Here is a 72,089-nt window from a genome sequence, read left to right as displayed (position 1 = left end):
CAGCAAGGAGTATGCTATCTAAAGAAAATTTACCACATGTTTATTGGAGAGAAACAGTTAGCACAATGGTCTATACATTCAACAAAGTTCACATCAAAGGTGAAACCGGTAAGACCCCTCATGAACTATGGTTTGGTAATACTCCTACTCTTAAGTATTTCAGAATTTTTGGAAGTAAATGTTATATTAGAAGAGATGAGTATATTGGAAAATTTGATCCTAGAAGTGATGAAGGAATATTTCTTGGTTATTCATCTAAGAGCAAGGCATATAGATGTTTTAACAAGAGATTGCAGAAAATTGTTGAGAGTACAAATGTAAAGATTGATGAACAATTCAAAGGAACTTTAAGGTACATAGACTCTGAATCGGCAACAGAAATTGTGACAAATGAACCTACTCTAAATCCACTAGTACAGAATGAAGATCCAGTTACCCCGGTACCATCAGAGGATTCCACAACAATTGAAGAACAACAACAAACTAAGACACCCTAGTATGTAAGATTGAATCATTATGAAGATCAGATAATTGGGAACAGATTTAAAGGAGTTATGACAAGAGGAAGATTGGCAAATGAAGAGGTATGTCTTATTTCTCAAATTGAACCATCATCTGTTAATGAGGCATGTGAAGATAAATTTTGGATTAAAGCTATGGAAGAAGAATTAGAACAAATTGAGAAAAATAACACTTGGACATTAGTTCCCTGGCCTAAAGATAGAAATGTAATTGGAACAAAATGGGTATTTAGAAACAAACTTAATGAAGATGGTAAAGTTGTCAGAGATAAAGCAAGATTAGTGTGTAAGGGATATTCTCAGAAAGAAGGAGTTGATTACAATGAAACCTTTGCACCGGTAGCTAGAATTGAGGTAGTCAGATTATTCTTGGCTTTTGCAGCACACAAGAACTACAAAGTTTATCAAATGGATATAAAATGTGCATTCTTGAATGGAGATCTTGAAGAGGAAGTCTATATTGAACAACCTGATGGATTTTCTTTGACAGATGACAATGATATGGTTTGCAGGTTAAGAAAAGCTCTGTATGGATTGAAACAAGCCCTAAGAGCCTAGTATGCAAGATTGGATAAGTATCTTTTAAAGATTTGTTTAACTAAAGGAAATGCAGGTAATAATTTATATTACAAAATAACTAATGATGACATCTTGATTATAGAAGTATTTGTTGATGATATAATCTTTGGAGGAGAAGATGGATTATGTAAAGAATTTTCTATTAAAATGCAGCAAGAATTTGAAGTGTCTATGATTGGAGAAATAAAATTCTTTTTAGGATTGCAGATTTCACAGACCGACAAAGGTATATTTTTGAGTCAATCCAAGTACTTAAAAGAGTTACTAAAGAAATTTGGGATGGAGAACTCTAAACCGGTAAGCACACCTATGACTACAAATGACAAATTATCTCAAAGGGATGAATCTACACCTGTTAATCCAACTAGATACAAATGTATGATAGGAGGTTTACTGTATTTGACACAAACTAGACCTGATATTATGAATGTACTATGTATTGTTTCTAAATTTCAAAGTAATCCTAGAGAAAATCATGAATCAACAGTAAAAAGGATTTTCCGGTACTTACAAGTCACTGCAAATCTTGGATTATGGTATCCTAGAGATGAAAATTTTGATCTATGTGCATACACAGATGCAAATTGGGCAGGAGATGTGGATGATAGAAAAAGCACCACCAGTGGAGCATTCTTTCTTGGAAAGAGATTAGTTTCTTGGTTGAGTAAGAAACAAAGTTGTACATCTTTATCAACAACAAAATCAGAATATGTTGCAACAGCAACTAACTGTACATAGGTACTATGGCTTAAGCAAATGTTGAAAGACATAAAGGTAAAAGGCAAGAAACCTATTACTATATATTGTGATAATACTGCAGCAATTGATATATCTAAGAATCCTGTACTACATTCTAAAACAAAATATGTTTCTATCAAACTGAATTTTCTAAGGGAAAAAGTTGAAGAAAAGGAGACAAAACTAGTTTATGTGAATACTAAAGAGCAACTTACAGATATTTTCACAAAACCTTTTCCTAAGGAGACTTTTGAATATCTCAAAGATCAGCTTGGAGTCATACTACCACTGGTAGAGACTTAGACAGTTGATGATTGTCATCAACCGACAGAATTTACAAAGAAATCTTTTACTCCAGTCTTTGATGAGGAAGCTACTTCTCAAGGGGAGTAGTTGGTATATTGAATTGATTGGTATTTTGTATATGAACTTGGTATTATTATAACTTTGGCATTTGATGTCAAAGGGGTAGAGATATCTATGGAAAAACACATTATCTTTTAATGAGAGAGATTGGTATTAAAAAACTTTGGATAACACATATTGTTCCCAGGGGGAGAGATTGTTGTTTAGGAGAGATTGTTGGTTTTTGGTATTTGGCATTTCTATTTTGGCACTTTGATGGTTTTTCCATCTTGTGTTGCCATCAATGACAAAGGGGGAGATTGTTGGCATTTTGGTATAGTTTTGTCATTGATGTCAACACCTACTAAAACACTAGCACTTTGGAGATCCAACAACATTCACCGACAAGCAAGTAACTATTGTACAGTTACTGGTATATGGTTCACCGACAGGATATAATGATCACCAACACTTGGAATAATATGGAAGACACCTGGTAATATCGAAGACATCATGTAAACACTTTGTTTTGAATAATGAATCATTGGTATAATCATATTTGCATATTTTCTTTTACCATCAAATAGGTCCAGGGTTACCTAGGGTTACACCGACAGGTTTATCTTTTCTTGATCAGCATGGTACGCTATGGAGATGATTAATTATTGTTGTAAATACTTTAAGATGACATGTTTAATTGGTTATTGTATTGGATATTATATTATTTTTTAAATGTTTTTATTGTAATATCTTGTAGAGCTAACCTACTAAAATTGGTCTTAGGTTATGGTATAAATGTAAGATCTTATTTGTAAGATCGAATGTGGAATGCGAAAAAGAAGTGTGAGAAGGTATATGTGAGATTAAGTAGAGCTATACATGAAGACATCATTTGAAGATGAAGCTAGGTTTTTGTGAAAGCATATCAACATTACACCGGTACTGAATCCAGCATATGAAGATGCTATTTTTTGCAGTACATTCTTATTGGATTTAACCATCCAACTATAGTCAGTGTGACTCTCTTTTTGTGATTGAGTAGTGAGCTCTAGGCTGTTGGCCTTTCTGCATGTGCAGACCCCATTTATGTACACTTACTATCTGCAGTAGTATCATCTGATTGTGGGTAAGGTTTCCCACCATGGTTTTTCCCCTTACAGGGTTTCCATGTACAAATATTGGTGTTATGTGTTGTGGATGACTTTGTGTTTATGTTTCATGCATTAATCTTTACCGGTATAGCAATTAACTGTTAACACTATCTACCGACATACTTAACTAGTTTACTGGTATTAAGCATTAAGTGGGTTAAGTTGTTTTTGGTTTGAATTTATTTGACAACTGATTCACCCCCCCCTCTTAGTTGTCTCTGGGACCTAACAAACCCATAGTCAACTATACCTTTTAGATATCTAAAAATTCTCTTGGTTGCTATTAGATGTGCTTCCTTTGGATTTTTCTAAAATCTAGCAACTATACCAACTGCATAGGTAATATTCGGTCGACTGTGAACAACATACTATAATTTTCCAATCATTGACCTATATTCTTTCTCATCTACAAACTTAGATGCATTTTCCTTGGACAATTTACAACCTGTAACCATTGGAGTTCCAATTGGTTTACAGTCATTCATGCCAGAAGTCTTCAAAACTTATTTCACATACTTAGATTGAGAAATCAAAATACCATTCTTTATCTGCAAGCCTATGAAATTTTTTATTTCCCCTACTAATGACATCTCAAACTCATTCTTCATTTCATTTGCAAAACTGTTGCTCATGACATCATTACCTCCAAAAATAATATCATCAAAAAATACTTCACTAACCAATATTTCATCTCCTTCAGACTTGAGATAAATGTTGTTGTCATCACTGGTTCTTGCAAAGCCTATCTTCATCACATGTGTATGAAGCCTTTCATACCATACTTTGGGTGCCTACTTTAATCCATACAAAGCTTTATGCAATTTACATACCATGTCTTCTTTGTATGTCAATGCATAACCATCAGGTTGCTCTATGTGTCTTCTCAGGACTGTGATTCAGTCTCACGTATCTAGGAATAACATGATCATTCTCCTTAGGTTCAGCTTCTTCATTGTCTTCTACTTTTGAATTTATTTGTTTCAATTGAACAAGTACATCAATATTCTCCTTACCGGTTTCAGATTTAACTATTTCAGGTTCTAAAAGCAAAATGCAAGGATCTTCATCCTTTTTCTCTGAACTAGTTCCTTCTAAAATTTTTGGACATTCATATACATGAACATCAACACTCTCAACAATTCTCTGAGTCTGGTTATTGAAACATTTGTAGGCCTTACTCTTGGTGGAATAGCCAATAAATATGCCTTCATCACTCTTCACTTCAAACTTGCTAATATAATCACCTCTTTTGATAAAAAATTTACTACCAAAGACCTTAAAATAACTAACATCGGGTGACCTTCCATACCAATCCTCATAAGGTATCTTGTCCTTACCTTTTTTCAGTAGAACCTGGTTCATTGTGTAGACTGCTATACTTACAGCTTCTCTCCAAAATGTTTTTGCCACACCTCCTTGTATCAACATAGTTCTAGCTGCTTCAACCACTGACTGATTGTTTCTCTCTACTATACCATTTTGTTGTGGTGTCCTTGGTGTAGAAAGCCGCTGCTTGATACCATTCTCATCACAATACTTAGTGAACTCCTCAGAAGTGAATTCACCACCTTGATCTATTCTTAGACATTTAATCTTTTTTTCCCCTCTCTTTCTCCATTAAGGCCTTGAATGCCTTTAATTTACCAAAAGCTTCATTCTTATCTTTCAAGAATGTGACCCACATCATCCTTGAATAGTCATCAGTGAAGATCATGAAATATCTATCACCTGAAATGCTTCTAGTTCTTATTGGTCCACATAGATCCGTATGAACCAAATCTAACAAGTGCTCCACTGAGAAAGACTTTTCTCTTGAAAGTAGAAGAAGTCATCTTCCCTAATTGACATTCTTTATGAAGAGCATTAACCAGTTTGTTTATCTGAGGTAGACCTCTTACTGTCTTAGACCTAATCACTTTAACAATATTGTCAAAATTTATATGACAAAATCTCCAATGCCAAAGCCAACTGTCATCTATCTTTGGAATCAAACAGTTACTAACTTTTGGATTAAGATGAAATAGATTACCTCTAGTCTGTTTACCTATTGCAATCAATTCACCTTTGTTGTCAAAGATTTTGTACATGCCATTTCTAAGTTCCAGTGGGTATCCTTTATCATTTAGTCTTGCCACACTCAGAAGATTGTACTTAAGACCTTCGACCCAATAAACATCGTCAACACTACTCTTCCCATTAAGAGAAATAACTCCCTTGCCTTTAACCATACAAGGTGAGTCATTTCCAAATCTGACAACACCGCCATCAAACTCCTTCAAGGAAAGAAATTTGCTTTGATCACCAGTCATGTGATGTGAATAACCACTATCAATGATCCAATCATCAGAGTTATCCATCCTAGATGCTAGAGCCTTTTGATCTGATATATCTTCCTTAATAGCCACAAACACAATATCTTCACTAGTATCATCAGCATATTCATCATCATTAATACCACTATTAATAGCTACAAGACAATCTCTCTTGCCTGTGCCCTTATACTTCTTGAATTTGTCTCTCTTGTGTTCATTTTCACTATGAGGGCAATTAGCTACTATATGGCCAATCTTATTTTAAGCAAAACATTTCAATGGTAGCTTACCTCTGTATTTACCAGTGCCTCTAGGTAGTTGTTTTTCCAACAATGCTTCAAGCTCCACTAAACTGTCTTCATCATCAACATCTCTATTGGGTCTGGATTCATAGCTATGGTCGGTATCTCTACTTCTTCTCATAGATGGGTTAGAGACAAAATCTTTGAATGCAGATTCTGATTTTTCTACACTACCATCATAGCCATTTAACTCAAAAGCGGTAAGTTTGCCAATAATAGAATCAAGAGTTACCTTTGTCTTGTCAATGGATTTCAGCTCCCGAATAGCTGCAACTCGAATAGCATAGACTGGTACCAGGGTTCTCAGTACCTTACTAACCACCATGGCATCTTCCACTTTCCCTCCTACACTTTTTATTTCACCAACTATTTCTTTAATCCTTTGACCATACTGTTGGTGTAAAGCGGAAAATCGAACCCCAGGTGTTCCCCCCACTCTAAGGAGAAAGGAGGCCACTAGGATTGACGGTTTTCACTTAGGAGAGACTTTACATTCAAAAGAGGGGTTGAAACCCACAAGATCCAATCCCACACAATGTAAGATTGAATGCTGAATGAGTTTCAAGGGTTAAGACAACAAGGCTACCCTCTTTTGTAAAGAATGTAGATAGAAGGATTGAACTAGGAGTGCATGTAAAGTGAGAAAGATTCGCTTATAAACAGAGATAGGAATATGGGATGAAGCTGCAGACCTGGAATTAGCAGTAAAATGTCGAGACGATGCTGTCCTGCAAATTTGAACGAAAGTTGATGGGACGATGGCGCCCGACGTGCACACAGTCCTCCAAAAAATCCGCAAAACGAAGGGGGATCTGTTCGTCTCTGCACAAGGATTCCAGATCTTCAATTACAGTCGTGTACCTGCAACCTACACACAAAAAAGAGAGGATGATTGGGGGGTTAGGGATTAGGGGTTTGCCTTTAGGTCAAACCCCAGTTTTGGAATTAACCAAGAAATGAGAATGTTGTAAATGTAAATGTTTGTAATGTAAACAAGTACTGATACCTTGTTGTAAGAATGTTTGTATTCTTACATGCGAAGGTGTAAATGTTGTATGTTGTATGTTGTAAGTGATCTCCTCTTCAATGGTTGAATCCTTGTCTTGAATGCAACACTTAGCCTTGAATGGAGACTTAGAATGCTCAATTGCTTGAAGGAATGCTTGAATGCTTGAATGTTTGAATGTTTGAATGTCGCTTCCACCTTTTTTCCACCTACCCTTTCTGAGAGGGGAAATTTAGTTTATATACTTGTCAATTAGGGTTAAAAGACTGATTTTTCTGACCTTAGGCCGACCTAGGAAGATTATTTTCCAAATTGCAAACTTAAAGACCCGCTGCCCCATAAGAGACTGGGCCCAAAATAGGGCCAGGGACCAGGGCGCTGGGCGCCATGGTCCCACCTCCCGGGATAGTAGGGTGCAAGGAAGGATCAGGCCATGGTGCAGAAATATGCAGTTTTTGATGTCATGAATAGGTTTCGGGGTCTCCATTTAGGTTCAGTGTTGCATCGCCATCGTGAAGACCCAAATGCAGTCAAAATTGCAAGTGTCACAATTTTAGGACGCTACATTTAGCCCCCACTTTAGCGGGAGTATAAGCGTACGCCCATACTTCCGGTAAAGTACAAGGAAACAACATTGAAAAACTTTCACCACGTCAAGGAGGCAAGATACACCAAGCCCCCAGTGGACTAAGGATCTTATGACTTCGATTGAAAAAATAAAAGGGAAGATCACGAGGGAGAACCATGACTGCCAGTAGTAAGGTTCCCTCACTATGAGTCATGCCAGAAAGATATCCAAAATTTTGAAGACAAAGCTAAATTTGTCAAGAAAATTTCAAGTATCTTGAAGAGATATGGACGGGGTGTATGCCCCCCTACGTTAAAGCGATTGCACATGCCTCAACGGGGGTGATTGCTTTAAGGTAGTGATACACACAAGAAATGAGAAGGGAAAGGAGCACGTTATCACAAAGATTTAGCCCCCAAGTGTGAGATAAACCCAAGGATAATAAACACAAAACACAAATCACGAGGTGACTTCGCTTTCCTTGGGGTCAGTATGCTGTATGATAATTCATATATATCATATGTATGTATGCATAATTTTTCTTCATTCCCCAATCAAGGAAGGTCACCTAGAAGAAGGGAACACATGTGTCTTTTGAGTCAACATGAGAGAGACCAAAAGAGATCTGAATGCTTTGCATCATCGTCAAGTAGACAACACTAAGGACAACAAATAGAAGAATGAGAATAACACATAAAGAGAGGAGGAGAGAGTCTTCTATGCTAATGAAACTAGTCTAGCATGTCATCTACCCCCTGATCTTGCTGATCGATATTTCGGGAAGGCAGGAAACACGCTAGAGGAGGAACATCCAACACAGCAAATGGAGCTATCACAAGATCCAAACAAGGGCTACGTTCATGTTCCAAGCCACGTTGTTCTTGTCTAGGAGCTAGGATAAGTGCTTTAGAAAATTTGTTAGATAAATGGTTATCAATATCAACAAATTCATATTCACTATCAGAAGCAAGAGAAGTAACATTTTCATCTATATCATCATCAAGATTTATAAAAATAGGATCTTTAACTCGCACAGGATCAAAACCATCATGCATCTTATGTTTAGGAGATTTTGGAGAAAGTGGAATAATACTAGCTGAAGGTGTTTTTGGGGATTGCAAAGTTTGAGAAGCAGCTGCACAAGCTCTAAGACGACGCTTTCATTGGCGTTCGCGCGCAGAACAATTTCGTCTAGTCTTATTAGGAAGTTGAGGAGATTGAGGAGGAGGAATGTTCTCATCCTTATCACTTGGGTGTTTAGGTTGTGGTCTCTTAGGTTGGATAATAGGAGAAGAGGAAGGTCTCTTCTCTCTATAAAAGGAAGGAGGAGGAACTGCTCCATATAAAGGAGGAATATTTGGTTTAGGAAGGAGACCAAGTCCATCATGATGAGGAGGTATAGGTCTACTTTTAGAAAGTTTATTAGACATAGACATAGTCACATCCATAGGAATGGGTTGGGAATCTTCTTGAGGAAAGACATTAGTTTTATCTTTCAAAGGAAGAACTTCCTTCTCAAGAACGATAGGAATATCAAGTTTGGGTGTTTGAGGTTCACTTAGAGATAGGATCATATCTTTTTTCCACTTTTGATAAGATTTGAAAAGATGATCACTTTGCGGTGGAAGAGATTGGAATTGTTTAGGCCAAAAATAATCAATAGGAACGCTAAAAGTTCTTTCAGCTGGTTTAAAGAGACTATGATTGACAGTAACAACTTCACCATTATGGGGAAATTTCAAACACTTGTGAATAGGAGAAGCAATAGCTTTCATGGAAGATAGCCAAGGATAGCCTAGCTTCACACGAAATTGTTCGGATGATGGAATAATAGCAAAGCTCACATCAAGGGATTTGTTATGGACCTCAATAGGTAATGTAATAGAACCAATTGCAGGAGAAGAAAATGCATCAAATAATTTCACAACCACATTTGTTTTGTCATAGATCACTTGATTTAATTGCAAAGTAAAAAGAAATTCTTCCGTAATGACATTAACCATGCAAGAAGGATCAATAAGCACTCCACGGAAAGGTGTATTCTTGACTTTTGCAACTATATATAAAGGACCATCAGGTGCCTTGATAGTTTCACTGGAATCAAATGTGATGGAAGGTTCTTGAGGAATTTTCTACTGCTCTACAAAGTTAATCACATTCAGAGTCATAGACACAAGACCATCAGGTGAGAAAGAGGAATCATTAGTCTCAATCACATTAGAGGTATGAGAAGGTAATGGATCAGTAAAATTTTTAAGATTTTGGTTAGGAGGAGCTACAGATGTGTTGCCTTTATCATTCACTCCTGAAATAGAGATAGTATTATTATCAATCAAATCTTGAATTTTACCCTTCAAAGCAAAACATTTTTCAGTATCATGCCCAGGTTGAGGATGAAATTGACAAAAAGATTTGTTATCAAAATAGGGTGAATTAATCTTTGTAGGATTGATTTGCTTTATAGGAGGGAGAGTAATTACATTTTGTTCCAATAACTTATTCATAATACTATGCAATGATTCATTCAAAGGAGTAAACTTTCTTTCTTTCTTGAAAAACTTAGAAATAGGAGGCACACCTGATGCTGCATTCACATTGTTGTTGATGATGTTTTTATTGAACTTAACGAACCCTCTATTCGGTTTAAACTTCCCAAATGGTTGTTGACTACTATCACCCTTATCACTCGGATCCATAGGATTTGCTTGTTCCATTTGACTCACAGTCAGTTGATAATTGTGAAGAGTTGCACACAATTGTTGGAAAGAAGTAAACTCAGAAAACAAAAGTTTTTCTCTAATATCTTTTTGTAAATTAGAAATAAAGATTCTTTGAATATCATTGTCAGGTACTGGAAAAGAAATTTGAGCACACAAATGCTTATATCTACCAATGAAATCAGTCACTTTTTCTTTAACACCTTGTTTACAATGCATTAAATCAATCAAAGTAACTTTAGGACTTATATTGTTTTGAAATTGTTGAATAAAAGCATTTGCAAGTTGTTGGAAAGAAGTAATAGAATAGGAAGACAACGAGCAATACCATTGTAGGGATTTATCTCTTAATGTTCGAGTAAATAGTTTTGCAAGCAACCTTTGGTCATGAGAAAAATCGGTACATACTGTTTGAAAGGTCTTAACATGTGTTAGAGGATCACCTTTACCATTATAAAGCTCCAACTGTGGGATTTCAACATGTTTAGGTGGGATAGCTCAAACAATGTCAAGAGAAAGTGGGCTTGCAACATCAAATGTGGGCACACTAAACTTAGATTGATTCATAGAGGCAATTTGTTGTTGTAAAGAAGAGACAGTTTGTGCAAGATTGTTAATGGTCGCTTCAGTCGAAGAGTTCATATTAGACATGTTAGATTGTGATGGAGGTATTATGTTATTGAAAGAGGGTATTGATTGAGAGTAAGGTGGTGGGACACTATGATGGTTAGTCATAGGAGATGATTGGAAACAAGGAACACTACCAAGAGGAATGGAATGGTTGAATGAATTGCCCCCTTGCGTCATGTTTATTTGTGGAGATTTAATAGGGACACTCATTGAAGGAATGAATGAAGAAGTCGGATTGAATGAAGGAAGAGGGTTGATTGAAGAGGAAGGTGTTGGGAAAAATGATGTCTCAACCTTACATTTATGCGAGGTTACTATTTATAGTAACTTTTCATTTGAGCATGAAATGGTGCGAAACTCTCCCTGAAGCTTCTGGTTAGCTAGATAAGCATTCCGGTAAAGTTGCGTCGCAAGGTCACAGCTAGTTTTGAAGATATTAAAGTTTTCGTCTTGGAGGGGTGCGATAAAATGTTTAAACTTAATTTTGGGGGCTTTAGAGGCTCCAAAACACCCTGAAAAGTGGCCATAACCGGTGCAGCCGATTACGAGGTGATAGAGCACTTTGCGAGCTTCCGGCGCTTCAAACGGTTCGTCAATCGGACACCCAGTTCTCAAGTTATGGCCTCCGGAAGTTTGTACTCCTGAAATAAGAAAAATAATTTGTATCGGATACATAAATGAGCTGTAAAAGGGAGCGACACGTGTTGATGTGTGCTTTAACATGTCATAGGGCATCTAGAAGGGAGATAAGGTTGGCTACACCTTATTGGGTGGTTTTAGCCCATTGTTTTGTAATACCGTTTGATGATTTCTTGTATTGTATCTCCTATTTATGAGGTGTGTGAGATAGAGGTTGGGTGTAAGAGAGTCTTATGGCTATTGAGTTGCCTCTGAATCTCTGATTAGTGGTACTCCTGCGAAGAGCTTGCTCTGCAAGTATGTTGTAATCTATTTTTGATTACTGAATAAAATATTGAGCTGCTTTTGGAGTGTGGGGTTTTTCTCCCGAAAGGGTTTTCCCCACGTAAATCACTGTGTTGTGGTATGAATGCTATTATATCTATTTCTATTTTTCTGTAACTGTTGTAACGATCTGAAAAAGTTTTGCATTACCCTCCTCTCAAGGTTAGTGTAGGAAGTTGTTTCCGCTACTTAACTTCCTTACAGAAGGGTTGCCCCCATGACTGGTGATCATAGGTGGAATGTTTTGTGTTGTAGTAGTCATTATGTTTGATGTAAAAGTAGGTATACTAGTAATAGAAGTTGTTAAAGGAATAGAATGATTGACTTGAGTAGGAGGTTGTGTATAACCTAAAGTTTCGACACAACTCTTCATAGGCATCACATTCAAATCCACAATGTGTGCAATACCATGCAAAATATCAATTCCATTCTTATCACTTTGAACCATACGTTTTAGACCCTCAATTAATGAAAGAGCTTGACTATTGGGATACTCATGAGACATCCAGTGCTGAAAATCATCAAATTGGTTATCCAATTTCGAAATTTGTTCTTCAGAAACCTCATGGAGAGCTTCTTCATCATTAAGAGGATTAGAGGAATTACCCGTGTCCTCATTAAAAAGGCCATTCAAATTAGGTTCCATCTCCTCGGTAATTAAACCTTGGAAAGACTTAATTCTAAGGCTTCGTCTAACGGGAATAGTGTAAGTAGGGCTTATTGTTGTAAAACTCATGCACTAGAGAGGGAGAGAAGATTTTGAATTTAGAGGTAGCAAATTTCAATAAAATCAGCCAATCTCCTAGATTTAGGCTGTTAAATGCAATCACGACAATCTCCTGAAATTTCAGAAAAAATGTTAGGGACCGTGGCGAACGGAGTGCACACGGTCCTCGCAACTTTTTTCAAAATTTTCAGGGATGAAAGTTATGATGATTTTAAAGCTAATTTGAAAAAATTGAGTGATTTTACGATCTGTAGATAGGACAAACTAAAGTTGCAATCTCAAAATTGAACCCTACCAAGATTGTTGAAAAATGCAAAATTTGAATTTTGGAAAAGAGAGGGAAACTAAAATTTTGAATTTTATGATTTTAGAGGGAATACTGAAAGCAATGCAAGTTTTGAAATTTAAAAGTTGACTCAATTTCATGCAAAATTTAATTTTGAAAGTGGAAATCAAAGTTGTTGCAATTAAACATTTAATTTCAAAAGCCAGAAACTGCAAAAATTTGAATAAAGCACTGAAACTTTGAATGAATGACAACACACTTTTCAGATTTAGGACAGTAAGAAACACAATTTTGACACAAAATTTTAGTTTCAACAATTTTTGAATGATTAGAAGCCTTAATCCAAGCAATCACTAGACCAACTTTGACTTTAATTTTGAAAGTGTTAGAATTGATGAAATCAGCCAAGATTCAGGATTTTAGCAGAAAAATACAGTAAGATCTAGCTCCCAAAATTTCAGAAAAAATGTCGGGGACAATGGCGCTCGGGGTGCACACGGTCCTCGCAACTTTTTTCAAAATTTTCAGGGATGAAAGATATTATGATTTTGTTGCGGAATCCAAAGTTACAGCCGATTTGGAGATGTTTTGATTAGTGAAATTATCAGTCAAAGGTTGAATCAAGAGGGTTTTAAAAATTAGGGTTTTGACACTTAACCACTTAATTTTCAGAATTAAAGCACAAATATGAATTGATAATTTGCAATAGAAGGGTAGATTTGAAATTAGCATTAACAATTAAACATTTCACAAGCTCAATAACTAAAAAGAAAATTTTAGGGTTTTTTATGCAATTAACCTCTAAAATTTGCAAAAGATCAAACATGGAAATGTAATTAAGGAAGCAAATTTTTTAGATCTAACCATGAATAATCAAAATTAGGATGTTCACATCGGGTTCACCAAAATGTAAAGCAGAAAATCGAACCCCAGGTGTTCCCCCCACTCCAAGGAGAAAGGAGGCCACTAGGATTGATGGTTTTCACTTAGGAGAGACTTTACATTCAAAAGAGGGGTTGAAACCCACAAGATCCAATCCCACACAATGCAAGATTGAATGCTGAATGAGTTTCAAGGGTTAAGACAGCAAGGCTACCCTCTTTTGTAAAGAATGTAGATAGAAGGATTGAACTAGGAGTGCATGTAAAGTGAGAAAGATTCGCTTATAAACAGAGATAGGAATATGGGATGAAGCTGCGGACTTGGAATTAGCAGTAAAATGTCGAGACGATGCTGTCCTGCAAATTTGAGTGAAAGTTGACGGGACGATGGCGCCCGACGTGCACATGGTCCTCCGAAAAATCCGCAAAATGAAGGGGGATCTGTTCGTCTCTGCACAAGGATTCCAGATCTTCAATTACAGCCGTGTACCTGCAACCTACACACAGAAAAGAGAGGATGATTGGGGGGTTAGGGATTAGGGGTTTGCCTTTAGGTCAAACCCCTATTTTGGAATTAACCAAGAAATGAGAATGCTGTAAATGTAAATGTTTGTAATGTAAATAAGTACTGATACCTTGTTGTAAGAATGTTTGTATTCTTACATGTGAAGGTGTAAATGTTGTATGTTGTATGTTGTAAGTGATCTCCTCTTCAATGGTTGAATCCTTGTCTTGAATGCAACACTTAGCCTTGAATGGAGACTTAGAATGCTCAATTGCTTGAAGGAATGCTTGAATGCTTGAATGTTTGAATGTTTGAATGTCGCTTCCGCCTTTTTTCCACCTACCCTTTCTAAGAGGGGAAATGTAGTTTATATACTTGTCAATTAGGGTTAAAAGATTGATTTTTCCGACCTTAGGCCGACCTAGGAAGATTATTTTCCAAATTGCAAACTTAAAGACCTGCTACCCCATAAGAGACCGGGCCCAAAATAGGGCCAGGGACTAGGGCACTGGGCGCCATGGTCCTGAAGGACCAGGGCACTGGGCACCATGGTCCTGAAGGACCAGGGCACTGGGCGCCATGGTCCCACCTCCCGGGACGGCAGGGTGCAAGGAAGGATCAGGCCATGGTGCAGAAATATGTAGTTTTTGATGTCATGAACAGGTTTCGGGGTCTCCATTCAGGTTCAGTGTTGCGTCACCATCGTGAAGACTCAAATGCAGTCAAAATTGCAAGTTTCGCAATTTTAGGACGCTACAGTTGGATATTTTTGCCTTCAGACATTCTCATGTCATGAAAATTTCCTCTTAAACTCTCCTCTTTAGCAATCTTAACATGTTCATCGCCGCTATAACTCTCTACAAGTTTTTTCCACACTTCATATGCAGTTTCAAGACCATGAACATCTACATATTCAACATCAGACAAGGAACTAATAATAGCTTCTAATGCTTGATGATTCTCTTGCTGTTCTTTCTTTTGATCATCAGTCAGAGTACCAGTAGGTGCAACATATTGAGTTTCTACATGCTCCCAATACTGACTACCAATTATTTTAATGTAAATCTTCATTATATCACTCCAAATTCTATAGTTCTCTTTTTTGAAGTTAGGACCTTCTTTGTTCATCATGATCTATAGGATCTTTTCCTCAAGCTATTAGGCTTAGAGATCTAAGAGTACCTGAGATGCTCTGATGCCCATTGGTGATATGATGAAAGAATAAGTATCCGATAGAATATTGAGAGGGAGGGGAGGTGAATCAATATACTCAAAAACTGATACAAACTTGCAAACTCAAAATAAACTTATCAAAAAAATAGTTCTATCAAGATAATGTCTCAAAGATAATCAACATCAACCGGTATGACTGTTATACCAACTTAATAGTAAACAACTTCAATCTTGTAAACATCAACAATGCTTGATAAAATATCAACATTTCCAACTCTCGTACTTCCAATTATCATGCCTTATCAGAATAGTTAAGTAGTTAAGAAAATCAACAAATAAGATCTTAACCACAAAAGCATTCACCACTTGACACAAATATTTATACATGGAAAACCCAAATAGGTAAAAACCACGGTGAGATGAGACTTACAAGGATAGCTATCTGAACTCTTCTTAAGTTCGCCCTGTTAGGAGCCAAGCCTGTTAAAGCTTTACAATAAGTCCCGTTAAGAATCGATTCTATTAGGAATCACCCGATTAAGGGATTTACAAATATGCCTTGATGAAAAGCACAATACCCTATTAAGAGTAACCTCACTGGAGGATTTCTAATGAACCACCTTGTTAGAGGATTTAGAAAGTAACCAATCTTGTTAGAGCTTACCTGGTTAGGGGATTTTGATTCTGTTGTAATTGTTAGAAAACAATAGGTTTTCTTGATCTTTCTAAATAGTACTACATCTTCTTGATTAGATCCTTCTTAAGTTTCAATCTGCTTCTACACAAATTGCAGATCCATTCTCCAGTTAGGCAACCACACACACTCAACTAATTTTTGCCAACTTTTCTAACACCTTTACAAACAACTTCATCAACCTTAAATACAAATCAACTAGGCTGATAACATAACAAAAACCTAATTCTCATCATCAAGATTACAAACAAGTCAATACAATCTTGACCATTAGAAATCATAACAATCTCTTCATATTTAACAAGAAAATTCCAACCACTGCATGATCACTGCTTCATTGGACTTGTAACTCATCACATGCTATGCATTTGATACAATTCATTTTGCTCCTTTCCAAGCTAATCAAACAAACATGCCAAATCAATCTGAACTTATCCTCATACAATGATCACACACGTCTCCATCATTACCGCTCAACATTTGATCATAAACCAACAAACTTGATCGCTTAGGGTTTAACAAAAAACAACTAGTAGGGTATACCGGTTTACAAAACATAGAAAGGTTTAACCTTATACACCGGTTCAACTTACAAACTACCATATACCGGTTTACAACATCTTCCACAAAGTTTATCATACCAGTTACAATACAAAAGCAAATCAACAATATCATTAGCAAAATCATGAACACCATTCACCGGTTCAATTGACATCAATGACAACATATCATTAATGCAATCTATATGCAAAATGCTAACAATCTAAAAATACCAACAATATACCATATTCTTCACTAAAAACATCAATCAGGTTGGTCGAAGTAGAGGACAAACATAGGTCCTATCAAGATGACTACCAAAACATAATTATGGTGAAAGTAGTCCAATCTAAGAGATATAGATGACCTAAAAGAATCATATCACTTCTTTCTAGGTAGTTTAGAATATTTCACATGCTATCATGCATCCTCCAATGTTAGCAACAAGGTAATGTGTAGATACACTAATCAATACATTACTAGTTGAGCCAATCCTCACATGCCAAGGTAGGATCCAAAAATAATGCAATGCATTCTTGAAGACAAGTAGAGATACCCAAAGATTCACTACAAGCTAAAGAGAAATTCCTATTGGTTGGACCATAGTAGTTACCTTGAAACACACATTCTAGTCACAATGCACCATTAAACAAACCATCTAGCATCATGTAGTGCATACTAGGTCATTCCTTGAACATCTATTTATTTTTTCAAATCCTTTATTCATATTTCTATATCAAGATGATACTGACACAACACAAAACTAAACACTTCATTTCAAAGAGATAGTCAAACATAGAACACCATTATTACTACTTATAGACAACATCAACTTTTAAAAATTAGACATAGACACAACAAAAATGTTTTAAACATGTCCTCCAAGCTATAACACCTAAAATGTCAATATGGATAAATGTAGATCATTTTCTAAATTAATTTTGATAGACATCTAGCTCTAATCACCAACCATATTAGTTGCAACAACAAGGACCTAAAACAACATGAGTTCAATTTCCATAGAGCATAAACATTATATACAAGTCTAAAAGACCATATCATCAAATATGGTAGAATGCAAAGAATTCTTCTAGACATACATCAATACATACTTTTGCACCAACTTACTTTATCAAATTTCCAAGAACCAAAGTGTCCCAAAGAGATCACCTTTTCATTTAGTATAATATATTCATATTTTTTCACGCTTTAAATCATCATCTTAATATCTTAGGTTATTTAGAGCTCAGCATGCTATCATTGCTATTAGCCATATTGTAAAAATCATCAACTATATCACCACAACATACTCAATGTAGACATCAGACACTAAGAAGGTGGACATCTAAAGACCATCTACAACCAATAACCATCTATTCTATACATCAATCTCTTCATACTAGTCGTACAAAATACAATGACAACATCTTACAATTGGTTGCCAACAATCTCCTTATATCCTAACAACTATGAGAATAAAACTCCACCATCACTTCCTCAACAAATGTAGTAGTTATTTATCCAACTAATCACCATATCATCAATGCCAACAACAATCATATATTGTCAGACATTAGGTTCACATCAATGAAAATAAATATTACCAACAATCTCCCCATTTCTTATTTATGGAAACACTAATTGATGTGTACACAATGCAATGTTCTCTCCTTCCATATCTTCATTGTTTGCCCCTATCAATAGTCTCTTCCATAATATCTCTCCCCCTTTGACATCAAGGATAAAGGATAGATATCTTCGCCTAATTTTTTATTTAGATCCATTTGTACCTTCCCTTTCAATAGAAAAAATCAAACATCCACTCCCCATAAGAGAAATAATCAATATCGATCTAGGACAAAGGATATATCTTTGAAGTTATCCAGCTTGATGAATGTATCAATATATACATCTTAGTTGGAAGAAGGAGGGGAAATGAACCTTGACTTCTATTTGAGATACTCAAAAGTACCTTTTGAGGCCGCATTAGTGTATATGTTTGCAATCTAATCTTTGGTAGGTACACAGTCCAATTTTACTTCCTTATCTAAAAATTTCTCTCTTAAGAAATGATGCTAGATAGAAATGTGCTTGGTCCTTAAATGCATCACCATATTCTTTAAAATGTTTATGGCACTGGTATTATTAGGCATGATAGGAATGGGATCTTCATAAATCATCTTAACATCTTTCAATGTCTTCTTCATCCACATTTCCTGAGTGCAACATGATGCTACAATAATGTATTTTATTATGTAGTCAATCTTCTTAATTAACCAGGTGACCAATTTGTCTCCCAATAAAGATGCACTTCCACTAGTACTTCTTATATCATCAACACAACCATCCAATTAAACATTAGTATATAGGCTTTTAGAGAGAAATTACTATCCTTTTTATACCATAGACTGTAATCTAAAGTTCCTTTCAAGTATCTAAATAACCTTTTGATATCCTTATCATGAGATTTCTTGGGATGGGATTGATATCTAGCAACCATACATACTGCATGCATAATATTAGGTTTAGAAGTAGTCAAGTATAATAATCCACCAATCATGGACCTATAGTGAGTCTGGTCAACTTCCAAAGATTCATCATCCTTTCTCAAGTGACAACAAGTATCCATGGGGGTACTTATTGATTTAGTATTATTGATTCCAAAAAAATTTAGAATCTCCTTAACATATTTTTCTTGAGAGATAAAGATTCCATCATCTAACTAAGCAACTTGAAGACCAAGAAAGAAAGACAACTCACCAATCATTGGCATCTCAAATTTATTGTGCATTTCTTCTGTAAACATATTGCATACTTCATCATCTCATCCAAAGATAATATCATCAACATGTACAACAATAGTCAATAGTTTTCCTTCTTAAATTTTGAAATAAAGATTACTATATATAGTACCTTTCTTAAACCCTTACCGCAGTAGTATTTTGTCAAATCTTGCATACCAATCCCTAGGGGCTTGCTTGAGACCATATAATGCCCTTTTCAATTTGCATTCCATGTTCAGATCATCTACCAACTAAAGACTATCAGGTTTCTCTATATAAACTTCTTCTAGTTCTACATTCAAGAAGGCTAACTTGGCATCCCTCTAATACACTTTGAAGTCCTTATCTTTAATAAATGCTAGAGACATTTTGATAGCCTCCATCCTAGCTATTGGAGAAAAAGTATCTTCAAAATCAATACCTTTTTCTTGAGGATATCCTTTACAACTATTTTGACTTTTTTCCTTGTTACTTCTCCTTCTTCATTTAGTTTGTTCCAAAATACCCACTTGGTTCGACTAACATTCTTGTTAGTAGGCTTGGGAAAAATTTCCCATGTCTGATTCTTATCAATTTGATAAAAGTTATTCTTGCATTTATTTTATCCATCCTTCATCTTTTCTTGCATCATAAAAGGTCTTGGGCTCTACTTTTGACAAAAGACAAATGCTCACTTATTCATTTTCCTTGGCAAGTCTTCTTCTAGTCTACACACCTTCATTCTTGTCACCAATAATTTAATCTTAAGAGTGATTCTTTTGAACATATCTTGCTAGAGTATTAAGGGTCTTGTCTAATTTATTTTCTTCCTTTTCTTCTTTTGTTGAGTAGGGAACACTTTCTATTCCACAATTCTTAGGTTCTTTAATGGTTTGGTTCCAATTTTCATCCACTCTAACATTTGTGCTCTCAACAATCTTCTTAAGTTTCTCATTGTAGCATTAATATGCCTTTATTCTTGTTGATTATCCTAGGAAGATTCCTTCATTAGTTATTGTATCAAACTTTCCAAGATCCTTTGCACTTTCTCCCAAAGATTCTAAAGTACTTAAGGGTGACAGTCCTTTCCTACCATAGCTCATAAGGAGTCTTTGAATTGCCTTTTCTAGCCTACACTCCATTAAGAATATAAACAATAGTATGCACAACCTCTTTCTAGTAAACATCAAGAAAGTTAGCATATTTTGACATTGTCATAGCCATTTATTGAACTATTCTATTCTTTTTTTCTACTACCCCATTTTTGAAAGGGGTGCTAGATCATAAAGATGTCTCCTAATACCATGATCCTCACAAAACTCATTAAACTCATTTGACATAAATTCAATTCCTCTATCAGACCTCAAACATTTATCTTAATATCCCTTTCATTCTCAACCATAGATTTAAAGACTTTAAAATTATCTAATGCTTCAAATTTTTGTCTTAGAAAAGTAACCCATGTCATTCTAGAGTAGTCATCAATAAGTATCATAAAGTAACTTTCACCATTTAGTCCTCTTGCTCTAGTAGGTTCACATAGATCAGTGTGTACTAGCTATAAAGTTTTTGTAGAGTATTCTTTTCTCTTGAACATTGTCTTTGTCTACTTCCCCATTTGACACTCCCTGCATAATGCATTGGTAGTCTTGAGAATGTTGGGAACATCCCGTATTACATGTGTAGTGATGATATTTACCATGTTATCAAAGTTGACGTGCCCTATTATTTTGTACAAAAGTCAACATTCACTACTTTGGGCTATCAAACAATTTCCTCCTTCGACTTCCTTTAAATAAAAAATATTTTAATCAATCATTGTCCCTTCTACAATTAGTCTTCCTAAGATTCCTTTTTTAATTTATTTCATATCCATTCTCATAAAATGAAGTGTATCCTTTGCTGCACATTTGACTAAAATTGAGAATATTATGTCTTAGCCCCTTTACATAGAGAACATCCTCTAATTTTTTCTTTCCATCAATGGTTATGGTTCCTTTATCATAGATCTAAGCAACCTCCTCATTGCCAAATTTGACCGATCCACCTTTCCACTTTTCAAGATTGAAAAAATTTCTTCTATCACTAGTCAAGTGATTAGAGAATCCACTGTTAATCACCCATACACTTGGTTCTTATTTTCCATGAAGCATAGTCCACACAATCAAGTATCTCTCATTGTTATTATTGTGAAAGAATACCGATTTTTCACATTTTTCAACATTATCCATTTTTATAGCCATAAACAAAGTTTCATCATTTGAATAATCACCTTCCTACTCCTTACATGAGTAGCTACTTCATTTGGAATACAAACTTATTTTAGGTTTGTCCCAAGTCCCATTTTATCTTATCATCTCCTATTTTACCATTATCTTTTCTAAAAGTACACATAGATGCATAGTGACCAATTTTACCACAATTAAAGCATTTTAAGGGTAACTTGCCTTTATATTTACTAGTCTTTCTTGAATATTCTTACAATGTTTTCTTCCACATTATCAAATTCATCATTAGGATCAAAATTATCTTGCAATCTCTTACTTTCTTTGAATGCAACTTTGTTGTTGGAATTTTCTAGCTCAATATCTCTCATCTCAAAGGTACTAAGTGCTCTATTTTTACTAGTCCAAATCTCTAATTTCTTCAATAGTAGACACCTTAGGAATTAAGGATTCAAGGAGAGTTTTGAGTACCTTCTTTACTACTCTATCTTCACCCAAATTTCTACCAACACCTCTTATTTTGCTAACCACTTCAGTCACCTAGTGTATGTAGCTATCAATATTTTCATCTTTTGACATTCTTAAAATCTCAAATATGCTTTTGAGATTCTACAAATTGACTTTCTTTATCTTCTTGTCACCTTCATATATGCCACTAAGATTCTGCCACACATCCTTGGTAGATTATTATTCCATCACCTTCAAGAGCTCTGTATTAACCTATAATGCCCCAACAAGAAACCCTAGAGGAACAAATTAATATTCCCAAATAAGCTACCATAGACATCCATAAATAAAGCCAATTGCAAAAGAAGAACACAATATTATTGCCAATGAAAATAGAGCTCAAAGACCAACCTTTGGAGCCTCAAAGACATACGACCAAAATAATATAGAAATGCACAAAACCCTGACACCCATTGGTTTGGGTTATCGAAACATTAAAACTCAAGAGTTTGGTTTAATTAAACATCAAAACAATACCCAAGTCAAAAATATTGACATCAATACATAAAATAACTTTGGCCAATTAACATTTCAAAGAGCTTCAATACAAAAAAACTGCCATTACACTTGGCTACTTACAACCATCTACAAGGGATGAACAAACAAGAGGTATTACAAATAGAAAAATAGGTCAACTCACACCACAAGACCACTTGAAGGAAAATGATGAGTACTGACATAACAATCAAAACCATAACATATAATACAAGTTTATTTCCTAAAGCCATAACCTCATTTAATAAAACATTCAAAACATAAAGCACAAACATTTTCTTTTTGAACATTATTCCAATAAGTTTCCCAAACAGATAATTTAACCAATAGTCAATCATCGGTCATTTGCAAATTACACCAAATTAATTCTTTAAAGAATTAAATACTCATTTATACAAATTACACTTTCAATCATGTTTTAATCTAAATACATTTATTTTTATCAAAATATATATCTTATTTATCTATTATATCCACCTTTAACAAAATATAACTATACTTATCAAAATATAATTTTATTTATCAAAATATAATTATATATATATAAATAAACATGAAATGAAATTAATAAAACAAATAACTTTTAATTAACAACTATAGGTTTGTGGAAATATTCTTACGACTTTGTGGAATTATATCCCACAATTGTGGGTTTAGCTCCCCATAGCTATGGGTTGAGCTCCCCACAGCTATGGGTCTCCCACCCTGTGCGTTGAGCCCCCCCCACACAAATATATATATATATATATATTTTATATTTTAAAATTTTATTAAAACAAACAAAATTAAATTTTTAATAAATAAAGCATTAATTTAAAACCCCAAACCAAAAAAAATATAAAGGTTCCAGCTAGAGAAACACACAATATAAAATTGCTAATTCATAAAAAATCTCATGGTTGAATCATAAATCCAACAAATGCACAGACACAAACAATCTTCCCATTTGCAATAACATTTGATAAATTTCAAAATCTAGAAAGACTAATAATCTGGAACATTGGAAACCCAACACAACACCAACAAAACCAAATTTATAAAATAGAACACCCCAACCATAAATTTATGCACAGATAGATTGCTAACATGATTATCCCATCAGATTTTCCCGAAACCATAAACAAACGGTTCAAACAATTCTTTTAAACAACCAATCTAATTTTCTTTCAAACTATTCCAAGAAAACATAGACACAAAAGAGATTTTAACCCCTACCTCGAATCACAATCCTAGCAATGAAATTGCAGGTGAAGCCTCTGGTTCCAACACCCAACAACACACAAACCACTAAAAAGCGAAAACCCTCTTTGCAAATTTCCAATCTTTTGATCCGAGACTTGATTTCCACCAAAATCCAGAAAAGAAAACAACAACAACAAAATGAAACCCCTTCATTCTAGAAATTTTTCAGAATATAAAGGGTTTTCCCAAAAGTCATCTTAGGGAAAGGAAATTTTCCCAAACACAATGCACACATAGAAAGTCCAACAAAACATTCCTTTTTGAAAAATTTAATAAAATTAATTTAAAAATTCTAATAAATTAAATAATAATTAATTAATAAAATAAATCTTTTATTTAATTAATTTAAATAACACATTATTATTAATTAATTTATTTAAAACCTTAATGCTAATTTATTAATTGAATGGCAAGGTATCATTATTACTTAAATACCTTTATACATATATACATATACATCAATTGTTAATTACTCATAAGTATAAATAATTAATTAAATTAAACTCAAATGTAATCAACACTTAATAACAAATTAATAATTAAATTTCACCAACAAATAAAACAATAAACCCAAACTTAGCACACAAATAGACACATACCACATACCCAGGGCATCAGATAATTGCCTGAGTGGCATCTCGATTAGGTTGGCAAAAGACAATAGACAATGCTCTAAAACCAAACAAGGCTAAGGGTAACATTGGCGGGCCTTATGCCTATCTCCCACAACTTCCATTGAGATAATGTAGGCACACTCAAACCTATGAAACCAGGTGGAGTCGACGCCTTGTATCTGTAATCCTGCATCACCAAGAAAAACATACATACATATATCCCACAATTATAGACACACCATTGAAGGAGAGTCGTGACATTCAGTGTTTATCCGAAGTGAGTGATGAAATATCATCTCCTCACACCCCATACAAACTCAAACACATACATGAAATTGAACACATGATACATCTAATGCATAAAGCAAATATGCCAATATATAGTTTGTGCATAAGAATAAAATCTATCATCTAATAATCCATAATTAGTACCAATAAATAAAATCTAACATGTAATCATCCATAAAGATATAATGCATAACCAATATATATCAAATCAAACTTCATAAAATATCTCATTCAAGAGGAATTCAATCATCAATAAGGAAGTAAAAATCACACATGAGGTTCATTAGCGTCTAACACAACTATCATAAGAATGATTTCTGGAGGGGCATTACACAAACAAACCACTTATAATTTCATTCCTTTCCTTTTCATTGTTCTCATGCATTCAAATCTCATCCAAAGTAGTAGGTGGAGTAGAGGGAAGAGTATAACCATTTACAATAGAGCTCCAAATTCCAAATCCAATAGAGTTCAAATATGATTACATCCCCATATTCTAGAAGAAGTAGTTTGTACCATCAAACTTGAGAATCTTGTAAGATCCATCTTTTGCCATCTTGGACCTACCTCAAGTGGTTAATTTTTTTCTAGAGGTAATTGGATTCGATACCAATTGTTGAACTTAATTTAGGACTGAGAGGGGGGCTGAATTAGTCTGGACCAAAAATTTAACCTTTATTCCATAACTCTTAGCTAATTTAACCTTATTCTTATCAACAACAATGAAAGATAAAACAATGAATCACCATGCACAAGAGAACACTAGATTTACGTGGAAAAACCAAATAGGGAAAAATGATGGTGAGAGTCAACTTACATATATGAAATGGTTACAATATTATTTTAGGCTCACTACCAAAGAAGTGTAATACTCCTTGGAGGACTTGCAAGCTAAGATACACTATCCAATGGTGAGATATAAAGGACTTGAAGGATGAGGCACACTACCTTTGGGAAAGGTACAAAACTTGTAGAGAAGAATCACTATCCCCAAGAAAGGTACATGAATATATGAATTAGGAATGAATAGTCCTTTAGCAATACAACCTTTGAAAATCTCCAATTATAAAGTGATCCTTGAATCCCTGTCTTAAGCAATCAACTTCACAACAATCACCATATAGGTCTTTGTTGTCACAGATTCACATCACTATCTTTTTTAAATAATGTAATCATGTAAGAATAGCACACATATTGATTTAGACACTCATCCACACAATCAACATCAATTTTTTCTTCTATATATACCATCTTGTTCATTACAAACATCAATTAGGTCGGTTGGAGAAAAGGACAAACATAGGTCCTTTAAAAATGACCACCAAAAACATAATTATGGTGAAAGTGGTCCAATTTAGGAGATAGATAGGACCTAAAAATGTCATATAGCTTATTTCTAGATATTTTAGAAAAAATCACATACTATCACACGCCCTCTAAAGTTGGCAACAAGGTAATGTATAGATACACCAAACAAAAAATTACTAGTCTGCCCAAAACATATCTTATAGATAAAAAAACCTAATATGGATCCTCACATGCCAAGGTAGAATCCAAAAATAATTCAATGCATTCTTCAAGACAAGTGGATGCACCCAAGGATTCATCACAAGTTGAAGAGCAAGTCTTGTTGGCCCGACTAGAGTAGTTACCATGAAACACACATTCCAATCACCCTACACCATCAAATAGACCATCTAACATCATGCAGAGCATACCAAGATGTTCCTTGAACATCAAAAAATATTCTCAAATCCTTCCTTCATCTTTCCATATCAAGATCATACTAACACAATACGACTAACACTGAATAGTTCATTTTGTAGAGCCAGTCAAACACAAAACACTATTATCACTTCTTGTAGACAAAACCAACTTTTGAAAATTGGACTGAGATGAAACACACATGTTATAAATATGTCCTCCAATATTCAACACTTGAAACATTAATGTAGAGAAATGTGTAACATTTTATAGACCAGATCTAATAGACAACTAGACTATTAGCCAATTTTTATCACCTACCACATTAGTTGCAACACCAAGGACCTAAAACAATAAGAGTGCAATTTCCATAGAGAAAAAACATTATATCCAAATCTCCAAGACCATATCATCAAATGTAAATGAATGTAGAACAATATTCCATACACACATCACTACATACTTTTGCACCAACTTGCTTTATCAAACTTCCAATAACAAAAGTGTCATAGAGACATTGCCTTTTCATTTGGTACAATATCTCAATTCTTTTGTCATGCATCTAATCCTCATATTAATATCTCAAATTATCTAGCCCTCATCATGCTATCATTTCCATCAGCCCCATTGTCAACATCTTCAACTATATCATTATAGCATACTCATTGTAGACATTAGACACTAAAAATGTGGACATCAATAGAGCATCTACAACCAATAGCCATCTATTATTTACATAAATATCTTCATATTAGTCATGCAAAACATAATGATGTCCAACAATTGATAATCATTTGACAACAAACTCCTCATATACTGATATGTTGGTTAATGGGTTTGCCTTCCTAAAAATAATCTTACAATTGACTTAGTAAACCAAAAATAAAGACAAATAGAAACCAACAATTGGATAAGTTGCCATTGAATTAACAACTTTCCTTTGAATTTTAGAGGTACAACTCCCTCTTATGATATAATTTTGGGATTTTCCAAGATATGCTTTTAACTAGAAAGTAGGAAAGGTTCACTAAATTAAACAAAACCTGAAATAAAGATGAAAAAATAGAACTCCTGATCGAGTCTCACTCTCATATTAAAGTATGATGGGGATTAGAAGGAAAAAAACTTGGAGATCAGTAAATCTAAGGATCATCACTGCCATTTGACATTCATACAAAGGTGAAAATCTTATAATGGTGAACTAAAAATGAATGAAACAATCATTTTAGAAAGTTAATATCAAGAATTTCAAATAGGAATCCATTCAACATAAGAAGAACATGCACAATCATCCATCATAGTACAAAGTATATTGATTTCAGAAAGCTACTTCGTATATACTCATAGATTATGTTCAAAGATCACTGATTCAAAAACACATGAAAACCATACTGATGTCTTTTTTGTTCAAGAAAAAAATGCAAATTTTATATCCCCTAAACCTCAAAAAAAGATCCCCTCCTTTACAGTGTGTATATATATATATATATATATATATAACTTCTTCTTGAAAAATAACAATCATGAAAATGACCATTTTCAAGATATCAAAGAAGTTATTTTAACTAAACCCACACTTAATCATGCCTAACCCAAACTATTAAAAATACCACCTTCTTAATCTTCATCGAGTTTCAAATTGCTTGCTACCACGATCTTCCGTCGTATGTGGACATCAATCATTTCATTTTTCTCTTCTTCTTTGACCAGTACCACAATTGCCATGTCTAGTTCATACTCACTGCTCCTGCACTCCCATTCTAAAACAGTCAATCTAAAATGGATATCTTCTAGTGGATTGGCCAAAGTATCATCTCTGGGTTGGACCACAGGTTCAAGGATATTTCCTTGGAAGACCATTTTGATGTATCCTTCTTTAATCACTCCTAGATATATAATTTTGGGCTAGAACAATCGCTCTCTACAAAAGGAGATTATGAACTTTGGCCTATCTTTCTTCTTTTTCTAAAATTGATGTTATTTGTCTATATTCAACGTACCTGGTTTTCTCTCTCCAAGATATTGTGCTTAATTAAGAAGCGATGCTGACCTGTTTATTCTATACTCAATTCAAATCCAGTTGAAATATAGGAATTTGGTTAGTAATTGGAAGAACCATAGTTAATAGGATAAACATCCATCATGACCATAGATTTTGGACATTTTCCTTAATTGAGTTGTCAGCTTATCAAGTAACTATTCTCTTGATTAACTTCTAAATAAAGAAAATTGCAGAAGGGTCACCACCTTTCTTTTTGGTATAGGTGAAATTAAATTTCAGTGAGAGGGAATAGTGAAATTCTTTTTTGAACTTTGTTCTGACTCATTCACATGCTTGGATTAATTTCCTTTTACATGACACACGTTATATACATCCAATTTGGAGGCAAGAGTACCCCTCAAAATCTCCTCAAACATTGTACCAACAGATTCACAGATCTCCACCACCATGCCATTCTTTAATGCGTGCATGAGCCGAGAGTATGAAATGACCGTGTCCTAGGAAACAAGAAGGCTTCTTCTAAGTTTGATTTTCGGGGAAGACTGCAAACTGCACACCATACTTGTTGGTAGGTTGCATGTTCCCCAAATATCCAACTAGCTAATCATGCAGATGATACAAACAAAAGTAAAGAACAATCATGACATCGATTGTCTTAGGAACAATTTAAGATAGATGATGGGGTTCACGAGTGGCACACTTATTCAATAAAAAGTGGAAACACAAGAAAATTAAGAGGAATCGAGGAATTGGTATTCCCATGATGCAATAGAGGGTGGTTAACTATCTCTCACCATTCACCTAACCTTTCTCATAGGGTCTTCTGACATAACTATCAGCAGTAATCTTCCTTACCTAGCACATGAAGATGCTAGGTTCAGTTTTGAAGAGAGACAAACCCCTCTCCATCTTTTTCTCCAGAACACAAAACTATCATGAAAACTAGCTTAACATTACCCATTCCACCTGGTTATATATTACAACAAGGCGGAATGGTGGAGATTCACATCTTACACTCTCAACCTCTCAAACCACTTGAGTTCAAACACTTCCTGTCGCAAAAATGATAGGAGATTCTATCTTCCTTACTACCCAAACTTCAAACAAATGCAAGAACATATTAAATCATATCATCACTAATATAATCTAAAATACTTCTATAGAATGAGACCCTACAACCCGAGCAACAAAAACATAAAAGAAATTTAGAAAACACTGAGTAGAGCAACAAAAATGAAGAGTCTTTATTCCGTCTTCCTTCAGTCTTCTTTCAGCAGCATATTAAAAATAAATACAAAATGGTCATCATATTAAAAATAAATATAAAATGGTCATCATGGACCTTTATTCAAACCAAAAATAAATCAATAAGCCCTAAATCTCTTAAACCACACTTAGACCAAAAATGCCAAGTCGGTGTTCCTGCACCATACACCTAGAGAGGAAAAGATTTCATCCTCCTGATGAAATGAGGTCTTTAATTTTGACTCCATGTTGGTTAATTTTTTCTTCAGACATCCAGGTTGCATCCTTGTTTGGTAAACCAAGCCACTTGACCAAGTACTCTTTATACTCCTTCCTTCTTGTTCTCGTCACCACTTTGGAGTCTAAGATAGCTTCAAGCTACATAGGCCGATTAGGTGGAAGATCTTTAATCCAACCCACATCAACATCCTCAATAATTCCTGCTTCTTGACCTGCAACAACAGTTCCCCTAAAAGGGTATAGATCGGTCACATTAAAAATTGGTGAGATGGCAACCCCTTGTGGGAGTTCGATCTCATAAGCATTCTGACCGAACTTGTGCACTATTTTGCAAGGACCAATCTTTTTCATCATAAACTTTCCATATTTTCCTTTGAGAAGCCTCTCCTTTCTAAGATAAGAAAACACCATATCCCCAACCTTGTATTGGACATCTTTCTTCCTCATGCACTCTCCTTATACTTACCCACACTCTTCTTTAAAGTTTCTTTGACTTGCTCATGAATATCTTTCATGGTTATAGATAAATCTTCAGCTTGTGCACTTATTTAGTTGAATTCACTTATGTCTCAGCTCATAGACTCCCCTTGGATACATTCCATAAACAACCTCAAATGGACTTTTACCAATACTACGATTGACTAAGTCATTATAGGCATATTTAGCCTATGACAAGATCAAATCCAAATCTTCCTTATGTTCCTTTGTCAAACTTCTCAACAAATTGCCCAAATATCTGTTCACAACCTTAGTTTGCCCATTTGTTTGAGGATGGTTGGAAGAATTGAAGGTTAAATTACCTCCACAGGGTTCTCCAAAAGTGACCAATGAACTTGGAATCTCTCCCTGATACTATAGAGAATGGTAAACCACAAATTCTTACAATCTCTCTAAAGAACAAATGTGCAATATGAGAGACATCATTAGTTGTCTTACATGCAATGAAATGTGCCATCTTACTAAATATGTTTGCTACTACATAAACACTATCAAACCCTCTTGAAGTCCTTGGTAGTCCCAACACAAAATCCATACTTATTGACTCCTATGGTCTGCTTGGTATCGATAAAGGTTAATACAAACTTACATTGGAACTTAAACCCTTAGCTCTTTGACATATCATACAACTATCAGCAAAAATTTTCACATCCAAGTGCATCTTTGGCCAATAATAAAACCTCTTGACCTGTTCCAAAGTTTTATCACAACCAAAATGTCCTCCTAAAGTACCACAGTGATTTTCCTTCACCAAATTCTCCCTCATTGAGAATTTAGGCACACACAACTGGGCTCCCTTGAAGAGTAACCTTCCATGTATCACAAAATCCTCATAGTCCTTATGAAACAAACCTTGAAATTGCTGGCATACATGAAAAGAATCACTAAAATCTGCATCGGCAGCATACATACCTCTAAAATTGTCCATTCCTACAGTTTGGAGCTGCACTTATTGTACTAGTCCTTCTCTCCTACTCAATGCATCAACTACTTTTTTAGCTTGTCCTTTCTTATGTTTGATGGTGAATGTATACACCTAAAGATATTCTACCCATTTCATGTGTCGATGACTTAATTTCTCTTGACTGTTAAGAAAAATCAAAGCATGGTTACCAGTGTATACCCCAAACTCTTTAGGTAGAAGAAAATGTCTCCATTTTTTAAGTGCTTGGACCATGGCATAAATATCAAAATCATATGATGAATATCTCTTTTTAGCTTCATCTAATTTTTCACTAAAGAATAAAATTGGTTTTCCTTCCTGACTTAATACTACCCCTAATGCAAATCCACTAGAATCATGCTCAATAGTAAATACTTTACCAAAATTAGGAAGAGTAAGGATTGGTTGTTGCGATACCTTTTTCTTCAAGAATTCAAAACTCTAATCTGGTTCCTTTGTCCATTGAAACCTAATCTTTTTCTCCCCCTTAATGGTGTCAATCATTGGTGCAACAATATGACTAAAATTTCTGATAAATTTGCAGTAAAAACTTTCCAAACCATGGAAACCCCTAACTTCTCCAACTGTCTTAGGTGTGGGCCAACTGATTATTGCTTCCACTTTGGTGGGATCCATTTTCAAGTTTCCTTGGGAGATCACAAATCCTAAATAGATAAGTTCCTCCTTCATCTACACACTTGAGGTTGATCATTAGCCTTTCCTCATTCAATCTCCTTAACACCCTACCGAAGTGTTCCAAGTGTTCTTCTTTTGTCTTGCTGTAGACTAAGATGTCATCTAGGTATACTGACAAACTTATTGATAAAATCCCTTAAGACCTCATTCACGAGTCTCATGAATGTACGAGGGGAATTAGATAACCCAAAGGAAATCACTAACCATTCATAGAGGCCTTCATTGGTTTTAAATGCTATTTTATACTCATCACTTTCTCTTACCCTTATCAGATGATAACCACTACTTAAATCTATCTTTGAAAAGTACCTTGCATCTGCTAGGCTGTCCTTGAGGTCTTCTATCTGAGGTATAGGAAATCTATACCTAACTGTGATTTTGTTTATACCCCTAGAGTCTGTGCAAAGTCTCCACGTCCCATCCTTTTTGGGTTCCAATACAATTGGCACAACACATGGACTTAGGCTCTTTCTTACTAAACCTTTATCCAACAACTCCTGCACTTGATTTTTTATTTCCTCATTTTGTTGAGGTGTCATCTTATTGATAACTCAATGATGAATAGTGAGTACCAAACCGGTATTGAGAGGGGGGGGTGAATCAGTACAAACACAACTTCTTCTCCTGAACCGGTTTGACTGCAAATAGTGCACTTGACAGACAAACACTAGTACTGGTCTAAACTAGATTACTACTAGTTAAACATTATGAGACTGTGAAAGACATAAACTGGCAACACTTAGCTTTCCAAACAATCTACTCCCTCATTTCCACTTTATCCTTATGCATAAACATATAATCTATCATCAGAGATACAATAATTTACTAGAACAACATGATTCACCACTAAACAGGAAATAATGAAACATCACATGAAAGAGGCATCACACATGACACACATATTTTTCATGTGGAAACCCAACTAGGAAAAACAACAGTGGGGATGAATACCCACAAGCTGTTTTTGAACTCTTTAGAAGTCCGCTCTGTTAGGAGCCTAGTCCGGTTAAAGACTATTACAACAGGTTCTGTTAGGAACCAATCCTGTTAGGGATCACCTAGTTAGGGGATGACTAGAATGCCTAGTTAAGGGTTAAACCCTATTAAAGGTTACCTTGTTATAGGATTTTATGAACTCAATGGCTTTGAGTCACCCTATTAAAGGATTTACAACAAGCTGATTAAAGCTACCCTATTAAGGGATTTTTCCAATTGTTGAAGTGGTCAGAGATCAACAGGTTTTGCAATGATCTGATAATAGCACTCAATGCCAATCCAGATCCACTTTAGTTTCTTCCTTCTACACACATACTTTGTAGGTATCAATTCTCTTATCTGGTCTGGCAAGAATCACGTATCTCTACACTTAGATACACACACAACATTTGACAACAACTTCAACATGAAACACAACATCGACCTTATAGGAAATAGATAGGTTGGTAGCATAAACCCTAAACCCTGAACATTTAGGTTGAGCAATTCAGTCAGTTCAATCTTGACCATTGAACACTTTGCATATAAATACAATGGTCTTGAACATATCTGAAGACATTCTCCATCATTTGTTCCTTACTTCTTCATGGAGGCAATAACCCATCACGCGTTCTCCACAGTTTACAGAGACTATGCACATTCCTGAGGTAGATGGGATCAATCTCCTTCATGCAAGATTCTTCACGTGCACGAGGCTGATGTGGCAACACGATCTGATCTCTATTATAATGCTAACTCATCACACAATGTCATTGGTTGAATCACATAGACTCGAAACACTTCAACCGGAAACCCTAAGGCTAAGACTATCAACTAATAGTCATACCATATTAAACCTTGATAGAAAACATTCCATATGCCGGTTCACATTTCAACATACCGGTTCACATTTCAACGTATCGCTTCACCTTTTGCACATATACCGGTTCACAACATTATACCGATTCTCTTTGTTTGTTGCTTAACTTTAATAAACTAGTTCACTCTTCAGTATATTACTGGTTCACAATTCAACATATTGACATCAATGACAACACAATATCATCATGTCACCATACACTGCACACATGCCAACAATCTCCCCCTTTGGCATTGATGGTAATATATAAAGATATGTATCATTCTGCATCACATTTGCACCCTAATACTGAAGATATGTAGATATCTTCTCCGCTTCACATCTTCTCCCCCTTTTACAACAATGCCAAAGTGGAGGCACAAGCTTCCTTGTTCCACTATGCTGCTCCCCTTGAGGAGTAGCATCCTTCAACACATCAATCCTGAAAAGATATAGCAAAGTAAGATCTGACTGATGTGGAGCAAAAACCTTTAGTTTACCTCTTGAAGGGGCAACACCCCTAATTCACCTCTCAAATAGGTAAATCTAGCCTTCGGTAGAGGCTTGGTGAATATGTCTGCTAACTACTCCTTACTAGAAACATGTTCCAATACCACCTCTTTGTTCTAAACCTTTTCCCTCAAGAAATGATACTTGAGTTCAAAGTGCTTGGTTCTAGCATGTAAAACAAGATTCTTGGAAATGCTAATTGCACTTGTATTGTCACAAAATATACTTACTGGTTCAGATACAAGAACTTTGAAGCCATTCAATACATGCTTCATCCAAATAGTCTGGGTGCAGTTCATAAAAGCTACAACATACTCCGCTTCTAATGTAGACTAAGAGATACAACTCTACTTTTTACTCATCCATGAGACCAGTCTACCACCGAGAAAGAATGCACCATCGGTTGTGCTCTTCCAGTCATCCACATTAATAGCCCAATCAACATCTGATTTATACCATAATCCGTAGTCAATAGTTCCCTTCAGATATCTAAGAATCCACTTGACTGTTACCAAGTGGGATTCTCTTGGGTTTTTCTGGAACCGAGCAGTAATCCCCACTACATGTGCAATGTCCAGTTTGCTATGCACTACATAATGCAACTTACCAATCATTGATCAGTAATCCTTCTCATTTACCAATGTTGAGTCATCCTCTTTTGATAGTTTACAACCGATCACCATTTGTGTACCAACCGGTTTGCTGTCTTCCATGCCAAAGGTCTTCAACACCTCTTTGACATACTTGGACTGAGTAATAAAGATTCCATCTTTCATTTGTTGAATTTGCAGTCCAATGAAGAACCTAATCTCCCCTATGAGTGACATCTCAAATTCCTTCTTCATCTCATCTGCAAAGTCATGACTCATCTTGTCATCTCCACCAAAGATTATGTCATCAACAAATACTTCACAGATTAGAATCTAATCTCCTTCTGATTTTAGGTAGATATTACTATCCTCACTTGTTCTCTCTAATCCAATCTTCACAAGATGGGAGTGCAAGCGTTCATACCATGCTTTAGGTTACTGTTTTAGTCCATACAATGCCTTATGTAGCCTACACACCATGTCACTGTCTTCTAATAGGGAAAACCCATCTGGTTGCTCTATATACACCTCCTCTTCTAGTATTCCATTAAGAAAGGTAGACTTTACATCCATTTGATATACCTTGAATCCCTTGAATGCTGCATATGCAAGAAGCATACGAACTCCTTCCAATCTGGCTACTGGAGCAAAGGTTTCTCCATAGTCTTCTCCTTATCTTGGGCATATCCTTTACACACCAATCTAGCTTTGTTTCTAACCACTGAGCCATCTTCATTCAACTTATTTCTGAAAACCCATTTGGTGCCAATGACATTTTTATGCTCCGGTCTGGGTACCAAAGACCATGTACCATTCTTTTCTATCTAGTCAAGTTCCTTTTCCATTGCCTTGATCCAATCTTCATCTTTATGTGCGTCTCTGAATGTTTTAGGCTCAAATTCAGAGATCATGCAAGAGTTTTCTCTATTCTTTCTTCTTGTAAGAATTCTTGCATCGTTGTCTCCTATGATCTTCTTTGGATCATGATTCAGCTTTACATACCTAGGAATGATCTTAGTTGTTTCCTCTTGCTTTTCTTCTTCATCCTCATCTTCATCAGCATCAACATCCACTGGTGTAGGAGCACTGTTACTGGTGCTTGGTTGTTTTGCAACTAGTTCCCAGAAGGTTACTACCAGTTCATCTCTTACTTGCTCACTGCCGGTTTCCTCAGTTTTCTCAAAGGTTTCATCAACTCTAACATTGATGATTTCAACAATTCTCTAAGTCCTATTGTTGAAATATTTGGGAGCTTTACTCTTTGTGGAATACCCTAGGAATATTCCCTCATCACATTTAGCATCAAACTTTCTCTATTGTTCACTCTTGATATAACATTTACTACCAAACACTCTGAAGTAGCTTAGCACTGGTGTCTTACCACTCCAATACTCATAAGGTGTTTTGTCCTTACCCTTTTTGATGAGTACCCAGTTCATTGTGTAGACTGCAGTGCTCACTGCTTCTCCCCAAAAGGTGTGAGCAACCTTTCATTGGATCAACATAGTTCTAGCCACTTCAACCACAGTCCGGTTGTTTCTCTCTGCTAAGCCATTCTGCTGTAGAGTCCGGGGGGCAGACAGTTGCTTCTTGATGCCATTCTCTTCACAATATTTGTTGAATTCACCAAAAGTGAATTCCCCTCCTTGATCAATTCTAAGGCATTTGATTCTTCTACCACTTTCCTTTTCTACCAGTGCTCTGAAAGCTTTGAACTTTCCAAAGGCTTTAGACTTGTCCTTCAAGAAAGTGACCCACATCATTCTTGAGCAATCATCTATAAGAATCATAAAATACCTATCTCCCTACACACTCCTAGTTTCATAGGACCACACAGATTAGTATGCACAAGATCAAGTAAATTGTTTGCAGTGAAAGATTTACCTTTGAAAGTTGAGGAAGATATTTTCCCCAGTTGACACTCTCTACACAAAGGATTTATCGATTTGCTCAGGACTGACAATCCTTTAACTGCCTTGATCTTACTGGCCTTCATAATGTTATCAAAGTTGACATGGTAGAGTCTGCTATGCCATATCCATCTATCATCAAACTTGGCCATAAGACATGTACTGACATTTGCATTCAGTTGAAATAGGTTGCCTTTGGTCTGCATACTGGTGGCCATTAGTTCACCATTCTTTCCTTTGATTTTGCACACTCCATTTTTGAATTCCAGAGTGAGTCCACTATCATTTAGCTGGGCAACACTCAATAGGTTGTGTCTAAGACCTTCCACCCAATACACATTGTCAGCACTGCTCTTTCCATTCAGAGAGATGGACCCTCTGACTTTGACCATACATGGTGCATCATTTCCAAAATGAACCACACCACCATCATACTCTTCCAAAGATAGAAAATTGCTTCGGTCACCAGTCATATGGTGAGAACAACCACTGTTAATAATCCACTCATTGGAATTATCAAAGCGGGAGACAAGAGCCTTCTTGTCTGACACAACTTCCTTGACTGCAACAAACATAATTTCTTCATTTTCTTCATCTTTTGATTCCTCATCAATGACACCTTCATCAACTACTACAAAACAGTTTCTTCGGTTTCCTCCTTTGAACTTCTTGAACCTCTCTGGTTTATCCTTGTTGTCACCATTAGGATAGTTTATAGAAATGTGTCCTATCCAATTATAAGAAAAGCATTTCAAAGGGAGCTTACCTCTATATTTACCGGTTCCCTTAGGACGTCTCTTGGTAAGAAGAGCTTCAAATTCCATCAGGATCTCCTCATCATCCATTTCTCTACTCTGTCTTGGTTCACCACTGGTACTAGCTTCTTTGCCTTTTCTAGATGGTGCAACAAATGCTCTAAATGCTGATTCAGTCTTCTAAACACTGCCATCAAAACTATTTAGCTCATAGGCTATCAACTTTGCAATGATGGAGTCTAGGGATACCTTAGTCTTGTCTATTGACCTCAACTCCTGAATAGCAGCAACCCTTATTGCATAGACTGGTAATAAGGACCTCAAGACTTTGCTAACAATAGTGGAATCATCAATTTTGCCTCCTGTACTTTTGATATATCCAACAACAGTTTTGATCCTTATTCCATATTGTTGAATGGTCTCTCCTTCAACCATCCACATGTCTTCAAACTTTCCTCTAAGGCTTTCTTCCTTATCTTGTTTCACATGCTCATCACCACCATAGATATTCTCAAGAGTATCTCATACTTCTTTGGGATTTTCTTTATCCTGGATATCAATAAACTCAATGTCAGATAGGCTACTGATTAGGGCTTCCATGACTTGCCCATTCTCCTAGATCTCTCTCTTTTGATCATCGGTGAGAGTACTGGTAGGAATAACATAAGCATTCTCAACATAGCTCCAGTGTTGAGCACCCATGCTTCTGATGTATATCTTCATTTTGTCCTTCCATATTTTGAAATTATCTCTGTTGAACTTTGGACCTTCCCTCTTCATCATTAGAATAGGATCTTTTCCTCAAACGGTTAAGCTTACAACATAGAGGACCTGGAGGATGCTTTGATACCAATTGATAATTCAATGATGAATAGTGAGTACCAAACCGGTACTGAGAGCGGGGGGGGTGAATCAGTACAAACACAACTTCTTCTCCTGAACTGGTTTGACTGCAAACAATGCACTTGACAAACAAACACTACTACCAATCTAAACCAGATTACTACCGGTTAAACATTATGAGACTATGAAAGACATAAACTGACAACACTTAGCTTTCCAAACAATCTACTCCCTCATTTCCACTTTATCCTTATTCATAAATAGATAATCTATCATCAGAGATACAATAATTTACTAGAACAACATGATTCACCATTAAATAGGAAATAATGAAACATCACATGAAAGAGGCATCACACATGACACACATATTTTTCACATGGAAACCCAACTGGGAAAAACCACGATGGGGATGAATACCCACAAGCTGTTTTTGAACTCTATATAAGTCCGCTCTGTTAGGAGCCTAGTCCGGTTAAATACTGTTACAACAGGTTCTGTTAGAAACTGATCTTGTTAGGGATCACTTGGTTAGGGGATGGCTAGAATACCCAGTTTAGGGTTAAACCTTGTTAGAGGATTTTATGAACTCAATGGCTTTGAGTCACCCTATTAAAGGATTTACAGCAAGCTGATTAAAGCTACCCTGTTAAGGGATTTTTCCAACTATTGAAGTGGTTAGAGATCAACAGGTTTTACAATGATCTGATAATAGCACTCAATGCCAATGCAGATCCACTTTAGTTTCTTCCTTCTGCACACATACTCCGCAGGTATCAATTCTTTTATCTAGTCTAGCAAGAATCACGTATCTCTACACTTAGATGCACACACAACATTTGCCAACAACTTCAACATGAAACACCACATCGATCTTATAGGAAACAGATAGGTTGGTAGCATAAACCCTAAACCCTAAACATTTAGGTTGAGCAATTCAGTTGGTTCAATCCCAACCATTGAACACTTTGCATATGAATACAATGGTCTTGAACATATCTCAAGACATTCTCCATCGTTCGTTCTTCACCGCTTCACGGAGGCAATAACCCATCATGCATTCATGATTTACAAAGACTACGCACATTCCTGAGGTAGATGGGATCAATCTCCTTCATGCAAGATCCTTCACGCGCATGAGGCTGGCATGGCAACATGATCTGATCTCTATTACAATGCTAACTCATCACACAATGTCATCAGTTGAATCACATAGGCTCAAAACACTTCAACCAGAAACTCTGAGGCTAAGACTACCAATCGGTAGTCATACCATATTAAACCTTGATAGAAAACATTCCATATGCCGGTTCACATTTCAACATACTGGTTCACATTTCAACATACCGCTCCACCTTTTGCACATATACCGGTTCACAACATTATACCGATTCTCTTTGTCTGTTGCTTAACTTTAATAAACCGGTTCACTCTTCAGCATATTGACATCAATGACAACACAATATCATCATGTCACCATACACTACACACATGCCAATACTTATTTGCTTCCTTATTGGGAAAACTTGCACTAGGTATTAAGTCTATATGATGACTTACATCTCAGACTAGAGGCAAAGAATTTGGTAACTCCTCCACTACTAGATTCAAGTAGACCCTACACTTCATTTGGGACTTCTTCCTTGTCACTAGTTGAAGTATTGTAGATTGGCTTAGCTACAATGGAATATCCACATCCTTCCTCCTCAAGATCCTTCAAAAACTCCTTCTCCTTCACCACCATGACACTAGGTCCCTTATGAGCTACACTCATATCTTCTTGCAGTCATTCAAGGGTATAAGACACTCCATCCTTCTCAATAACATAAGTGTTTTTATGCCCATCATGTTGGGCTCTCCAATCAAATTGCCAAGGCCTTCCAAGAAGAAGGTGACACACATCCATTGGAACAATATCACAAAGAACTTTATCCTTGTAAGGACCCATATTAAACTCTACCCATTCCTGCTCATTCACAAGTACTTGAACTCCCTTATTAAGCCATGATATCTTATAAGGATTTTAATGAGGGATTCTCTTCAGCTTAAGTTAGACACCATTTCTAAAGACACTATATTATCTGTTGAAGCTAAATCAACTATAACTTTGCATACCTTGCCTTGAGACTTGTAGGTTGTTCAGGATAAAGATTTCCTTTGAGGAGGCTTCTTGATAGTTGGTACTTTTATTAGAGTCCTTTAAATCATTAGAGATTATCCTGTCTCTGGAGTGACATGAATAGAAGGAGAGTTCACACTCCTTTAATCCTCCTCTTGCACTAATTGATTCATCTTCTCTCCATTATAAGAACTTGTACCAGCTTTATCAGGACACTTCCATACTGGATGTCTAATTTTATTGTAGTTATAGCACTTCCATGATCAAGTATTAGAACCCCTTCCTTGTCCATTGAATCTTCCTCTACCTTCTGGTCTCCTACCTCTAAAAATTCCTCTTGTATCACTATTTGACTCTTGGTTTGTATTCTTCTCACCTAGGTCCTTTTGTGGTCCTCTTCCACTATGATTTCCTCTTCCTTGTTGTTCTTTCTTTCTCTTAATGTTTTCTTTAGCCTTACAAGTGAGTTGATATCATTCTTCCATAGTCCTTGGGGTGCCCAAGCACAATTCATCCCGTATGTTGAATCTAAGCCCATTGAGACACCTTGCAATATTCTTCACCTCATCCTCATGGTGTCTGGATCTCAAAGTCAGTTTGTAGAATTCTTCAATATAGGACATAACATCCATATCCTTCTACTTCAGATTTTGAAGTTTCCTAAATCTCTACACATCATAATCAACTTGTAGGAACTGAGCCTTAAGTTTTGAGACCATTCTATTCCATGACACTATCTTTGTTTTACCTCCTTTCACCCTCTCTTCTTGAACAAAATTCGACCAAGTGAGTGCTAGACCTTTCAACTTTGTTTTGGCATACCTTACTTTCTTGGCATCCTCTACCTCCTCAAATTCAAAGAAGTTGTCAAGTGCGTCTATCCATGCTAGGATCTCTTCACTATCTTTTTTCCATCCATACATGGGCACTTCAAACTTTTCAATGGAAACACTATCCTATTTCATAGCCTTGAGTATCCTTACCATTCTCAACTCTTCAAGGTCCATTGGCACCTTTGGCACCCGTTGAACTGCATCTGGAGGGTTCTTACCATCACCCCATTTCTCTTCCTCATCACTTTGGTCACCAGTGACCCTTTGTCTTCTTTGATTCTTGTCCAAATCTCTTAACCAAGCTAGGGTTTCTTCTTGAGATTCTTTGAAATTTTTTTCGTTCGAGAGCAGTTGATCTTTAAACTTTCGAATCTCCCTTATTGCAGAGTAACCATTCGGAGGCATCTTGGACTTCAACTTATTAACACCTAGTTTCATTCATTTCTCCCTCTTGATCTAGAACCATGCTCTGATACCACTTGATGCAACAAAGGGTGAAAAATAATCTCTCACCATTCACCTAGCCTTTTTCATAGGGTCTAACTTAACTGTCAGCAACAATCTTCCTTACCTAGTACATGAAGATGCTAGGTTCACTTTTGAAGAGAGACAAACTCCTCTCCATCTTCTACTGTAGAACACAAAACTATCATGAAACCTACCTTAACATTACCCATTCCACTTGGTTATATCTTACAACAAGGTGGAATGGTGGACATTCACATATTAGACTCTCAACCTCTTAAACCACTTGGGTTCAAACACTTCTTGTCACAAAAATGACAGGAGCTTCTATCTTCCTTACTACACGAACTTTAGAAAAATGCAAGAACAAATTAAATCATATCATCACTAATAGAATATAAAATACTTCTACATAACGAGACCCTATAGGCTGAGCAAAAAAAACATAAAAGAAATTCAAACAACACCAAGTAGAGCAACAAAAAATGAATAGTCTTTATTTTGTCTTCCTTCAGTCTTCTTTTAGTGACGTAACATTCAAAAACCACCTACCTCATAGCTTTTGAGGCATATATAGACTTTAAATTCTGGACACCAACAATCATACCATGACTGTTGGTGTTCCAATTACAACCGATTGAGCATCTTTATATTCCAAAACAGATCCTACAAGAAACATATTAAATATAAATACAAAATGGTCATCATGGACCTTTATTCAAACCAAAAATAAATCAAAAACCCTTAAAACTCTTAAACCACACTTAGACCAAAAATGCCAAGTTGATTCTCCTGAACCATCCTAGGAACTTAAGAACTACAGGTGGAGAACTTTGGAAAACTGGAATCTTTTGAAGTCAGCAAATCAACCATTTTAGGAACTCCGAAACTTAAAAACTTTAAAAGAAGGTTGACTTTGAGTTGGGGCTTAAAATTTTAAATTTGACCAAGCTCAAAAATGGGTCAACAACAAACTTTGACTAGAGATGAGGACTGCAAAGGGACAAAGCAAGGGACTCAAAATCTTAAGGAAGACCAGTGTCTCATCCATTGGGCTACAGAGTCAGAGAAAAGTGCACTTCAAGGGTAGATGGGATGAGACTAGACACAAACACTTAAAATAAATGACCTAACAACACAAAGGAGACTAATCTAGAAACACACCAAATTTTTTAAGTATATACATGGCGATAAGGCCTTACCTCAAGGGTTCTCAAAGTTTCTCAAATGAATCCATAAATAGGTTGGGAAAAGTAGATACCCGTGTGAAACAATGGATTGTGTCCATATGATGTGGTTGGGGATAACTGCCATCTTGCAATTGTCACAATATTAGACTTCTAGCTAATGGACCGCAAAAACTTCTCAAGCATATAATCATGCCCAAATAGCCATTCTTCATCAAAATATTTTGAGCTATAGTCCACTTTATTCATGATTTCATGTGTTACATTAGTAGGGAAGTTTGGCTCAACATTGGTTATGTTGGTTCCCAAAACAACAAATCCCCAAAAGCTAAATGATTAGCCAGTTATTCTTAAGCTCAAGGTTGGATTTGGCCAATGAATGAGATTTAGTCACAAGACTGAAATCTCTTGCACTTTTGGCTATGCAAAACCAAGGTGGATCTGTAGGACATTATTGCTACTAGGATATGTTGTTGTCATTGATGTCAATATATTCCTACTCCAGTGATAACAGATTGTATTATTGTGATTATAGTTTGGTGTATAGAGTATTTATAGTATCACTATATTCTTCTATATTAGTTTTGGTGATCTGGGAATCTTAATTGATCATATCATATGATCCAGTTTTGTAGTTGTTTTTCTAATTAGTGCTTTGTAGAGTTCAATATTTCCTCTGGTATATTCCAGTGTGATCAGATCTTGAGCTGAGTCTTTGGGAGATTGTTTTGGATGGTCTTGTGTATCTTAATTTTAGATGATTTATGATTTGATGCTCTGCAAGTTATATTTCTTTGTGATAGTTCTTGATGTTTGAGTGTTCTTGAGTCTCAGACATTGACATATGAATATTTGATAAGTGGTGTTGGTGCAACTGTTATTGATGGTTCTAACGTGCTTACTGATGTTTCCTAATCGTGTCCTATTTTTTTTGATGGTCTGCATTAATCATTGTACAAGTTGTTGGTGATTTTGCTGAACCGATGATGTTCTTCGTGTTATGCAGTTTTCTTGGTGGTGTAGCATGTTGCGGTTTATCTTGGCATGATTTTCGGTGGTGTTGCGTGTTTGGAGATTTGATTTAGGTCCATGTTATGTCATGTATATGATTATATTGGTCTGATAGTCGATCTTTTTATCATGTGATGTAATTTTATAATTGTGAGTTGAGGGTTTAACCGACCTTGTTGTCAAGGTTGATGAATTGTATAAATAGGTGGTATTGTCATGTAATTTTGGTGTCGAGGTTGTGTCTACATTATCAGAGAGTGGTATATGTGAAAACAAGTGATTCATCCTCCTACATTGTGATTGAGCAGAGATTGATGTTGCAGAGCAGACAATTGTGCTTAACCAGAACTGTCATCAGGCATTCATAGATGCTATTATTGCAGTTCATTCCTTCCAAATTGTAGTGTGAATCTTATTGTAAGTTAGTGAGACTTCCTAGAGGGTTGTGGCCTTCCAAGTCATTATATTTTAAGTAGTGATCTCTAGGAAGTGTTACTAAATGCATGTGCATTCTCCATTGTAATAATTACACATACAACTGGAGAGTATCATCTTATTTTGGGTAGGTGCTCACCATGGTTTTTCCCTTAACAGGGTTTTCCATGTCAAAATCTTGGTGTTGTGTGTTGTGTTATCATCTTGCTTATCTTTGTTATTGCTCCAATTTATCAGATCTATTTTTGTGGTTAAGTTTGTTTATTTGGTGAAAACTGATTCACCTCCCCCCGTCTCTATTTCCCTTCGTTATTGTTGCCAACAATTGGTATCAAAGCTAGATCCTCCAAAAGAAGTTTAACTGCTTGAGGAGATCCAGGATGACAATTGGATCTGGAGGTGTTATCTTTAATAAGGAGAGTTCAAGATTTGATGGAAGCAACTATGATATATGGAAGAACCAGATGAAAGTGCACTTGAAATTTCTTGGAGAAGATTATTGGAAGATTACAAAGAATGCCTATTTTTCTCCTCCGAATGGACTAGTTACTGTTGATGAGATCATGGAAGTTGAACACAACATTAGAGCAAAGAAAGCATTGTTGAGTGTCTTGATTGATTCAAAGATGACAAATGTAATGGGACTTCATACTGCACATGTGGACCTGCATAATCACTCATCTTGCATCCATAAACATGTCAGTAATGCATCATAAGCATACATTTATAAGCATTCACCCTGCATCACAAATAGGTCAGCATAATACATCCATAATCATCATCCATGCATCACATCATAAAATAATAAATAGAGTTTGTCATAATAAGATATATGCATCATTGCCGCCACAAATCACATATATATAAGCTCAAAAATATGAATATGTCTGTCATAATACAATGATCACCATGAAGGGTCAAAATATAACACATAAGCCAAAATGGAGCTATCTCTTTAGTACCCTCTGTAGTCTTCTTTCCGGTATAAGCACCTACCAACTATCTCCTCTGATACAATCTAGCCACTTTACCGGTTGATCAAACCATACCGGTTAACCCTCTGTTAAACACTGTCACTAGTTTAACCTTCACACCCTCAATCACTATTATCTTCAACTATTTTCCCTTTGACTGATCTTTTTCTCTCATGCAACACTCAATCACTTCACAACAACTCTATCTTCTCCCATCCAACAACAACCTTCAATGATTTTGGCTTCCTTATTTATAACCTAGTTTTCCCGCCAAAAGCCAATTCAAATCACAGACGGTTAGGGTTTCCTCATCAACCTCGAGGAAAACCAAATCCAATCAGATCCCCAAGACAACTATTTGCACATATTCTCCATTGTCATGCCTTCTATCTTTGGCAATTATTGATCTTGATCATGCCTTCTATCAATAACAACTATTGCATATTTATACCTTTGGATTGAGTGTTTGTGTTTAGGGTATTACTTGAGCATGACTTATACTTCAATGTGATATATTGTGTGGTTTCTTTTTAGATGCATTTTTGTCTTTGTACTGATTGCCAAAGATAGAAAGCATGATCAAGATCAATAAGGCGTGATCAAGATCAATAATTGCCAAGATAGAAGGCATGATCAAGATGCTTATGAAGATGGTACAAGTGATCCATTGTATATTGTGGCTAAAGGCGTGATCCATTGTATATTGTGTATTGATCTTTTTAGAAGGCGTGATCAAGAAAGAATGACAATGGAGAATATGTGCAAATAGCTGTCTTGGGGATCAGATCAGATAAGATTTGATTGGATTTGGTTTTCCTTGAGGTTGATGAGGAAACCGTAACCGTCTGTGATTTGAATTGGCTTTTGGCAGGAAAACTAGGTTATAAATAAGGAAGCCAAAATCATTGAAGGTTGTTGTTGGATGGGAGAAGATAGAGCTGTTGTGAAGTGATTGAGTGTTGCATGAGAGAGTTAGATCAGTCAGAGGGAAAATAGTTGAAGATAACAATGACTGAGGGTGTGAAGGTTAAACTGGTGATAGGGTTTAATAGAGGGTTAACCGGTATGGTTTGATCAACTGGTAAAGTAGCTAGATTGTATCAGAGGAGATAGCTGGTAGGTTCTTATACCGGCAAGAAGACTATAGAGGGTACTGAAGAGATAGCTCCATTTTGTCTTATGTGTTATATTTTGACCCTTCATGGTGATCATTGTATTATTACAGACATATTCATACTTTTGAGCTTATATATATGTGATTTGTGGCAGTGATGATGCATGTATCTTATTATGACAGACTCTATTTATTATTTTATGATGTGATGCATGGATGATGATTATGGATGTATTGTGCTGACCTATTTGTGATGCAGGGTGAATGCTTATATATGTATGCTTATGATGCATTACTAACATGTTTATGGATGCAAGATGAGTGATTATGTAGGTCCACATGTTTTGATGTGCATATATGTTGTATATGAGGATGTTTAATGTATGATGAATATGCAATGCAATAATAGATGTAGATGCAAATAATTTATGATAAATGATAAATTAGTCTAAATGCAATCTATATGAGGAATGAATGATGAATGTAATGCCACCTACATAGATAATAGAATGTAAATGATCAATGCTATACAAATGATGCGATCTAAATGAATGAATAATGTAAGGTAAATGTAAGATGGACAATGAATGCAATCTAAGTGAATGAATTAATACCATCTAATATGAATGGATAATGTAACCTAAATGACATATGCAATGCAATCTAAATGCAATCTAAGTGGTTAATTCTTGTGAAAATGATAATCTAAGTGAATAATATAATGAAATGAATAAATAATGTAACCTAAATGAATAGATAATGAAATCTATATGAATAATGAAATGAATGATGCCACCTAAGTGGATAAACTAATGGATAATGCAATGAGTGATGCATTCTAAATGCATAATGTTTTTGTGAATATGTCAGTAGTAATACAATGATCTTAGATAGAAATAGAAGAATACGGGAGGGGGGGGGGATTGAAGACTCCATGAGATTATTAGATTGGTAGAATTAGGACTTTATGGAATGATGGGGAGAGTTGTGCACAAAATATGTGGAGAGGCAACCTAGTTTGATATTGCCCTAGGTAACCCACACCATTGATTATAGGAACCAGGATGCCATGAAAAACCCAAGGCGTTGACTAACTCACAATCAAATGGGAATTCCTTACACGCAACTATGCAAGTGTTGAGGATAATTGATACAAATTTGTGGGTACATGCAAGGAAACCCTCAAACACACCGATACTTCTTTTACATGAGAAGGTAAGTGTTGATAAACACTAGTACCAGGTCATCGGTTCATACAAGAGAGATCCAAAACATGTTGTGCTATGAAAATATGTCCCAATATGCACCTATTGTAAACATACCTGGATATGGAAGACTCGGGTAGTCCTAGATAGATGCAATCGTAGGGCAAAAGATGCAAGTCAAAATGAAAATCCAAGAAATCAAACAAGTCACCCATACATGACCAACTGATGTATCTTGCCAAGAATAGGATTAGGATGGACGATTAAACTACCAGGTGAGGGAAGGATTCATCCCTAGGGAAAAGGATAGGGTGGGTGGATTTTGGACTAGGAAATTGACCAGATGACCTTGAAGATTAACTTGTGGACTCAAGACTGACCTCAAGACTTGATGAAGCTCACATAGAGGCATAGGCTCAGGAAATGAGAGACAAAAGCTTAGTTTGATGGGACAATCTTTATTCATGATTTAGGCGAAGACTCATCATCATATGAGTGATTATTCCAGCGGGAGTGGAGGGACTTCATGATGGGCGAATTGGATATTGAGGATGATGGATATGAGGTGATGGAACATTAACCTGATAGATGATGGATCTAGATTATTTACCTTAGTGCTTGCATGCAGGTTTTCACCAAGGTACTTGCGCATAGCCCCACAAAGTGATTTTCACTAATGGAGGAATTGATTTTTTTTACTTTTTTCAATTTTTTTTTGTTTTGTTTTTTTGGTGTCACAAGGAGCCTCTTTACCAAGTTTTCGCCAAAGTGACGATATTTTTTCAGGATCTTTTTCTCATTTTGTTTTGTATTTTTCCTGATTTTTTGAATTTTTTGATTTTTTGATTTTTTGATTTTTTGATTTTTTGATTTTTTGATTTTTTGATTTTTTGATTTTTTGATTTTTTGACAATTGATGACTTTCTGAGGACTAGACATAGAATCTTTTTAGGTGCATGACATTCATTGGATCATCCAAAGGATCTCCTTCAGGAGTAGCCAACTGATATGCCCCTGATCTATATCTTGTTGTGATCACACATGGTCCAAGCCAATTAGGCTCAAACTTGCCTTTCTTCTCTCTTTCTTGAAGGTTTTTCTGATTTTCCATAAGGACAAGATCACCAATTTCAAATTCTCAGGTTTTGACCTTCTTGTGGTAACTCATACATAGGCAATTTTGATATACCTGAAGATGGTTTAAGGCCTTGAGGTGCCTTTCATCCAATAGTTCTAGCTCTTGTAGTCTAGCAACTCTGCATTCCTCGTCTGGGAGGATATCCTGCAATGACACCCTTAGAGAGGGGATATTGATCTCAAGAGGAAGGATGACTTCAGAGCCAAATACAAGGGAATAGGGGGTGGCGCCTATGGGTGTGCGGATGGAGGTGCGGTAAGCCCACAGAGCAGGGTGGAGTTGGAGGTGCCAATCATGACTAGCTTCATTGACTGTCTTTTTTAGGATTTTGATTAGGATTTTGTTAGAAGCCTTAGCTTGACCATTGCCTTATGGGTAATATGGGGTGGAGAAGTGATGTTGGATGTCGAATTTTTGATAGAGCTCTTTAACATCCCGATATTTGAATTGTCTGTCGTTATCTGTAATGATAACTTTTGGGATTCCATATCGACAAATCAAGTAGGTCATAATGAATTTAGAGATCTGCTTACTAGTGGTGAAGGTAAGAGGGATGGCCTCTAACCACTTGGTGATATATTAGGTGGCAGTGATAATGAATTTATGACCATTGGATGATGTAGGGTGGATTTTTCCAATGAGATTGAGCCCCCATTGTGAGAAGGGCCAGGGTGTAATGAACGACTGCAATTATTATGATGGCGCATGGATCTTGTTGCCATGTTTCTGGCAAGGGATACATTTCTTCACATAATTACATGCATCTACTTCCATTTTAGGCTAGTAGTATCCTATTCTCAAGAGATTTTTAGCCAAGGTGAGCCCACTTGAGTGTTCCCCACAAATACCTTCATGCACTTCACATAGTGCCCATTCAGCCTCTTGTTATCTAAACACCTTAGGAGGGAACCATCGAAATGCCTTCTGAATAAGGTGTCTCCAAGGATAGTGTAACAAGCACATCAATGGATTAAGGTTTGTTGTTGGGTTTTGGTAAGTTGTGGAGGAATGGTGTTATCTTTTAGAAAAGAGAAGGCCTCTTGATATCAGGAGGATTCGGGACCAATGAGTATGCCAATATGAATAATTTCTCAACCAAGAACTCACACTTCTGACTATGTGTTGGCATCTAAAGGAGGGAGTCAATGGTTGCCATTGCATCTGCAACTTTGTTTTTTGTTCGTGGAATTTGATCAAACTTGATTGTTGTGAAATGTTGCTTAAGATATTCAACCATACTACGATAGGGAAGAAATTTTTCATCTTTTTTTTATATTCGTTATTGACTTGTTTTATGACAAGTTGGGAATCACCATAGACTTGTAATTCCAATATCTTCCATTGGATAGCCAAGCGTAGTCCAGTAATCAGTGCCTCATATTTTGTGATGTTGTTGGTACATGCAAGGCTATCTTGTATGACTTTAGGATTCAATCTCCTTGAGGTGTGATCAATAGTATTCCTACCCCCAATCCATTTTGGGTGCAAGAGCCATCAAAGTACAACTGCTATGTAGAGGATGTGGTGACAGTCATTATGAATTCTTTTGGCAATTCTGTAAGTATCAGATAGTCACCTGGAAGTGGAGCATCAGCCAGTTGGTCTGTGATTACCTATCCCTTGATTGATTTTCAGTCTACATATTCAATGTCAAACTCACTTAACAACATGACCCATTTAGCGGTTCTTCCAATGAGGATAGCTTTTGACAAGAGATATTTAAGAGGGCCAATCTTAGCAATTAGGTTTGTTTTTTTGTTTAGCATGTAGTGCCAAAGTTTTTGTGTAGTAAATACCAATGTTAAGTATGCTCTTTCAATAAGGGTATAATTGAGCTCATACCCCACGAGTGTTCGATTGATGTAGTATATGGCATGCTCCTTTCCTTGATCATCTGTCTGTGCTAATAATGCCCCTAATGCCATTGTAGCAGCACATATGTACAAAATAAGAGGCTTTCCAAGAATAGGAGGCATAAAAACTGGAGGTGATGCCAGATATTCTTTGAGTTTTTCAAAAGCCTTTTGACACATGCAATCCCATTTGAATTTTGAGTCTTTGCGCAACAGGTATGCAAATGAATGGAATTTATCTACAAGCTGCAAGATGAAGTGCCTGATAGATTGGAGTTTCCCTTGGAGTCTACGCAGCTATCTGAGGGTCTTTGGGGGAGGAATTTCCCAGATGGCTTTCACCTTTGCAGGATCAACCTCGATGCCTCTGCACGAAACAATGAAACCTAGTAGTTATCCCGATGTGACACCAAAGACACACTTCTTAGGATTGAGGTGCAATTTGTATTTTTCAAATCTTTCAAATATCTGCCTTAAGATAGGGATGTGCTCATGTCTTATCTTTGATTTTCCTACAAAATCATCCACATAGTCCTCCATGATTTTGTGCAAGAGGTCATGAAAAAATGTTGTCATTGCACGTTGATATGTAGCTCCGGTAATTTTGAGGCCAAAAGGCATGACCTGGTAACAAAAAGTCCCCCATGGTGTTGTGAATATAGTTTTGTATTGTTCTTCCTCTGCGATCCTGATCTGATTATATCTGGAAAATATTTTCATAAGTGATAGCATCTCATGTCCCATCGTGACATCCACAATCATGTCTATGTTGGGGAGTGGGAAATCATCCTTAGGGAAAGCCTTGTTTAGATCTCAAAAATTAGTACAGATGCGGATGCCCCTAGTGGGTTTTCCAACAGATACAATGTTGGAAACCCATTCAGGGTAGTCTATTGGTTTGATGAATTCTACATCTAACATCTTTTGGAGTTCCGCTTTGACCAGGAGTGCAATATGTGGATGCATCTTGCGTAACTTATATTTTACGAGTTTTGCATCTGGATGAACAACAAGATTATGAACCACCAAGTCAAGATCTAGACCTAACATGTCAACATAGGACCAAGCGAAGTTGATTTTTGTCTCTATGAGGAAATTGATGAAGTCCTATTTCTCTTGATTCGTGAGGGACTTGGCAATGAGCACATTCTTTGGAATATCTTCGCTGCCCATATTGATACTGTTTGTTTCCTCTATTAACAAGTTTGACCTATCCTATGGAAGATGACCAATGGTAGGGAGGTCAAGTCCCTCTTCCTCAAGTGCCTTTTCGAGGTTTTCACTTTCGGATATGCCCTTTGTTTTTACTTTTTGCTCATCCAAAGGTTCCTCGAAGAGGTTTTCACCTAGGGAATCATGTTTTTTATTTTTATTATCATTTTTGTGACTAAGGGTATTGACTTGACTACCAAAGTATCCCTTTTCATCCAGTTGAATCCCATGCACTCTGTTGCAGTCTTCCAAATTACGCATAGTCATAAGAGTTATGAGAGCATTATCATCAATGTAGATGTCTAAAGTGGGTTTGTCTCATTGGCCCCAGTCTATAAGTTTGGGATGGAGAAGATGTAGCTCATGTGGAATGGGAGGGGTTATGGGAGTGATGGTGTTGATGTGGGTGTCAAAGAAGATGTCATCTTCATATTCAAAAGGAATTTCATGGAACTCCTCTTCGTCAGAGTCTTCGACATCCAAAGAAGGACTTGAAGGGGCACTAGTGATAGTGATCTTAGGCATTGGAATGTACCTTAAGCCTCTATTATGTTTGTATGAGATAGGATTTATTGGTGCTTTTATTCCTTTCTCCTCTGGTCCCAAGCCATGTCCTTTGTAACCCATCTTTTCTACTATAGTTGATGCTTTTGCATACATTTTTTTTGGTATTTTTGTTGGGTCTTCATCTTCTTCTCAGTACAACCATGAAGAGACATCTGTGTCAAGGCTCTCCTCATCAAGTGGACGCCATTGCTGAAAGGTGGTATCTTTGTATTGTATAACAAGTTTTTGATCTTTTTTTATTTCTTTTGGTTTGCCAAATGACTTGGGAGATAAGGGGAGATTACCTATTAATAAGACATCCTCCAGTTTGTATTCTTCGTAGCCATTATCTAGGATCTTGATTTTGGGGTCTGCTTGGGATGAGGTGGAAGTGATGTTTGATGTGTCAAATGGAGGAGTTGGAGAGGATATATTTAGTGCACAATGATATGGATGCTTCCCCTCTAAGAGCTTGCAATATTGAAAGGGTTGTGGATCACCTTTTATAGTGATCTCTCTTCCATTGAAGGGGAATTTTATGCATTGATGATAAGTGGAGGGGATGACCTAGAAGGAATGAATCCATGGGTGGCTGAGGAGAATATTGTAAGGGAGATAAAGATCTAGGACTTGGCAAGGGGTCTCAATTGTAATAGGGCCCACTTGAAGAGGTAATGTGATCATGCCTTTAGAAACTCTTTTTGCATCATCGTATGCTTTTATTGTGATTCTTCCTAATGTATCTACCAGGTCTTTAGAAAGCCCCAATTGTTTTATTAACTTGTATGTACACAAATTGAGTCCAGATCCACCATCTATCAAGATACGTTTGAACTTGTGCTTTTGGATAAGGGCTTCAATGTGCAAAGGATTATTATGGTCTTCATCTACAAGAGCATTATTGGAAGTGAACACAAGGTGTTGCTGGGCAGCAAGGTTTCCAATGAGAGCTTGAAATTGGTTAGCATTGATATTATTAGAAATGCGAGATTCAAGAGGGGCTTGTTCCAAAATTTCCTTGTGGACAAGGGAAGTCTTGAGAAGTTCTAGGATGGAGATTTGCGTGGGGGTCTTCCCAAGCTGGTCAATGAGGTCATATTGGTGGGTGGAAGACATGTGGGGAGGGTTTGGTGGGGGAGGGGATCCTTGGATAGTGACTCTGCCTCGGTAGGTGGTTACATTGAAGTCATTCTGAGAGTGGGAAGTGGAAGGTGTAGCGCCTTAAATGACTATTTTAGCAGGGTTAGGTCTTCTTTGGGAAGGGGGAGGGTTTTCTCCTTGGATAGTTATGACATTGACATGGTTGTCTATAGGCTCAATGCGACCCACTAAAAAGTCAAAGCTTGTTATATGATTAGTGTAGTCATAGTTCACAGTGTTAGATGATGAGCCTTTACCTTTATCATGTTTTGGGAAGGGTTCCTGGTACATTTTGAGTTTGTCATTGTTGTTACCAGGTTTTGAATTTGCTACCTCAATCTCACCTCTATCAATGAGATCTTGTATGTAGATTTTAAGCTTCATGCACTTTTGTGTATCATGCCCATTGATACGATGATACTCACAATACTCATTCTCATTAGAGAGTTAGTGCAGGATCATGGGGGGCCAAAAAGTGGCGATGTGAAAAAAATAGCCTTCTCCACTCACCTAAAAACATGAAAATCCATCTTGACTTTTTACTTGGCCTGGGTGTCAGTATACCTTGGCATGGTAAACACCTAAGAAAATCGGATATCCGATTTTTTATTTGTAATTTTAAATTAAAAAGTAAATTATATAATATATAATGTAATATAATAATATATAATATATTTCATATTATATAATATATAATATATTATTATATTATATAATACATAATATATAATATAATATTAGATTATAAAATACTATATTATATTATATAATATAATAATTTATTATATAATATTTTTTTTGTTTTTTGGGGCAAAAGTGGCAAGCCACTGATATATGTTAATAAAAAGAAAACTAATTCAAGAGCTCAATAGGGAAAGAACCATGAAGAAAACCCTATATCCTTGCTCAGATACAATGATAAAGAGGAAAGAAGGCAAAGAGGAGAAGCCACCCAATCCGGAGAGATATATAGGGACTGCTCATAGAGTGAGTCGCTTAGGGGCCAAAATTAGAATAAACAGACTGGACGAGACTGGAGGAAATCATAAATAACTGACCCCCTTAATCAGTTACCATGGTGACTGGGAAGCATGGCTCTGAATGTCAGAGCACTGAAGAGCTACCACAATTGGTTGTCGATTTTCTGTACCAGTGCTTTGATACCAGTATGAAGTCCTGATGACCGGTTCATAAAAAGAAAAGCCTCCAATACCGGTGTTAATCGTCAAGCAAAAAGGGTTCCTCTACTGGTTCTGAAATACCAATGGAAATAAAAGTAAGAGCCAATCATCGGAAGGCTAGGGGTAGACGGAACATAGTGTCATACTGGTTATCATTAGATTTTCCATCCATAAAAAATAAGCAATTTCTGGATAGCAAAAACAAAGCTGAAGCCAGAATGAATTTACTCTTCCATGGCGGCATCTTCCTGGGTCTGATTAGTGGAGGCATCGACGATGAGCATGGAGGAGGAAGTCCATCCCATGGCTTCATCTTACGCCGATACGTTGAGGTCAGGAACCCTATCTGTGATCCAAGCCCTTTCCACAGGTTGCGATATTTGCAGACAGGGGTCAACATTTTCTATTTCTAGGATTTCCATTAGAGCCCCAACTTTAATTTTGACCCTATGTACAATGTGGTCATCTAATTGTCTTTCGAATTGATGCAGGCCATTCTTCACATGGCAAAAATTTTTCCTTTCAAGGCCATGCTTAATTCAGTCATAGAGTACCATGTAAGCATGGCTAGATTGAATGAAGTGATGTGGAAAGAGGCCCCCAAGGAGAGCTGACCCCTACCATAGATTATATTTTGCCAGAGCTTCATGGAATGAGATCAAGGGGAGCACATCTTGTCTTACCAGCTTGAAGAATACTAATTCCAACAGACGAATATATTGCAGGAGATTCAAAGCATTTGACACAAAGGAACTAAGAAGTTGATGAAGATACATAATCCTTTTAGCTTGCGGGGATAACATCTCCTCACTGATAAAGTCTTTAACAACCCTTCTCAACTGTGGATTGTGTAACAAAAAAAGATGGTCAAGGTCCTTGTCAGTGATGTGTCCATGAAAAGCCACCAAGGACTTTGGAATTTGCACTGGGACCCGGTCGTTCCATGCCATATACTCCCAATGAATTTTCCTACATCCTCTGCAAGAACCATTTTCCATATTGCAAAGCACTGTAATACTTCAAAAATTTAAATTTTTGAAAATTTCGACTGATAAATGTGTGTGTAAGAGCATGCTGGTTCCATTTATAAACAAAAATTACCATCTCAAAGTGCAATAAATGATCAGATTTTAGGATCATGTTTGTGATTCTTGCATTAATTTTATGCCCGTATTATAGTCAAGGGGATGTGTGAGAGGCCTAAGTCTATTTTGCCCCATGTGAAGTGACATATTGAGAATCCCTGAGTACTTCACACTAAATTTCTATACATACCATTTGCAAAATGCATTTAAGAGAATAAATGCGAGTGTCCTGTCAACCTTATTGATCACCGACACCGATTATGTGCTTATATGCGAGTATTTAATAGGAAGCTTGTGACAAGAGTGTTGTACTTTCCTTTTGTACTAATTTGAGCAATTTGGGAAAAGAAGACAATTTAGTAGGAATTGCGACTAACTCCATGGAGATGCCATCGCAACCATATTTGCTAACATATTAGCGACGGAGTTGCCCTCTCTTAGCGTGTCACTGACAAAGTAGTCCGAGAAAGTGTTGAGAAGATCCAAGGTGTTCTTCAAAACATAAGATAGTTGCCATGTCTTAGATCTTTTCAAAGTAATTGAGTTGATAATTACTAAAGAATCCCCTTCTATGTGTATATTGGGGAGGCCACACTTCCTTGCTAACACCAGACCGACTAGTAAGGCATTTGCTTCCGCCAAGTTATTCATGCCTGGAGGGATTGGTGAAGCTTGGAAAGCATGTATTTTGCCAAAGTGGTCTCGAATGCAAACTCCAATTACTGATTTCCCTGGATTTCCACGAGAAGAGCCGTCAAAGTTGATCTTAAAAAAATTTGGAGCTGGGGGTGTCCATTTGATGGACAACCGGTCTTTCACATGAACTAAAGACCAGTTCGGGGGAATCCCTATTAGTAAAATAATACCATGCCAAGATTTTGCAATTGCCTTATTCCACCGGGTAAATGACTGGATGTCCTTGGAATTAGTAAGTGAAGAGTTAATGATTTCTACAATCGAATTTTCTAGTTTGATCAAAACTTGATCCAGAGAGGAGGATGTTTTCCTGAAGATCCTTTTGTTCCTCTCCCACTAGATTGCCCAAATGATGTAAGCAGGAGCACATTTCCAAATACCTGAGAAGGTTGATATAGAAAATAAAAGGGGCCAAGAGTTAAACATATCCCACAGAGATTTTGAAAATGGCAACATGACTTGGAGTTTATTCATGATGAAGAACCAACATTGGGAGGTGAAAGAACAGTGTAGAAATAAATGATCAACTGTTTCTTCCTCCAAGTCACAAAATACACAGTTAAAAGCTTGCACAATGCCTAGTTTTACTAATCTCTCTATTGTTAAGATTCTTTTATTCAATGTTAGCCACACAAAACAACCTGCTTTTGGTAAAACAATGTCATTCCAACAAAAATAATATGCCCGACTACTTACCTTACTACTATAACCCTACTGTAAGGCATTGCAACCTTCTTTGATTAAGTATTGCCCTGATTTTGAAGCTGCCAAAAATAGCACATCGTCTTTGTTAGACATGATAACTGATCTATTCAATAGAATATTGGCCAATGAGGAAGATTGCTGGAAGGATACTGGGAGAAGAGTAGGGTCTTTCCAGATTATTTTCCCTAAAAAAATTTCTATAATAGACACATAGTCACTCAATTTTGTACCCCAATGGGCTATAGCTGTATTCATAATGTCTTCCATATTATCCAGTTTAACAATAGGAGGATGGCCACACCTTGAATCTATCCAGAAGTTAGCATTGAGACCATTGTTGATTTCCCATAAGACATACTTAAATATTAGATTCCTTGAATCTATCATGAAATTCCAAATAGAAGACCCCTTTAGAGGGTCTAAAAGTGTCAATACTCTTGATGGTTGGGTGTTGTCCAAATATTTAGCTTGCATAATCTGGAACCATTTGGAAACCGGATTAGTGTACATTTTCCAGATCAGTTTCCCTCCAAAGGCCTTGTTGTGGTGCTTCAAATTGTGAAGTACCACTCCCCCTTGGGATTTTTGACATGACATATTTTCCAGAGAGTTTAAGGGGATTTTCCTTTCATTTGTCATATTGTTGTTCCATAAGAAACCTCTAATGAGTTTCTGCAATTGTTGGATGACGAATGAGGGAGCCTTGAGGACAAACATGTAATACTTCGGTATTGTTGTTAGCACTGACTTGATAAGAAAGATTCTACCTAATAGTGAAAGCAACCTTACTTTCCAAGCTGAGATTCGTGCCTGAATTCTACCAATGTCAGCAGACCAATAGGATGATTTGTTTGATCCTATAAAAAAGGGCATGCCAAGGTAGGAGGATGACAATTGGTCCATTAAGAAGCCCAAAGTATTGCATAATCTTAATGATATGATTGGAGATGTGTTGAAAATAAAAATCTTAGACTTGGCAGCATTAATTTTCTGATCCAAAGTAGAAGAGTAGATATCCAAAGTTTGCTTGATGAGCTTGGCTTCTTTTAGAGAAGACTTACCAAATAACAATCTGTCATCAGCGAAAAGTGAGTGAGTTACTGTTATTGAAGTACCTAGAAGGGTGGCCCCAAGCCAAAGCCCTTTTGAAGATTGATAATTGATGTGTCTGCTCAAGGCATACTCCTTGATAATGAAGAGAAAGGGTGACAAAGGGTCACCTTGTCTTATTCCCTGTGTACCTTGAGGGATGCCCATTTATTAGAATAGAGAAATGCATGCTTGAGATACAATTTTTGATCCATTTGCACTATTTGTTTGAGAAGCCAAATTTTGATAATACTTTAAAAAGAAACTCCCACTTAACCCGGTCGTATGCTTTCATCATATCAAGTTTGATAACAAAATTTTCTTGTTGGCTCTCATGGATAGAGTGTAAAACCTCATGCGCTACTAGGGCTCCATCCATAGTCTCCCTACCGTGGACAAACCCCCCTTGTTCTTCTAAGATGATCTTAGGTACAAGGAAGTACATTCTAAGGTAAATGGCCTTAGCTACAATCTTATACATTGTGTTACAAAGAGAAATGGGTCTGAACTCTGCGAATGAAGAAGGAGAAGAGGTTTTTGGGATGAGAACAATATTTGTTGCATTAAAACTTTTTAGCATATCACCCTTTTCCTGGATTCTTCCATTACTTCTAAGAGGTCAAAACCAATCACATCCCAACACTTTTGAAAAAAGAGGGTGGTGAATCCATCCAAACCTAGGGCTTTATCTGGGGAAAGGGAAAATACCACTTTGTGGACTTCTTTCAAAGTGAAGGGGGCCAGAAGGGCTCTGTTGTCCTGGTTGGAGATTAGAGGTGGAATAGACTGTAGTAGAAGCTCACCATTGTCCTTCCAAATAGGGGGATCTGAATTAGAATGTAGTGGGGCTAGGAGATTCTTATAAAACTTAACTCCTTGTTCTTGGATATCTGCTAAATTTTAAATCAATTCCCCTGAATTCTCATGCTTGATTGAGAATATAACATTAGATGATTTTATTTTTTTGTGGAAGCATGAAAGAATTTTGTGTTTTTATCCCCCTATTTCAACCAAAGTTCTCTTGATTTCTGTCTCTAGTATTCTTCTTCTCTCTTACAGACCTCTTCCCACTCACTTTGAAGGCCCTTTTGTGTAGAGTGCAGGAGCTGGTCCAAACCCTTGGAAATTATGGTTTGGTTAACTTCTTCCAGTTGTTGAGCAATGATTTTTTTTTAGCAAAGACATTCTTAAAAATCTTTCTATTCCATTCCTTAGCCTGGATATTAATAAATTGAAGTTTCTTAAAAAAATGGAACATCTTTGTTCCACTATATGAAGAGGTAGAAACCCACCATTGTCTTAGTAAAGCCTGAAAATGTGGGTGTCTAAAACACATGCGCTCAAACTTGAAGGAGGAGCCATAAACTGACATGGGGTTCTATTTTTGCCATTCCAGGATAATTTGGACTGGAAAGTGATCTGATTCAGAAATGGGGAGAATGTCTGAATGGTAACTAACCTAATTGAGGTGCCATTCCAAAGGAATAAAAAACCTATTGAGTCTCTCTACAATCTGAAGGAAGCCTGATCTCCTGTTAGTCCAAGTAAAGAGACCATTATTGGGGATCACATCCAGTAAGTTGTTTTCTATGGTGAAATTTAGAAAATCCTGCATAGATCGTGGGGGTGGGCAGATTCCTCCTTGTTTTTCCTTATGAGACAAGATTGCATTAAATTTTCCTACAATGATGAAATTTTGTGCTTCCTCTTGTTGGAGTAATGAAGTCAGTTTGTCCCATAAGCCTTTCTTCTCCAAAGTGGGGATGGGGCCATAAACATTAAATACCATAAAGGTCATCTCATAACATACTGCTTTCAACATTTGCCAGTTAAGGTCTTGATCTATTAAGTGAACTTGAACTTTTTTAGGATTCCATAATGTAAGTAGACCGCCCAAGGCCCCAACCCCTTGCATGTGGACCAATCCAAATTGTGTCCATTTGGCCACTGATTTGTGATACGTTTCTTGTGATAGCTTTATTTCTTGAAGTAAAAAAATGTCTGCCTTTGAAGAATCAAGGTGAGATTTGATTCTCCCTCTTTTTTCAGAGGCATCAATACCCCTGACATTCCAAGAAATCATTTTCATTGTGAGTAGGGAGTGCCTTTTTCACTCCTTGTAATTATTTTTGATACTTTAAATTTTCCGTCTAAGGTACTTTGCACTCCTGCCTCTATTTCTTCTTGAATTTTCATAGAGTTTGGTTTCCTACCTCTCTTTTTTGGGGTTGTAAAGCCATCTGATTTCAAACTGGGGCTCTATTCAACCGGTAAGGATTGTGCAGAGTCAAAAATAATTTTTTTGTCCTCACCATCTTGTGAAGGGATTTCCACTTCTTCCTGCCTAATTTCCAAGGGGAGTTCCCCTTTATCTGAGATGTTAGTAGATGAACAATAGCACATTGTTTCTCGTAAGGGGAATATTACATTTGTCATACTAACACCTTCCTCTTCTGTAATTTCCTCAATCATAGTGGCAGCTAAGGTGGACAGGATATCGTCTGCTAGTTCCTGGATATGACCCTCCTTACTTGAGGCGGTTGTCCCTGAAACTGATAAGTTCTGCATTAAATTTTGGATGTCGATCAGGGATTCCTTGAACATTAGGTCTTGAACTATAGCTTCTCTATCATCAGATGATTTGTCACATAATTGGAGGACCGGTGTGGACAAGGAGGTAGATTTATAGCTATAAAGGATCTAGTTGTACATGATAAAAAAATTGACCAGCTGGTTAATATAGTGAATATAGGATGGTTCAAAGGCATCCTGAGGTTCAAAGGGATCATTGCATGCTTGTACAGAATCAAAAGTCAGAACTACGTCATTCTGACAGGCAGGACATAGAAGAGGGTTTGAGTAGTGATTTTTACAGACTAAAAGCTCTGGGCACTCATGGCCACTACAAGAATTCATGAAGTGGCCTAATTGTTGCTGATATTTGCATATGACCTTAGTATTATCCAAGGCGATGTCTTGATGCCACAAACCCCATTTTGATGAAATGGTTAGATGCTTTGGCAGGGTCTTATTTGAGGAAAGGAGAAGACATACCCTAACATCTCCCTGGGTTGTTTCAAAGGGTATAAGATCGTGAGCGACAAAAATGCCTAGTTGGTTGGCCATGGTCTCCACAATATCCAGGTCTTTGTATTCCAAAGGCAAACCTAGAAATCAAAGGCAAACCTAGAAAGGAGATCCAATGGGGATAAAATTTGCAGAGATTAGCATTTGGTCTAAAGTTTGGAATCCAGGATAAGGTGAAAAGACCAGTCCCTTGACAAAACCAACCTTTATTTTTGTGAACTACATCTCTATCTTCTGATGAAGAAAACAGGGCTATAAAAAATTTTATGTGGTTGTTGATGAAGAAAATATCATGAAGACCCAACCAGTGGTTGTTTGCCCATGAAAGTATATTTTGAAGTGGGATTGATGAACTAAACTTACCAATGAGAGCCGATTTTCGGAGAAAAGAGACCGACTAGGAGAGAACATGGTCAGAAAAGGATATCTTGATGATGAAAGTGTCCTCAACTGGAGCCCAAGCCAAAATGGGGAAAGAGGAGTCCGTCTCTTTAAACTTTGCCAGTTTTCTTTTCCATACAAGGGGCGTTGGTTTTGATTTTCCATGATCTCCTTGTTAGTCTGCTCCCGTCTTCCTGTTAGCAAGGCGAGACTTAAAAGAAGGTTGATGAGGGGCAGAAGGAGATGCTTCACAGATGTCAAAAATTAGTTGTTTCTTATCGTGTTTTGTTTAGAATGAATTCGGAAATGGGGGCTTTTTGACAGGATTATGAATTTTTTTTCCTGCCCAAATGAATTTTGAATTTTTTTTCCCCCCCAAATGGATTTTGAAATTTTTTTCCCGCCCGAATGAAGGTGGATAGTGGCTTGGGTGTCCCTTGAGGATCTTATGATCCCAATGATTGAGAGATGCTCCCTAGATGCAAGTGTTGGATTTCAAATGATTCTGAGGATTACCATCTGCTTTATAGGGATGGGAATGAAATGAGTGGACCAGATGAGCAAGAGGACTATTGAAAAAAGTATCAAGGATATTTGGTTGATCTTGTAGACATGCAAAGTGGTTAAGCCATTGGTTTCCTATGTTAAGATATAGCCCTCATGAATCTAACTAATGGTAAATTGGTTATTATCTAGAGAGTGATATATTAACAGAGCATATAGTTTGGAAATTAAACATAAGCAAACTAATTGTTATGAATGGTTGCCTTCGTAGGGACATGTCCATATGTGGCAACTACCATGTATGGACATGTCCCTACGTAGGCAACCTTTCCTCTTGTATTTAAACCAGATTCAATGATGGAGATGATCAATAACTCACGACAATAAGTCTTCCAGAATCGCTGTCATTATTCTTCGATCCATATTTAACAACATGGTATCAGAGCCAGCATATTAAGAGAATAAATTAGACAACCATATTACTCATAAGCATTTATCAGAAGTAAATAACAAATCAACGCAGAGGCTATATATGCAGAGGATATATCCGACTAAGAAAATATTAAAAATGTCAAGTAATATGAGAGTGGAAGATAGACTCGAAGGAGCCTCCAACTTCATTTCCTGGAAGATACGAATCATTGCCATTCTTGAAGAACTAGAATTAGAGTCTTACATAGAAGAAAATCTAGACATGCCAAATGATGAACCAGAGAAATCTACCTGGAAAAGGCATAATAATAAAGCAAAGAAAATAATTATTGACTCAGTCAAAGATCATATTCTTCCATCTATATCCAAACTACCTAAAGCATATGAAGTATTTAAAACCATTAAAAATACATATGAAGTTAACAATGCGAGCAGAATGTTAACCTTGAAACAACAACTTTTAAACATAAAGATGAATAAAGATGATACAATATCTACATACTTTTCAAGGATATCTGAAGTAAAAGACCAATTACAAACTATTGGAAATGAGGTAGATGATCAAGAAATCTCTCTCATAGCCCTAAGAGGATTACCAATTTCATGGGAATCCTACATTCAATGTATTAGTAGAACACCCCCCTTACCCAAATTTGAACAACTTAAGAATGAGTGCATTCAAGAGGAATCTTGACTAATCTCAAGAGGATTAGGGGCAAATAAAGAAGGAGAAATCCAAGCACTTAATACAAATACCTTCAACAAAAAGAAAAAGTTCTCCAAATGGAAGAGAGGAAATAAAAACCATCAGAAAAGAGATATGTCTAAAATTCAGTGTTACAAATGTGACAAATATGGGCACACTCACAGGAATTGTCCAGAAAGGAAGAAAACACAAGCTAGTCTAGCTGAAGTCAAAGGAGAAAACTCACTTTTCTTCTTAGCCCTATCAAGCAAAATAAATACAAATAAAAACACTTGGATCGTAGACAGTGGAGCATCAAGGCATATAACTGGATTTAGAAATCAGTTTGAAACACTTAACGGGCACTCAAGTGAAGAGGTTACTATTGGAGATAACTCCATATATCTTGTGAAAGGAATTGGGACCTGTACTATCAAACTAAGAAATGGAGTATCTCTACAATTAAAGGATGTTTTGTTTGTACTTGGAATAAAAAAGAAATCTAGTCTCAATCTCAGGCCTAGCTGATCAAGGATATCGGGTTACCTTCAATGAAGATAAAGTTCTACTCTGGCCTAAAAATACAAATATCAAAAATGCCATAACAGTAGGTTCAAGAGATGGTAGCCTATACAAACTATGCAATGATCAAAAGGAAGCACTAAATCTTGAAGTTTCAAATAATAATGAATTATGGCACAAAAGATTAGGACACCTAAGATATAGTGCTCTATCCAACATAAAGAAGATTACTTTAGGACTGCCCCAACTAAAATCTGAACACATAGGCATTTGCAAAGGATGTGCCTTGGGAAAGAATGTGAAAGTTTCTTTTCCCTCAAGCGAGCACAAATCAAAAGTTATTTTAGAACTAATTCACTCAGACCTATGCGGTCCCATGTCAACACCATCCCTAACTGGATCCTTCTACTACATAATCTTTGTTGATGACTACTCTCGAAAAACATGGATATATTTTCTAAAGTGCAAAGACTCAAATGAAGTACTATCTAAGTTCAAATAATTCAAGGCACTAGTAGAAAACCAGTCAGGGAAGAAAATTAAGGTGTTAAGATCCGACAATGGGGGAGAATATACATTTGACAACTTCAAATACTTTTGTAATTCTGTTGGGATTAAGAGGGAGTATACTATACCATATAATCCACAATAGAATGGAGTAGCAGAAAGAAAGAATAGAACCATAATTGAAGTAGCAAAAGCCATGATGCATGACCAAAACTTACACACTTCATTATGGGCAGAAGCTTCAAATACAACAGTCTACATTCAAAAAGATGTCCGCACTCAGTTCTAGAAAACATAACTCCTAAAGAAGCTTTTATAGGGAACAAACCAGACTTAAGTCATTTAAGGATATTTGGTTGTCCCGTATATATACATGTTCCTAAAGAAAAGAGGACAAAACTAGAACCATCCAGAAAAAGAGGTATCTTCATTGGCTATAGTGAAAACACTAAAGGATATCGCATTTACATTCTAGGGAAAAAATTTGTTGAGATAAGTAGAGATGTAAAGTTTGAAGAAAACACTACACTCAAAGAACCTGAGGATGATAACATTACTAAAGAAGAAGAAGATCACATAACTGAGATTGAGAGAGAGAATATCATAGAAAATTCCAAACCTTCAGACACTGAGAGGGAGGACATCATAAGAGCTTCTGAACCTCTTGTTGATGAAAATATTGAAACACTTAATAACAAGAAAAGACCTCTATGGGCAAGGAAAATGATTGAAGAGAATAATGTAGAACCAAATGAAATTTCCAAATAAAATAAGAGAACAAGAACTCTAAAATGTTATGCTGCACTTCTAACTGAACTCACAAATTCTAAACCAACAAATGTCAGAGAAGCCTTATCAAAACAGGCTTGGAAAGATGCTATGGTTGAAGAATATCAATCTATACTAAAGAATGATGTTTGGGATATAGTTCCTAGACCAAAAGACAAATCAGTTGTCTCATCCAAGTGGTTATTCAAGATCAAATATGCATCTGATGGCAACATTGAAAAACATAAAGCTCGCTTTGTGGCCAAGGGATTCTCTTAGAAAGTAGGAATTGATTATGAAGAGACATTTACCCTAGTTGCCCGGTATACGTCAGTAAGAACAATCATTGCAATTGCAACATCCAAAGGATGAAAAATTCACCAAATGGATGTAAAGACTGCCTTCCTAAATGGTTCAATTGAAGAAGAAGTATATATAGAACAACCAGAAGGATTCACCATACATGATAAAAATTGCTATGTTTGTAAACTAAAGAAAGCTCTCTATGGGTTAAAACAAGCACCTAGGGCCTAGTATGCAAGGATAGACAACTATCTCTCCAAACTAGGGTACTCCAAGAACCTAGCAGATCCCAACATCTACTTCAAGGCTTCAAATGGCAATATGATTATATTAGTCCTTTACATGGATGATCTTTTGATAACAGGAGAGGATAATCTCATTGAGAAATGTAAGCAAGATTTGGCAGCAGAATTCGATATGAAGGATCTAGGGCTTCTACATTATTTTATGGGATTAGAAGTATGGCAGAAGAAAAACTACATCTTCCTAAATCAAGGAAAGTACACCACAGATATTCTAACTAGATTTGGAATGATGGAGTGTAAGCCATTAGTTACACCAATGGAAACTAATTTGCACAAGCTAAAAATTGAGGCAGAAGATTTAGAAACTACAGATCCCACACTCTACAGACAAATCATCGGTTCACTCATGTATTTGGTAAATACTCATCCTGATATCTGCTATGCTACAAATGTATTAAGTCACTTCATGTGTGAACCTAAGAAGATACATCTAATGGCTGCTAAACACATTCTAAGATATTTATGAGGCGCAATCGGACTTGGCTTAAAGTATGAAAATGTTGACATTCAACTTGAAGGATATTCTAATTCTGACTGGGCCGGAAGTACCACTGACCGTAAAAGTACTACAGGGTGTTGCTTCAGTCTTGGTTCTGCTATGATATCTTGGTTCAGTAGAAAATAGTCAGTAGTTGCACAAAGCTCCACCAAAGTAGAATATATGGCAGCCTCCATGGGAGCTCATGAAGCGGTATGGCTAAGAAAGTTATTATTTGGATTATTTGGAAAAACTCTAAATTCAACAATAATTCACTGTGATAATCAGAGCTGTATCAAGCTCTCAGTAAATCCAGTTTTTCACAATTGATCCAAACATATTGAGATCCCTTATCACTACATAAGAGATATGGTAGATCAAAACGTCATAAAACTAGCGTACATCAGTACTGAAGAACAAAATGCTGATATCTTCACCAAGCCACTTGCAAGATTGAAGATAGAATACTTCAGAAGTAAACTTGGTATGACTAGATTATAATTGAGATTATTAGGATGAAATTTCTACCATGTGTAATTTGTTCATGAATAAATAAATAAAATGTATATTGCAATATTCTAACTGTGTTCAAGAAGATGAGGATCTTCTTATGTTTAAGGTTACTATTTCAAGGTGACGATCTTGACAATAGTTGACCAAGTGTCAAGATTGACTACATTAATTTGTTGTCCCAGACTGTGCCGGATATCTTGATCCTAAAGTATGTGATCATCTCATGATTGACTTCTTAAGTGATTGTCCCAGACTGAGTCGGATATCATGATATTGAGTTTATTGTCATGACAAGACTATATTAAATGTTGTCCCAAATTGTGTCGGAAGTCATGACAGAATATGCTCCCAAGAAAATTACTTAGATCCACTCTTGCTAAGAGGGAGTGTTAAGATATAGCCCTCATGAATCTAACTAATGGTAAATCAGTTATTATCTAGAGAGTGATATATTAACAGAGCATACATTTTGGAAATTAAACATAAACAAACTAATTGTTATGAATGGTTGCCTACGTAGGGATATGTCCATCTGTGGCAACTGCCACATATGGACATGTCCCTACATAGGCAACCTTTCCTGTTGTATTTAAACTGGATTCAATGATGGAGATGATCAATAACTCACGACAATCAGTCTTCCAAAATTGTTGTCATTATTCTTTGATCCATATTTAACAACATCCTGAGGGTAAATCTGAAACCAGTTTGATAAAAGGTTTGTCCATGAATATTTTGGCGAAGGGGTTCATGTCAAATTTTGAATATTGCCTGAAACAAGGGGCATCCTTTGGCTGTCCTTGGTGAGCCTGGTGGGGGACACTGAAACCTTGCTACCATCTACTATTCCCTGCAGCCTTGGTTTGAGGCCTTGCCCCGTCCTGCCATATTACACTATCATCTTGCTGCCATCTTCCATTCCTTGGAAACCTGTTCTGAACCCTGAGGAAATTCGAGCCTCCTCCCATCTTTTCCTCTTATATATAATATATTATTATATTATATATTATATATAATGTAATAATATATTATATAATTATATAATATAATAATATATTGTATATTATATAATATATAATATAATATAATATAATATATTATATAATACGTATTATATATATTATATATATACATATATTATATAATATATATAATATAATATATTATTATATATTATATAATACGTATTATATAAAATATTATTATATTATATTATATATTATAATATATAATATATTATTATATTATATAATATAATGTTATTTTAAAATAATTTAAATATAAAAATCGGATACAATATATTTCAACTATGACAGCCCTTGAGTTATTTTTAACCCATGGGTTGTGTGATTTTTGGGAATCCGATATCAGGTTTTGAGCCCAAAAATTGCTAAAAAATACATTGAAAGGTAAGATTTTTATTGTTTTCAATCATTTTCATTCAATTTTTGTAATTTTTTTAATGTTTATTTGTTTTTTCATTGAAAATATGTTTTTTCATGAAAACTAGGTTTTTTTAAATCAAATACAAAATTGTTTAAAATTGTTAACTAAATTCAATTTTTTACATTCAATTAGGTTAAAAATGGGGGATAACAGTGAAAATATTGATCAACCACAACCACAACAACCAAACCCTCCTTTGCCAAACCCCCTTCAATTTAGGATTTAATTGCACAAAATTTGAATGAATTGAGGGGGATTGTAGATGTATATCGTAGGATCCCTTGCCTAAACCCAATGTTTGGTCCTTTCACGTCGATCATAAAGAGTATGGAAACCATGATTGAGGAGCACAAAGCCACCCTTTTGTGGCAAGATTCTATGAGGGAACAATATGCGGATGGCTTTTCCTATAAGGAGATCAAGGATCTCGAGATATCCAAAGCCAATATCGCCTCATTGTTTGTGAATCCCCACATTGGTCAACCCGTAGACCCCCAAAAAACAAAACTTTCTATTAAATGGTGCACAAATGATGGTATTGTGAAAAAAATTTGGGATCGTTTGTGGATGGTTTTCGACAAACCACACAACAACAATCTTGATGTCCCCTTCTACTTCATAAAAAAATTGTATGTTGAGTTTGTTTTAGGAAAACATGTGAACTACTTTGACATCCAACCTTTCCAGTGTGTAGGTTTAGGTATGCCCCAAAATAGACCTGGGGGAGTCAGAGTAGTCCAAGGCCCATAAGTCCCCCCTCCTCTTGTTGATCCCCCACCTCCAATGCAACATCCATATGTCATTTGTGAGGCGGCATCATGGACCATATCAGTTATTCACTCTTTGAGTAGCCTTTTGGTTTCTCGGGCTGGGTCACTAGCACAACCTACTTTTGATGGTAGCAGTGCATCTAGTGGCGCTGACACGTCATCCTCGGATCTACACATTTATGTGCCCCATAGTTGTGTCATGAGTGGGCACGTATGCTTGGGTCCAGTTGGACATCCTGTTGATCCTCCTACAGACAGTTCAACTTATGAGGTGCATGAGATGCACAATGCACCAGATGTTATGACACAGACTGGAGGATACTCTAGGGAGTCCTCGCATGATAGAGGCGAGGAGGCACCATCATCATACATTGATGATGTAGTGGTAAGATTTGTATTTTCACAGTTCATTCTATATTTTAAATGAATATTTATAATCTAGATAATATTAAGTACTAATTTTTATTTACATGGTCTATTTAATAGTTGATGATTGAGGAGAAGTTGACACAGATTTAGGAGGGCACCTTGATGACCATTTCATTTGGCCTTGATAGCTTGATGGTACATATATTATTGCACCTAGTCGTTTGTATTTTATTGTACATACATGCTCATCATTTATATTGGTATTAATTAGATTATGTAGTAACTTGCATGTATATCTTATTTTACTCTTGTAGGGCACAAGCAACACGAGTGCGGGGTAGTGTGATTTAGGATCTGGTAGTGCAGTTGGAGACAAGGGAAAGGTAATTGAATGCAAATATGATTGAATGAATAGTTTAAATAACAGAGTGATTATACACGTCCAGATATAGATTGATAGCTTCATATACTTGTTGTGTATATGTATAGAGAATTCTTGGCTTCACATCCTTGTTGACTACACTCAGTATACCTGAAGATGAAGAAGAATAAGAGATGCCTCGAGTACATGTGTGTTTATTTTATTTTGTGTTTAGTAGATATAATTTGTTATTATCAGTGACAATTATATGATAACTTGTATTAATGTCATGTTTGTGAACATATGTAGGTTGTGTATGAAAATATTGAAAACATACCTCCTCTATCGAAGACATACATCAAGAGTCCTACAAAGCTGAAGAGAAAATGTGGAGATGAGGTAAACAAGAATAGTTCAATTATAGTTCATTTTTATGTTAACTTTTCGAATGTGAGTTATATAATATAACTGATATTAATCATGGTTTGTTTTTTCTTGTGCAAGATCCTTTAGAGTCGAGCAGTGTTGCGAAGAGGATCGATTTTGATGATCCATCAGTAGCTTAGGATGTTATGGATAGTTTTGGGATGCTTACATGTCTAGTTGGCATGTATATTTTGTATATGGACATACATTTACGTATATATACATACATTTTGTTTGAGTTGGCATTTATGCCATATTTGTGTATGGACATACATTTGTAATCATTTGACATTTTCATATATACAGAAGTTGATATTTGATCATATAAATTGTTGCTCATCTGTGCATGGTGTTATCATGGAAATCTTTAATCTTCATTCCAATTATTTAACAATGGTTAATAATGGTTATTTAATGAACAATACAATTCATTTCATTTCATCGTAAGTGTTGTATGTATAATAAACAATACAATTCATTTAATGAACAATACAATTCGTGAACAATACAATTCATTTTGAACAATACAATAGAATTCATTTAATGAACAATACCTAATATAATTCATTATAACCCTATGCATTCTCCTATTTTGGCCCCCCACTTGGTCAAAGGCTCAGGGTCATACCCTACTAGCACCTGCGAACAATCCCTTGAGGACCCTAAGTGCTAAAAAATTATCAAACTTTGACGGGACCTAACTCAGAATTCGTGGCACCTGTGAACAATCCATTTGAACCTATGGGTCCACGAGAGGAATATCTATAAAATTTTATCTCAGTTTTTCAATTTTCCCTATGGTTTATTAGGGAAGCATTTTTTTGGTTGATGAAAAAATCGTCAGTCTCATTCAATCAAATGTTGTCGTGTGGCTAATTTCTCGTTCTGCTCATCGTGATAATGAACCGTCAGCTCCGACATGTCCAGTTAGGAATTATTACCCTATGCATGCTCCTATTTTTCCCCTCCATTTGGTCGAACGCTTGGGTCATACCCTACTGGTGTTGTCCCTTGAGCACCCTAAGTGCTAAAAATTGTTAAACTTTGACGGGCCCTAACTCGAAATCCGTGGTACTTGTGAATGATTTGTTTGAACCTACGAGTCCATGAGAGGGGTCTCTAAAAAAGCCTTTCTCTATTTTTCAAGTTTCCCTACGGTTTTATTAGGGCAGCATTTTTTTGATTGCCAAAAAAACATCAGTCTCATTCAATCGAATGTTGTCGCGTGGCCAATTTCTCATTCTGCTCATCCTGATAATGAACCATCAGCTCTGATATGTCTAGCTAGGCATTATTACCCTATGCATGCTCCTATTTTTCCCCCCCACCTGGTCGAACGCTCGGGGTCATACCCTACCGACGTCGTCCCTTGAGCACCGTAGGTGCTAAAAATTGTCAAAATTTGATGGGCCCTAACTCGAAATATGTGGCACCTGTGAACAATCTGTTTGAACCTACAGATCCACGAGAGGGGTCCCTAAAAAAGCCTATCTCTTTTTTTCATGTTTCTCTTAGGTTTTATTAGGGCAACATTTTTTCGGTTGGCAAAAAAATTGTCAATCTCATTCAATCGAATGTTGTCCTATGGCCAATTTATCGTTCTACTCATCGTGATAACACACCATTTGCTCCAACATGTCCAATTAGGCATTATTACTCTATGCATGCTCCTATTTTGGCTCCCCACTTGGTCTAACACTCAG

Source organism: Cryptomeria japonica, chromosome 8 (assembly GCF_030272615.1).
Source record: "Cryptomeria japonica chromosome 8, Sugi_1.0, whole genome shotgun sequence".
NCBI lineage: Eukaryota > Viridiplantae > Streptophyta > Pinopsida > Cupressales > Cupressaceae > Cryptomeria > Cryptomeria japonica.
This window is presented reverse-complemented; position numbering follows the sequence as displayed.